The following is a 72,089-nucleotide window of genomic DNA, read 5'->3' on the forward strand; positions in this document are numbered from 1 at the left end:
GTTTTGCATCCAAAATAGCCTTAGAATCTACCACTGCATTTGTAAAATTCTACCCCTACTTTTCATACAAAGTGAGCTTATACATCCCACGACTAAAATGCTTGATGCAACAATCTCATCACCAAACTGAGATCATGAACTCTACATTTGCCATCCACAAATTTCACAACAAGGCCAAGTCTAGCAAGTGAAGATACACACAAAAGGTTCTGCTTGATCCAAAGTACATATAGACAAAAGTTTTTGCTTGATCCGAGGTACATATAATGCATCAACTAGCATTCACAGAAAATAATCACAATCTTTCCAACTCCCTTGACTGGATAAGAGGCATTGTTGACACAAGTGACACAATTCCCATGAGGGACATCCTTGAGAGAGGTAAATAAGCACAATGGGGGTAATGTGCTTTGTAGCACCACTGTCAAATTACCACACATGAGCATATAGAACATCTAACATACATGCCTCATATGCACTATACATTCAAATCCCATTTTGCATCAACATCAACATCACAGACTCCTTTCACATAAGACTCAACATGAGCTACATTTGTAGTGGAACCAATCTTTTTCTTCTTAGACTTTGTTTCCTTTAGCTTAGGACATTGCTTGATCAAGTGATCATTAGCTTTAAAATAATGGAAACACATCTTCTTTTTTCCCTTTTCACCAGAATTCCCATACAAATTGCTGCCAACAAAAGCATTAGGAACAAAAGATTTACAACCTGTAGAAAAACCAAGAGTAGTGGCTACATTGTTGTTAGCACTTTTTCTTTGAGAACCAATAAAGGCATGTTCCACTGCATGTTTTTTAGCCCTTTGATTTTTTGGAAAGTGACTCTTAAAACACCGATGTGCATAATGCATCCAACTTGACAACTTCTGGATTTCTTTGGGTCATAAGTCTCCAAGTAGTAACAAAATTCTGGTACGAATCTGGCAAAGCATCAAGAATAGTTTGCACAAGAAAAATGTCATAAATGACTTTTCCTGCATAATTAAGTTTTTACAGACACTACAAACAATGCATGAGCATGAGCATCTCTTACATCCCAACGAGCCTGCTCAGACATATGCAAAACATTTTTAACATCAGCAATACTATTAGCAAAGCAGCGTGCGGCATTCTCAACATTGCCTCTATCTAGAAAACCAAGATTTACATCAATGCCCTATACAATGTTCCAAAAGCCTTTGACACAAGGACATGTTGTGTCATGTAAGCCCACATAGGATAATTGTCCCCATCCAATCTTTCCTATAAACAACAAACATCTTGAACACATCTATGTTGTTGTCAGCTATGGTGATTGCCTGCACTTGATGTAAAAATTACTTAAAAAGAGGAGAAACAAAGTAGGAGCAACATGTGCTATATAGCACGAGCTATAGAAGAATGTAAGGGACTTGTTATGCAAAAAACAGCACTAACAAAAATTTTGCACAAAATGAAGAATTAGTCTAGAGCCCCATCTATATCACTTACATCACATCATTTGATGAATACATCAGCAAGAAAGAGAATTTTAATTTGAGGTATGAATTCATGTAAGACAATGTTCATACCATTCATCAAATGTGCAATTGAACCAGTTGGTCCTTGAGGTAAGGTGCACATCCTTACCAAACCCAAAGGTGCCATCATGGTAGCCAGGTTTGTGCTTTTCATAGCTAGTTGGAACTAATCATATCATGGGTAGAAATCTCCCATAGAATATATTGTCTTCCTACAAATGCCTATGCAACCTTATCTAAAATTGGCCCTGTACCCAACATTTATGTATACTACCTTATTGACGGGTTTCATATCATGGATTAACAAGAGAGAAGAAAAGTGTGTCGCCCTCGAAGATAACTTTTCTTTAACCCGCAAAGCCAAATCTCCTAAGCCTCATTAAAAGCCTTAAGTAATCATAAATATCTCGAATCCCTCAAGATTAAAACCATAAGCCATCCTTAACCTCTGTTAACCTTCATAAGCTAAATCTCTTAAGCTATCAAGAGCAAAATTAATCCTCATCTCTCGGATCCATAAGCCAAGCTCTCTAAATCGAGCCTAATCTCAAACCATTAACGGAGCCTAACCTAAGCCGAGATTCTAATCCATCATTAGCCATTTGAATCGGGAAGTAGAAGCCAAATCTGATGGCCATTGGAAAGAAAAACTCCTGAGCCTTACCGAGAAGAATCAGAAGGCGATACAAAGCAGGTCATTGATAATTTTCTTGTTAGCACCTGGATAAAGCCAGGTTTCATCTTGTAAGGAGCATTAATCCTCCATTAACGATTGATTAATGATGACTACTGTGGATTAACTAGAATTAAGAGTATCGTTTGTTTGGAGCTCTATATTGTTAATTGTGCCTGCTGCATCTCTTTTCCCCACACCTCTCACAGCTAGGGGCCCGGTGCCTTCCTGGATCACCTTTCGCACAATCATCCCCCGACATTCTTGGTGAACCCAATGCGAAACGAGGTGGGGTGGGAGGTTAGGACGGAGATTCGAACAGAATTGAAGCAATTTATTGAAGATTACAACCTGCATAGATTTGATAGAAATCTAGCCGCTATGAAGATGAAAAAGCATATTGATGACGTAGTGGAGATGGAGCTTGATATGCTTTTTGATGACGTAGTGGAGATGGAACTTGATACCGTACACGAATAGTATGAGATTTTTCAAGGGAATGATCCAGATGGACTCCTTGCACATCAAGCGGAGATGAAGAGCCGAGGAATTCCAGAAGATCGGATGATTTCGACCTTCGAAGAAGTTGTACCCTCAGAGTTTAAAGATAAGGTACGAGAACTGGCCGAGACATACCCCACACAGTGGAACTATTTTGTAGATGGTTTTGTTCATGAAACCTCAAAAATTATCGAGTTTACAATGAAGGAGATTAATGAACAAAGCCATATTGTTTTCTATAAAGAAGAAGGGGATCATATGCAGTTCCTTAATTATGATCAATTTTGGGACCATATTTATGCAAGAAGTCAAGCCAAAGAAAATACATCTTTGGAAGTAGTAGATTCAGCGACAAAGGACCATATTTTGAGCAACCGAGCAAAGGTACATAATAAATTTACAACTGAAACATAAATGTATGAATTTTTTTCGAAGATTTCTCGCATGGAAGCTACTTCAAATAATGGTTCTAGTGAAGAGCTAGAATGTACAACAGAATTTTTTCAAGCTACTGATCTTGGCATGGGATGCTCTCAACAAGTTTATCAAGAAGATGAGCCACTACAGGCTTCTAATAGTTCTATTGGCACTATAGCTAAACAAGGCAGCAGATTTATTGCAGATGATTTCATAAACAAATCTATTATATATACGATGGTTGATGAAGTGATCGAGATTGTGAACCTAACACAGGATGTATCTGATAATGCTAATGAACCTATGGTTGCTTCTGGAAATATGTTTGTCGATTCTATTATCACAGAAGCAGATTCCACAATTGATGGGTTTTTGGTCCAATATGAAGGAGAAGGTTATAGCAGTTTGGAAGAGCTTTGTGATGCATGTACCCCTTTAGAAGGGGTGCTTGATGAATCTTTTCAAAGTAATAATGTCTTGCTAAGTAGCATGGATGCAGAGGACGATATTGAAGATTTCCTACATCATGTTGATTGTGAACAGGATATTGACATAGATTGTACATCTATGCTTATATACAGCCTGCAAGAAGAGCCAACTCCTATAGCTTTGAAGAATGTTGAGACTTCCAAAGGTGATTTTCCCACGGATGTTATGGATGAAGATTTTCAAGACAAATCATTCATTATCAACCTCAAGAGTAAGGTAAAAATCTCTCTGATGATACAAGTCTAGAAAGCCCTAAGTTTTTTCATAATGGCTATGAAGCTAGAGGGGGTGATGATATTGACTCGTAAACATGGATGAAAAGTATTCCTCTTGTACTATATAACCCAACAGGGCTAGATTTGGGAAGCTCTATGCACTTTTCTTTGCAGTAGAAATGGAAGGCTTCTCTCTAGAGGCGTTATCCTTAAAATTCCCTTGTGAAATAAGGGTTGGCCAAGGAAGTTGAATTGTCTTCACGGATTCACAAAGACTATATCTCGATACTTGCACTCACTTTCTTGAATTGAACTTAATGCATGTCGTTCTCGTGGACGACGGCTAAATGTTTTAGTTTTATTAGTGGTTGAACACATCTTCAGTTTGTCATCATTATCATGTTTGATTTTTTCATCCACCATGGGCGCCGGGATGTGTGATGCTACATGATGCCAAAGATAGCAACAACTATAACAAAGATAGCAACTTTATTGCTGCAAAAATTTAATATTGTTTACATTCTAGAATTACAAAAGTATGGTCATCATTTTATTATAAGGAAATATATTCCAAGAAGCAGATTATCCATATTGACATTATTCTGGTGCTGTTAGAACTTACATTCTTGCCATTCATTGAGATTTCTTTCATTGCTCATTTCTCTTATAATCTTGATCTTTGAGACCTTGATCTCGGTCAACAAGAATTACTATAGATGTTATGATTTCAATGTAGTTGTAAAGATCAACTTGCACTTTAACTTAGAGCATGCATAAAATTGATGGTATGATATTATACCTATGATTGGATGTGTGTGTGTGTGTGGCAAAGAAAGAGAGAGAGAGAGAGAGAGAGAGAGAGAGAGAGAGAGACTCAATGTAGATGAGTTGGATCACCCCTTCTCTCAATTGAGGATGGCCTTTGTCTTGTGCACCAACTCTTATGTTGTATAAGCGCTTTTCCCGTTTCTCCAAATTTTGAGCAGAACAGCAAGAAAAATTGAGATGAAGTTCATGGTGTCATCAACAAGAAAACTTAATCAAGGATTAGATTGATTAGAAATAAACGCCACATAAAACACTAATCATATTCTTCTTAACACAAAAAAACCACAATTAACAAGAATCAACGCTCAAAAATAAAATTTGTAGCAATTTTGAATCTTATATGCGAATCGCATACACATACTGTTGTGTCACCATGAATTGAATCAGCGCGTGATCGTTATCCCTCTAATACCATGTTGAGATGTAGAGAGAAAGAGAGAGAGATGAGACAAGAGACACACCATATATGCTCCCAAAGACTGATTCATATTGAGGGCAAGATACAAATATATAGGTGAGACCAAGTTCAGTAGAGTGAGCTATATATAGCTCCAACATCAGCAATGTTGTACAACATTGTGATTCCCATTTACTGCTCATTCTCGATGATTGTATGTAAACCGTGGAGAAACACACCTCAATCGTGCCAGTTATCCAAGGGGATAGGCAGACTACAAAGTATATCTTGTGCTAAAGGATATGCGAAGTACGTACATTAGCACTAGCCAATGCAATTAGTAAGAATTGATTGAGCTAGTTCGTGCCTCATGATTAAGTCAAATTCTCAATCTTAAACACTGGTTATGGTGGGGTTGTTTACTGATGACAAATGATAACAAGTCAAGGACTTATATTTTGCTGATAAGTTATGTCACCCAGTTATTTTCATGGAAAGTGCAAAGAGGTATTCTTTCAGGTACATCTTAGTTGTGATAACTTGTTTAGCATACTCAGTTGATTTCTACATGGATTCTACATGCTATGTTGTATAAGCGCCGGTTACACAAGGCAGTTGCAAAGGGACAACAATCTGGAAAATCAAGATGTTACTCTTGGTTTCATTGAACCTCCTACTGCTACATGTTTTGATCATGCAAACAGTTGGATCCATGAAGGATTCCACCATGGAAAACATTAGTGTCACTTATGAAGATATCACCACTTTTGTTTTTGAGGACGAAAACGCTTCTCGAAGGGGGGAGTAATGTAATGCCAAGGGAAGATCCAAGAGAGGTCATGGACCGGGCGTGGCTAGGGGCCAGCTGCCAATGAGGACGAGATCCTAGGGGCAAGGCCTATAAAGGGAGGTTGGGTGGAGGATCAAGTACGATAGTTTCCTCAATCTCACACGTGTATTATGAAGGGATCACTCTTGGAGGAATTCAAGAGAATCACTTTTTAAAGACCACTTGATCTCTAAATTTGAAAAGGTGAAAAATACAAGAGTTGTAGCTCATGAGCTGAACTTTTGCTTCAAATGTTTTCATATTTTTTTGCGCTATGGGTAGTGAGGTATGATTTAATTGGTGGAGCCCTTCTGCCCATGCCATGCAGCCACACTCCCTCTTCCACTTATCATTTTTCTCTTTCACACAAACTTCTCCACTCATCATCCCCATCTCTCTCACCTCTCCTCTCTGCACCCTAATCACCTTCTCCTGAACCTTGAAGAATAAGAGAAACCATAGTGAACTCATGCCTCCTACACACACTTCCATTCCAAAATTGACCACCTAGTCTCATTTTTTCTCCTCCAAATTACCCATATCTATTAAAAAACCACAAAAATTTAGCTTCTTCTATTAAAGAGCAGCATCATGGTGATTGGTTACTCATCTTCAATTACCTTGGCTCCCAAGGAAGGCCAAGAATGGATTAAAAATGTGTCGTCAAAGCTAGTGGACCGTGAAAAAACGTCAAGATTGGCCCTACTCAAGACACTTGGAGCATCAACATTGTAAGAAATCCATCTTTTCCTACCTATTAAGAATTTTTCTTTCTTATTTGTATCCTACATGGATACTCCCATTGTAAATATCCAGATCCATTTGTAAATTAATAAAAATAGTCTCTACTAAAATCTACTAACACTAACCCGCTATGAAAAGTCCTATCACCTCCATTTCTCTCCTCTATCCCCACCAACTTCTTGATAATCCCAAGAAAAGAATAGAAAAAATGATAAAAATTTAACCCATCCATGGTTAGAGGAGTAACCCTAGCCTGCAAAAATATTATAAAATGAAGGTGTAGCTAGCAAAAAAGGAAAAAATCCATAAGCAAGAGCACCATGCTATAGCTTTAGAAGCCAAGCTCAATCTCTTGAGAAGGAGCTCTGAGTGAAATCTCATTGGCTTGTGCGCATGTATTTGTTGTATTAGGGGTGATTAGCAAGGGAGTTCCATGCTATTTTAAGAGAGAGTGATCATCTAATTGAGATTAGAAAGCCCATATTTCTCCTACAAGTGTAAGGCGAACATTTTACTAAATCAAGGAGGTGAAATTGGACTAAGAATGGCTACTTTGTCTCTTTCATAGCATGAAGTCATGGAAAACAATGATGTGTAAGTGTCTTGGTGTTTTATTTAAGTTCTTGATAAATTGTCTTCTGGTGTTATTATTGATTTGTCCATAAATCCCACATGCTCTAAGAGGACAACAGGGTGGAGAGGACTCCGTTGTCCTTAAGAAGATGATTGAGGTGGATTGCCTTGTGATGTGTTGTGGTGTACTTTACTCAAGATATGTTGAACAAACGCTGATCTCACTTTGATTGGTCATGACTGATTTGTAAGAAGGTATTAGTGCAAGAAGAACACTCTTCCCCCTTATCTCTCTCTTTCTTACGTGTATATCTGTGTTTGCTTCATCATTGTCAATAAATTTCAAAGAATCCTGAGCTCTCTCTCTCTCTCTCTCTCTCTCTCTCTCTACGCATCCTAGTTTGTATCCAGAACTAGGTGGTGCCCTAGATTTGTGTAGGTTAAGGTTGCAGGTTTGTGTGTGTGTGTTTGTTTTTTTTTCAACCCCAACCCAATTGAATAGCACGGGATCCTAGAAGGGTGGTTAGTGGCCACTCTTCTTTTATTGCCCGCCTCAAATTGGTTCCCCCATTGAGTAACAACTTGTGTATGTTTTTGTGTAGGATCAACCTTTAGAATAGTCAAGTAGTTTGCATGAATCACGAGAATTTGTATGATCCTTTCATTCCCATTGCAAGGCAAAAGATACACATAATTGTTAGTACTAAGTTTCAATTTCAACGTGTAATTTATAGAATTTTAGGTTCTCTTGGGTTAGCCAAAATAAACACTTCGGTAAATCCCTTTATTTTGCCTCTCATTAGGTACGATCATAGTTTGGATGTATATATCTTTGTTCTATTTTAGGAATAAGCTTATGTATAGAGTATAAATAATGGCCCATAAATTTCTCCTTTTTACTTCACACTACCTACGAGGATAAATATTGCACTCAGTAGAAAGATACATTTTCAGCAACGTATGGTGTTTATTTTTGGGACTAAAAGAAGAAGAGAAATTCTTGCATCTCCACAATCTATCATTCTATCTCTCATCAACTACAACACTTCTTTTGATGTACATGTATTCATTTTATTTTAAAGCGAAGTGTAACCCAATAAAATAGTGTGTATGTTTGGTTCTTTTTTGTCCAAGTTTGTTACAAAAAACAAAAACGATCATTTGTTCTAACGAGGAATGTGTGTGCAATGAAAGATCCATTCTTACAGATCTAGCCCTATTACTGACTGAGTTGAAAGAGCAGGTAGTAAATCATTATTAGAATACAAAAAAGGAGGAAAATGAATGCCTCTATAGCCTTGCACAAGCCACACCATTGAAAGGAAGAACTATTGCACCGTCCAAAACACCTATTGTAAACACCTGTAGAGATTTATGAGAAACCCTCCAAGTGTAGAACACACTCAAAATCAAGAGAAATAGAGGACATCATGACAAATCTTGTATTGTAAAGATGTCCATAGAGTATCCATAGGCAAAAGACAGATGAGAAGTGTCCTTTCTCTTACTAAAAAATGAGCTCTCTGAAAGTTGTGCAGGTGTTGTCGCTATTAAAATAAGGGCTCTTTTATCATTTATTTCCAAGAATTTTCTCTTTATTCTTAGACGACAAGGCTCTCCATCAAGGAATCTTTTAATTGGATCATTAGGCATTTTTTGGGCAAAAGTTGAGTTGTCGGTGACCCTTTGACCAAGGAATGGGGTGGGTGCAAGTGGCCAAGGATCAAAAAATTTTCCAGGCACCTGTCCACCTCGGTGTGAGATCCCAAAATGCACTCCCTCTTCTGCATGAGACACAAGCCCCTCCATAGCCAAGCCTTGTGAGCTCCTTTCACTTGATACACCCATAATAGCCTCCCCCTTTAGGCTACATACCCCCTATTCTCCACTTTTCCCTTCCCATGTGGGATAATCCCCCCACCACATGGAACTTCCTCCTCAAGCTTCCCAATTACCTCATGCCCAAATTTCCAGATTTTTCCCAAAGTAGGAGCACTTTTTGAGCAACTTTCTCGAAGCATAACTTGCGGCTCCCATCACCGAATTACACACCATAACATAGGCTTGAAGCCCATCATCTCGGCTACATCTAGGATTCTTAAAACACGGTTGAAAATAATTATAAAAAATTATGTTTTGGAGATTCAAACTACTCAAAACATCAGCACCCAGGCTTGCCTTTGTACATGAATTTTTACAGGACCACTTCAGGGCTATGTACACATATATACATGAGGCTAGTGGGCAATCTTTTTGGCATGACTAAGTAGAGGTTCCTATGGTGAACAACTATTGTAGCTCATTCCCAATAACCTCATCTACCTTCTCAAATGTTTCCACACTCTCTTCCTTCATTGATATCATCTCATCTGTCACAATTGTCATCAAGCGTGCCAGATATTTATTCAATGTATAACCATTAACACGATATTTATGTTTTGTACCAATCTACCAACTCATATGTGCCATTATCAAAATTCTTGACAACAGTAAAAGGACCTTTCCATCTTATTTGAAACTTATTTTGAAGGTATTGTCCAATTTACTGTTGTATTGCAACACTAGATCACCCTTTTCAATTCCTTTATCCTTCATGCATTCGTTAGTATTTTAGCTGATCCTTCTTTAACACTTCTTCATAGTAGCTCAAAGCTAAAACTTTGTCTAATTACAAACATTGTAGATCCAAAAAACTTTTCTACCAAGTATTTGTTTGCTCTTCATCTCCCAATGATAACAATTTGAGTGCAGGAATCTCCACTTCAATTGACAATAAAGCTTCCTTGCCATAAACCAAGTGGTAAGGACAAAATCATGTGCTCGTTTTGATAGTAGTTTTGTAGGTACATAATGCACAAGGCAACTTCAAATCCCAAGTCTTCCCATGTGTCTGGGTCATTTTCGTAAAGATATTCACCAAATCTCCATTAACCTTTCATTGAGACCATTGCGTTTGGATAATAAGGAGAAATGTACCTATGTTGTATAATGAGCTCCCCTCCAAATCCTAGTCCTCTATCAGAAAGTAGCTCTAGGGGCACACCAAAATTGGAGCATATATGTTCAGAAACAAATTTCCCCATTTCTTTACTGGTAATCGGTTTGATAGCTTTGGATTTTTCCCATCATGATAAATAATCTACTCTTGTCAAGATGTAAGCATTTCTTTTGCTAGTCATAGGTAAGGGTCCAATAGCATCAAGACCCCATTTTTCAAACACATCGAAATCTAGAACTCTTTGTTGCAATTTGGGTTTCAAGATTCTCTTTCCCATCTTCTAGCAAGGAAAACACAAATGGAACCAATTTCTAACATCCCGTTGAATGCTTGGCCATACATAGCCTTCTTGCAAAATTTTATGCAACATGATCTTCATGGAAAAATGGCCTCCACAAGATCCCTCGTGATTTTCTTTCAAGAGCTTGTAGATTTTGTATTTCCAAGGCACAAGAGGCAAAACCAAATCACTTTCTTTCATGTACAACACATCATCAATCATTTTGTATTTCTTGGCTTTCCTTATAAATGCATACTTTTTGAAAGATGGTAAACTTTCAGATAGGACACCTATCAACAAAAAATCCATCTCCTTTAAGCGAGCATTTCACCTTGAAGCATAAATTATTCAGTTTACAATTCTTATTCTTCCATACTCCCAATACTTACTTCACGACCAACAAGGCTTCTCCTTTGATCTGTAAGAGTCTAATTCCCAACCGTAAGCAATTGTGCTAACCACCTTTAAGAGCCATGTACTCTACTTCTTTGTCACTTTTTGCATCAAGTTTTAGCCCTTGTTTCCTTCCAAGCTTTCCTTGTGCATCATAAATGACAATGCCTTTTGAAGCAGCATCATGACTTCTTGGATAAAAACCATCAAAGTATAACAATGAAGCGTCAAAAATGGCAAGAGTCTCGGCTTTCTTCTTTTGCACCACCTCTTCTTTAACCTAAACAGGAGTGTCTTTATAAGTGAGTAAATTTGCCAGGGAAGCCCGAGTATTCTCTTCCACCAAAAAGGTGAACTGAAACTCTTGAAGTTTAATAACCCATTTCATTAGTGTTTTTGATATATTTGAATTATTGAAAAACTAGGGAAGCAATGAATACTGATTAGAAAGGTGAATGACTTTTATAGCAAGTAGTGTCTCAAACGTCTGCAAGCATAAACCATATTGGTCATCACCAATTCAATTTCTGAGAAATCTCTTTCATGAGGAGTATTTACATTGCTAGCATAATGAACAAGCTTCATATACTAAGATTCCTTCCCCTTTTGCAATAACATGTCCCCAATGGCATCATTTCCCACTGATGGGTTAACATAAAACTCCTTTTCCCAGTCAGGAACTTGCATAATGGGTAGTGTACTTAAAACCTCTTTGAATCTGTCAAAAAAATCGTCACAATCATGAAATCACTTCAAGGGGTCATTCTTTACTATTTTTGCAATGGATTTAGTAGATGTGATGTCAAAGGTATGAAAAGAGACAGATATTTAACCTTCTGTATGAAAGTGGCCAACTGTTTGGTATCTTTTGGAGATGATAGCAACAACAAAGTTTCCACTTTCTCTGGATCTGCTTTAATCCTAGAAGCCTCACCCTTGGCTATGCCAAATGACATTTTTTGTGGTTTAACCGACCCCCACATTCATCATACCTTGCAAAATTCATTTCAAGCTTTTGAACATGCTCTTTCCTTGAACTATATACACAAAAATCATCTATAAACCCTTTGACAAACTTCCCAAGGAACGGGGTAAGGACACAATCTACTTTTCTTTCAAAAGCAATGGGCACATTTGTCAACCCAAAAGGAAGGCAACAAAATCAGAAACAACCCCATGGCGTGATAAAAGTAGTCTTTTTTCGGTCTTCAAGAGCAAGGATAAGCTGAAAATATCCTAAATAACCATCAGAGACACTATATCTTTCAAAGAGAGTCACTGCATCTAAAAGTTGATCAATGAAATGCAAAGGGTAAGGATATTTCTTGGTCATTGCATTTAATGGATTATCATCAACACAAACTCTCCAACGCCCGTCTTTCTTTGGAGTGACCACTACCGGGCTCACCCATTTATCATTCTCAATTGGAACAATGAACCCTGCATCCAGAAGGTTATCCCCTTCTTCATTTAAATCATTCATTTTCTCCTAACCCATTCTTCTTAACTTTTGTCGTATAGGCTTTTCCCCTTCAACTCGTTTGATCTTCACAGGATCCCCAACAAAACCCCTTATTTCTGTTGAGCTTATATGTGAAGCTACTCAATATATCGATTTTCTATATATGACACCCAGGTCCCCTCTATATATACATCATCTCATGTGTGTATTCTACACACTTTGGGGTTCTATTTCTGTGCTCTCTTTTTCTCTCTCAGCATGGTATCAGAGCACTACGTTTTTGTTTTTTATTTCTCTGCTAATTGAAAATGATTTTGCAAAAACTACCCATAAAAAAGACTGGTATCGATGTGGTCTACAACTTTGCAGAAGGAAGTTTTTTCAAATTCTACACCGATTTTGAGTTATCGTTCGCGGACTGCGTACATACCCGAAAAGAAACTTCCGCTTTTTGTTTTTGAGTTTTCTTCTGATTGAAAATGATTTTGCAAAAACTACCCGCGAGAGGGATTGGAAGGAATTTTTTTCAAATTCTACACCGATTTTGAGTTATTGTTCGCGGACTGCATACATACGTGAAAAGTAAGTTTCGTTTTATGTTTTGATTTTTCTGCTAATTGGAACTGATTTGCAGAAACTACCCGCGTGAGGGACCGGAATCGATGTGGTCTACAACTTTGCACAAGAAACTAGCCGCTGCAGGCATCGGAATCGATGAGAAACTATATGCTTGAGCCATCGGAATTGATGTGGTCTATAACTTTGCAGAAGAAAGTTTCTCTAAATTCTGCACCGATTTTGGGTTATCATTCGCGGACTGTGAATATGTTTGAAAAGCAAAAAGTAAAATTTTGCTTTTCAAATTCTACACCGATTTTGAGTTATTGTTCACGGACTGCGTACATACCCAAAAAGCAACTTCTGCTTTCTGTTTTTGATTTCCCTGCTAATTCAAAACGATTTTGCAGAAACTACTCTTATGAGAGATCGGAATCGATGTAGTCTACAAGTTTGCGGAAGGAAGTTTTTTCAAATTCTTTACGGATTTTGAGTTATCCTTCGCGGACTGCATGTTTCGCTTTTTGTTTTTTATTTTTCTGCTAATTGAAAATGATTTTGCAAAAACTACCTACTGAACAGACTGGAATTGATGTGGTCTACAACTTTGCAGAAGGAAGTTTTTTCAAATTCTACACCGATTTTGAGTTATCGTTCGCGGACTTCGTACATACCCGAAAAGAAACTTCCGCTTTTTTTTTTTTGAGTTTTCTCCTGATTGAAAATGATTTTGCAAAAACTACCCGCGAGAGGGACCATAAGAAAATTTTTTCAAATTCTGCACCGATTTTGAGTTATCGTTCGCGGACTGCGTACATGTTTGAAAAGCATGTTTCGCTTTTTGTTTTTGATTTTTCTGCTGATTGAAAACGATTTTGCAGAAACTACCCGCGAGAGAGACCGGAATTGATGTGGTCTACAACTTTGCAGAAGAAACTAGCCGTTGCATGCATCGGAATCGATGAGAAACTATTCGCTTGAGCCATCAGAATTGATGTGGTCTATAACTTTGAAGAAGAAAGTTTCTCTAAATTCTGCACCGATTTTGGGTTATTGTTTGCGAACTGTGAATATGTTTGAATTTTACTTTTTGCTTTTGATTTTTCTTATAATTGAAAACTTCTCAATTATATTTTTTCTTCATCAATCATATATTTGTTACTGACGTAACTTTGCTACATAAGCCAGTTACATATTGTTCCGATTCAATCGAGCAGTTGATGATCATCCAAATTCTATCGAGCTACTGTTGGTACATAATCTTTTGTTATATGATATTCTCGTTCATTAATTCTCGTATGATTATTCTTTTAGAGATATAGTTTCGTCGTTTTATTGATAATTTCTCGTTGATACCATAGTGGTTTTGATGGTACCATGATGATGTTTTGTTAGTACTTTGGTCATGGTGATTTTTGTTGATACGATGATAATATTTCATTGATACCATGGTTATTCTCGGTGATGCCATGATGATGTTTCGTTGATACCATGGTTATCCTCGATGATTCCATGATGATATTTCGTTAATTCCATGGTGATTTTTGTTGATACCATGATGCTGTTTCGTTGATACCATGGTTATTCTCGGTGATACCATGATGTTGTTTTGTTGATACCATGGTTATTCTTGGTGATACCATGATGTTGTATCGTTGATACCGTGGTTATTCTCGGTGATGCCATGATGTTGTTTCGTTGATACCATGATTATTTTCGGTGATATCATGATGCTTTTTGTTGATACCATGATGATTTATTCATTTTTATTGATACAATGATGATGTTTTGTTAATACTTTGATGATATTCATTGATCACTACGTCGATAAATGTTGTTTTATGTAGTATATACACATATCATTTGCGTCACGTGATCACGCATCTTGTACTTTTACGTTCATACTCTATGTACCATATGTTTTCGTGCGTATATATGTCGTCAAAAGAGTGGCGTCGCGAACCATCTCTTATGGCATTGTGAACGTAAATTATTTCACTAACGATGCTAATAATTATCATGACTATGTTTTTTTGAGTCTATGATCTATGTAGGATTCATCAAAGAATTGATTTTATGAAGACAAACTTGGTGACAATAAAAGATTTATGACGATATGTTTGGTGATGTCATATTGATGACAACATGAAGATATGTTTGGTGATACGATAGTGATGACAAGCTACATAGCAAATTCATGGAGACACTTCTGATTACGAGCTAATCGATAGCCTTTACACCTCTTTATTGAACCTTTGTATTCATTATTGTATTTGATGGGATAGGAGTAATGTAACTCCTCATAAAAAATTCATTGTAAAAGGAGTGATGTAGATCCTCATAAAATACTCATTGTAAAAGGAGTGATGTAGCTCCTCATGAACATTTGTATATTCAATGATTATTATAATATAACGGTGGGTGTATATAGAGCTGTGGATTTTTCCCTTGATCCCCCAAGGGTTTTTTCATCCACAGTTAGGGACCCTTATTTGAGCGGGGGTGTTGAGCTTATATGTGAAGCTACTCAATATATGGCTTCTCTATATATGGCACCCAAGTCCCCTCTATATATACATCATCTCATGTGTGTATTCTACACACTTTGGGGTTCTATTTCTGTGCTCTCTTTTTCTCTCTCAACAATTTCTTCATATGAAGTGATGAAAAGATTTGAGAATTTGTCCAGCATTGCTAAGTACTCCCTTCTTTCTCCTTGTGTCAAAACAATACTCCCTTCTTTCTCCTTGCATCAAAATAATACTCAACATATTTTGAATCAACTCTTTCTTGACTGGCAATTCTTGTTTAGGCTGCATCAACTCTTCAAATTTCTCTAAATGGCTTGAACAGTTTATATTTCTTGACACTTGCTATAGTTCAACCACTTCTCCCTTCTCCTTGTCAAACAACAAGAATGACATTTAACCCTCGTCACTGGAACTGGAAGCAAAACTACTTTCTAAATCTTCATAACTATCTTCACTCGTAACCTCGGATTCATCATTCACATCCTCTAGTGCCATAGACTGCTTGGTAGTCATATCAAACACCCTCTTTTCACCTTTTTTGCCATACACATAGATTGTGCCCTTGCCCCAATCTTGCACAACTCTCAGCCAAAGTCGTCCCAAAATGAGAGGGAAAGCTCCCAGGCCAACTGCCATAGCATGAAAGTTTACGATAACCTTCACGTTAAAGACTTTAACATCCAAATGAATAATCATTCCCAAACAATTCACTTTGACATGGTTTTCTAGTCCAAAACCCAAAGCTTTTGCATGTAATGAGACCTAGTCTCTCGACACATGACTCTATGATCACACAAACTTGAGCACCTCTATCAATGTAGGCCTCTCCCATGCCCACACCTTTGTGCCAAGCATTCACCATTAGACAAATGTTGGGTAACTTTCCCAAAGCCAACACTCTGACTTGTCCAAGCTTCGGCTCTTTCTCTGGATTTACTCCCTCTTGAGTTTGGGCACCGTATTCATCAACTGTCCAAAAGTACAATCTACTTTTCTCCCAATCATGTCTTCCTTTAAACTATAGGATGTTTGACCTTCTCTCAAAAAAAATCTACCACTTCAAACCGTCTACGAGGTCTTATCTTTCTCTTGGCTTTTGCATCTTCACCCTCTTTCTCTTTCCCTTTCTTTTTGCTAGGACCATGAGTGGCACAGCCTTCCCTCTCTACGGGAAACATATCTGCAGCTTTTGTTTTTAAGACAAACAAGATAGGGTGTGTGGATCCATCTATTGTCACAAAACAATGTTAATATTCAGTGTACGTCATGTGCCTTGGAATCTACAACCAATTCCAGTGCCAAAAGCACTGTTGCCAAAGATTATAGGTTTAAAGATAAAGATTGGGATTTTGGAACCTTCATGTGCCCCCTACTCAAGCATGTAGTTCACTGTACCAAACAAAAATGGAGCTCTATGCTTCATTCATGTAGCATGTCAACAAAGTCACAATCAAGAATATGGGTATAGGGCCAATTGTAGATGAGTTTGCAGAAGCATTTGCAAGAAGGGAAATATATTCTATGCAGTATTTTTACTCAGGTTATGATCAGCTCCAACTAGTAATGGAAAGCAGGGACTTGACTACCATGAGAACACCCTTGGGTTTGGTAAGGATGTGCACCTTATCGTAGGGAGAAACCAACTCAATTGCGTAGGATGTGCACCTTTCTACAGGGAGCAACCAACGCAATTGTGTACATGATGAATGGTATGAACAAAGTCCTACGTGACTTTATACCTCAAATTAAAATTCCTTTTGTTGATGAGGTGCCAATCAAATGATGTAACTTAGTTGAAAAAGATGAGGCTCGAAATTCGAGTGGGTGCCGTAAATATGTGGCAAACCACATCAATAATTGTGAAAAAATTTTAACAAGGCTAGAAGAATTGAAACTTACATTATCTGGGCAAAACTCAGTGTTTGGGGTTGAGGAAATATTGATAGTGGAAAATCTTTGTAATCCTCATGGCCACCAATCTTGTCCAAGTAAAGTGTATGCAATACAGAGGATGAACAAATTATGTGTAAATATCACTAAGGTGAGAAGGTTGTATCTTCTATCTCATATGGATTCCACATTATGCACATTTTGCACATCCTCTTTATCAATTGCTAAGAAATAACCAAAGGTTTAAATTGAATGATGTACATGTAAAAGTTATGAGAAAGTTGAAGCAATTGTTGTTGTCTTCACCAACTTTAAGGAAGATTGACTTTGACTGTGGAAGATTGGTGATTGTGATAGTGGACACTAGTCCAACGGGATTGTATGGGCAATAGGACAAGATGATGAAGAGAAACACATGTATGTGGTTAGAATTGGGGCCAAGGTTCTAAGCTCTCGCCAAAGAGCACATCCACAGGTAAAAGAGAGTTATGGGGAGTGGTTTACAACATTAAACTATGACAAAGAGTACTTCATTGGAGAATCTGTAGTTGTGGAGATTGATCGCTTACCACTTGTAAAAATGATTGCAAGCATCTCTACTCCTGATATTGCTATGCTTAGGTGGATTGACTATATAAAGTCCTTGAACCTAGAATATAATCATATTGCAACAAAAGATAATTCATTGGGGCAGATATGATTTCAAGGGCAACGTATGAAGATGAGGATGATATGATTGATGAGGAGGAAGATGTGGGCACGAAATTCTACACAATTTATCATGGAAAGTGTGGAAATCTATGCATTGTATCTTCGCTTGAGTCCTTTTCATAGGAGTTTTATCAGGATGAATGGTTTCTCATAGGTCGCTACATCAGTACTTTACAAAAGCAAGATGATTGGGCTAAATCAAAATTCAAAAGGATTAGAAAGAAATCATATGGACTATTCTTGAGGGATGGCCACTTATGCAAACATCCTAAAAGAAGAGATGGGACTTCATTGCGAGTAGTATGTGATAAGCCTAGTCAGTGTTTGTGACTCTCATCATGGACTCTCATAGCCAGAGGTTTTGCACCTTTCGAGCTAGCTGCACACATTCCAATAGCGTTATCCTTATAATACCCTTATCAAAGAAGGGTTGGAAAAGGAAGTTGAATTTTCTTCTTGGATTCACAAAGACTATATCTCCATGCTTGCACTCACTTTCTTGAAATGAACTTAATGCATGTCATTCGGGTGGATTGTGGCCAAATTTTGTACTTTTATTAGTGATTGATCACATATTAATTTCAGTTCACATATTCATTGCGAGGGGTAACACTCAAAAATAAGTTTGGACCTCTAGAAATGGGATTTCTATTTGGGTGGTGCTACATCTTGCAACTTGCCAACAGCTATGGCCATCACACTGACTCAATGGGGATGAGTTGGATCACCCCTTCCCTTGATTAAGCATGGGCTTTTTTCTGTGCACCAACTCTTATGGCACGTGCACTGTCTCTTTTTCAGTCATAGCATGTGTGGCATAACCCGTGTGATAGACCATTTGATATCAAGTGTAGATTACTACCTTAGGATAATGATGTATAAGATGGTGATTTTTCGACCCCTTGATGTCATCCTCTATTAGTGCCTATAAGATACATTCACATGAAAAATATATTTTGTAGGACAAATTTCTCTACAATAAAAGAATATCAAGTATGAACTATTAAAAAAATTCAAATGTAGATGCAATAGATGAAGAAGAAGTCACGCTGCAAGGAAAGGTGTAGTAGAAAATTGAAGAATTGATTAAGGAACACATATTGCGTGTATATGAGATGTGAGTGATCCTTGGCATCATGATTAAGTCTTTTTTGGGATAGCTCAAAAGCTTGGTCCAAGGTGATTCATTGTTTGAGGGGAGAAACCTTATAAGGATAAGGGTAGTGTGTTCATGGTAGGAAAGCGTCAGAGGCAAGGCTGACTATTGTACTATGTTTTAGGTCCCCCTAAAGATAGGTCATGGGACCTTTAAGAGGCAATCAAGTCTATAGTGACAAGCATGGATTTTTCTCTCTTAGAATCTACTTAATTATGTCACCATTTTGCTATGAGCGAGTTTTTTTAATGTGCTTTTGGGACCAAAATTGATCGTAACTTCCAAGGTACATGAGGGACAATGAAGATCACCATAAGTGCAACAATACTAGGATCAACACATCTTATCTCGTTGGCTACAAAGAAAAATCCTTACCATGTCTTGATAAAAAGTTTTGTAAAACACCTCTTCTCTTCTTGTGTTAAAAACTCCCCACAATGAACCTTTGGTTCTTTTGGAGATTCAATTATGGAATTGTGTCCGGTTCTTTTTGAATCCCTAAGATCTGGTTGCAAAGAGGTTTCTTATAGCTTTTCTTAGAATTTGATGGTAAAGGCAAGGCCACTAGTCTTAGTTTCTTTGCTACAATTTTGTATTGGGTCTCCACCTACACTTTTAGTCCTTCATTCATGACATTGAATCATTTCTCCTTTTCAAAAGACTTAATATCATTTCATACATTTTGAGAGTGTATGCCTTCCATCAATGGTCACCTATGCCCCACAGAGATGTCTTTTAAAGTTTTTGGCAGCTCTAATCATCCAGCCATGGATAGTTTCTATTGGCCACTTTCCCTTCTTGTAAAGACTCTTAAACACATAATATTAGTTTTGGGGCCATGATCTATCAATGCAACATATAGCTCCTCAACATCACCCACCTTGACCAAAGTTTTCATTGTAGATTTCCCAATGACTTTTGTAGTAGTGAAATTTATGTGAAGCATTATCTTCATCATCATCATCCAAAAATCCAGCACACATATCTATTCTAAAAGATTGGTAGCATCCTACCACATTATCATCACATTCCATGTCTTATACATGTATTTCTTGTGCCTTCTATGGCTCTCCTTTACCTATGATTATGGAGGGATAGGCTCAACAAGAGTCTACCTCATTCTTTCATGATATCTATAATATCCTCATGGAAATCACGCTTAGCTATTGCAAGAGACTCCCCCAAAGTAGACTCATCTTTACTATTCAAAATCCTTTCCTCCAATATATGTTTCAAGTTTTTAGCAACTTTAATATTTGATTTTAACCTATAAGTAGAATCTTTCTCTTTTTTCTTCCCCCAATCTTTCATTTTTCTATAGATACCTCCTACATTGGTACCTCACGGAGGGGGAGGAACCTACAGTGAAGCCTCATGAGAAGGACCTGGATCCTTTCTTCCTCCAGCTCTTGTTGTTCTCAACTTGTTCTCTTTGAATCAGAGAGTCCTTCAACCCCATTATCATGCCTCCATTTCTCTTTCACAATTGCTTTGCTGGTATATCAATTTGTGCGATAAGCATGCACCAAAAAAGAGTCCAAGATCATCCCAACCTATTGTGAGTTTTATACAATCACCATCTTCATGTAATACTTGTTTAGTATGCCATATGTGGATCTGTGATTGAGACAAATTGGTCTCAGATAGGTTTATGCATTTTGTTTATTATGACCCACAGGTGTTGTCTTGCTTCTCTTTGTCATGGTTGGAGAGCATTTAATCACTTTTCACTTGGTGTATGGCATATGTGGATAAGGGACTAAGTCTCTGTTTTGCACATTGCTGAAACAACTTGATTGATGCATTTTTGCATTGTTTGTGCTGCCAATTGTTTATGGCTGAGATGTTTTGAGTTTCTACTGAGATTTTAGGGAAAACACTGCCGAATTTTTATGTGTATCTGTAGTTTTAATTTCTACTCAGTTTTATGCATATTTGTAGCTTTACTTTGTGATGGTTTAGTGGTCAAGTTTGACTCCCACTTTGATAGATTTTGTCAGCTTGGACATAGCTAAGTGTTCTTGTACCCACTCTCACACAAGTGAGGATTCCATACGCTTGTGGCTCTCGCTATCACAGGCTTTACAAGTAATTTTCATATTTTTGCAGGAAGTTTTCTTGTGGGATGTGTTTTGAGATTTTATGCTCACTAATTGAGTTCATGGTTATGCACTTTATGCTCGGTTGAGTTGTTTATCCTAGATTGTGTGCATACATATAGAATATTGTGGAGTTGTTTTATGCATATCTGGACATCAATTTTAATGTGTTGATCGTGTTTTTTATGATTGTGTAGTGGTGAAGTTGATCCCTCACTTGGACATTCACTTATGGTAGCAAAAATGTGTGAGTTTCAAAGTTGATGGATGATGACTTGTAAGAGACAATGGTCTCATAGTTGCTGATATATGCGAGGTTTGCATTGTGGTCACACATGTCACATTAGATGCCACTTTTTCAAATATATGAGGCAACAATAGATATCTATGTGTGGTGTAGATGAGGTTTTGACACACGTTAGATTGGTGGCTTCATATGGCAGTGATGATGATGTTACATTGTCAAGAAGTGCGCAGTGCGGCTAGGAAAGCGTCGGGTCTCTAACTGTGAGAGTTTGCAACAAAATCAAGAAACTCCTAGAAGATTTGAAGCTAAAAACACACTAAAAAAAAACTCAAAACTCTTGTGTGTGTAATGATTTAGTGTAGCCTCGCTCCCACTTGCAGAGTTACAATGTTTTTTCGCCCTGATAAAACCCTAAACAAACGCTTCAATTCCTTATCGTATCCATTTTGTGGAAAATTCAGATCTTCATTAGACAATCCCAAGCAAGTATTTGAAGTGGGGAAATCCTAATTGGTGGCCTCATAGCCTCGAATATAGGGTTCGAACAGCACTCGACTCCACTAGCAGACCCATAGGTGTAGGCTTTGTATCCCTTCTCAGAGGAGCTCAAAGTGCTGATATTGATGTTCTAAAATGTTCCTTCAGCTCTCATAGTCATGGCACCATGCATGAAGTGGCATTTTGAGCCAATTTTGGGTCATTTTTACCATGTTCTTGTCATTTTTAGCCCAAAAATGCCCTTTTTAGCCCGTAAAAAACCCAAACGAGTTGGGTGAAAATCCCTAGAATTGTGAAAAAATTCATTGGCATTACATTTCATCTTGAACCTCATTTTACCACTTGGCAAGAACTCTGGATGATCTCTTATGCCCGTGTATGAAACCTTTTATTTTTGGCAGAGATCGTCCACATTGAAATTTCTAGGCAAAACGAGCATGCCACTTAGAAACACCTGACATTATTACATTTATAAATAAAAGTAGGCATGTTTTAATGCGATAAAACATGCAGCAATACTAATTGCTAGACCTCACCTTCCTGACAAGGTATGTACACGATTGCAACGGGGTGGCATCTCTTGTTGCATTTATCACACTATGTGCATCATATAGCATTTCTTCCCACATAGCAAAATCATTGAGGCTGAGGTAGATTTTTTAGTTTTACATTATGCATGTGCCATGGCATGACTTCCACCCCTTCTAAACATGCACATCCTTTGGCATGTGCCACACATATCATTTGTAAGTTCAGTATTCATTTAAGTCAGCATACATATTGATTTCATCATCACTTCCAACGAAGTCGAGTGCTGCATCATCATCTCTTTCTTTATCTTCATCCATAACATGTTCATCAGAGCCTTGATTCTGACTTTCTAGTGAAATAAAGGGATCGTATTGCCCAGACAAGGTAAGGTCCATCTCTTCCAACCTTGACAAAATATCATCATAGTCATTGATATGATTTTCCAGATACTTGCGTCACCCCTTGAGTCCAGAGCCACATCTATATCACTTACATTTCATCCTTTGATTGGCACATCATCAAGAAAGGGCATCGTAGTGTGAAGTATGAAGTCATATAGGACTTTGTCCATACCATTCATCATATGTACAACTGAATTATTTTCTCTTTGAGCTAAGGTGGACATCCTTACTAGACCCAAAGGTGTCCTTATGGTAGTCAAGTCCTTGCTTTTTCATTACTAGTTGGAAATGATGATAACGCTGAGTACAAATCCCCCATAGAATATATCTCCCTTCTTGCAAATGCCTCAGCACACTCATCTACAATTGATCCTGTACCCAAAATTCTATTTGTAACCTTGTTGACAAGTTGTAAATACTAGAGAAACCGCAAAGACCCAATTTTCTATGAATTGTGAACAATCTGTTTCAATATGGAGCACACGAAGGCTACAAAATACCCATCTTGAACTTTTTATTAAGCAACTCAATGAGTTTTGGCAAATGACTCTTTGGAACTAGAATAGGTTGTAAGTTCCAAGGTACATGAGATATAGTGAAGATTACCGTAGTAGAAACAATGGAAGGATCAACACACCCTATCTCATGCGGTTGAAATGTAAAATCCTTTCCATGTTTGGAAAGCATGTCTTCAAAGAATATCTTTTCCGCTTATTTCAAACTATCCTTGCAACCAACCTTTAGCTCCTTCAAGGAATCCTGCATAAACTTGTGTCCAATCTTGCTTGGGTCACAAATACTAGGTTGCAAAGCATCTTGTTCCATCTTATTTGTGCAGTCTTTTGGTAGAGATAATTCCACTGGCTTCACTTTCTTTGCCACAGACATATACTCAGTATCCACTCGCACATCAATAACTTTGTACAGGTCTTGGAGCATATTTTCACAACGTCATTCCCAACACACAAATTGCAATCCTCTAAAGACTCCAAGTCTTGCATGGTATCTACAAAAACACTCATCACACACACCTGCAATGCATTCCTCGTCTTCTATCAAACCATTGGTTGTCAAACCCTTTTGTACAATATTTACATGTTGTCTTTCACCCCGCTTCAAGTCCTCACACTTTGTAAAATCAATAGCTCTTAATCTGATAATCCTATAGAGCCTATAGAAAACATCTCCTTTTCATATACATCATGGGAGAACGTTTCCCTTCTTGTACCACTGCAATACCGCTCTACACTGGTACATGGCCAGACCCCCCCAGATCCCTACTGTCCTTGAATTCTTTGTTTGTCGTTGGCAAGGGTTGCTGTCTAAGAATTTCACGGCTCTTTTCTTGGTCCACACAAATAGTAAGGAATTGGACTGCATGATTTCAATCCCTGCTCCTTATCCTAGCATAAGTTGAACCATTGTCCATTACCTTTGTTTCTATATGAGTAGCAATGATGTATGACTGCCCAAGGATAAGAGGGTACATAGAAATATCCTGAAAAAAGAAACTCTGATCATCTTTCATGTCCCCTATAGTCACCCTTACATTTGGACAAGCTCCATATAGCTCCCCTGATGAGTTGTTTGTTTCACGGACCATCCATCCACGATTTATATCAATTGGCCATTTGACTTTTTGATATAGACTCTTTGATATGAGGTTAAAAGTTTCTCGCCATGATCTATCATCGCAATGAATGTCTCTTCTAAGTCTCCCACTTTAACTAGGGTCTCAGTAGTTTCTCTTGCCCAATGAATCTTTCAGTAATAACTCAGTGGTCTCAGCTTCATCTTCATCATCCAACAAGCGAACCTTTTTAACTCCTCCCCTAGACTTGTAGCATTCAACAATAGTTTCATCACCTTGCCACCATAGACCTATATTCCCTGTGCATTTGAAGTATCTTCTTCACCCTATACATGGATAGACTCAGTAAGATATTGTTGCTTTATCTTGATGCTATCAAGTATTTCTTCATAAAACATCCTCTTTGCTTTGTCAAGGAACTCACACAAGGTAAATTCAACCTTACTCCTGGGATTCCTCTCTTCGAAAACATTTTTGAGATCAATTTCTACTTCTATATCAGATTGGAGTTTATAGGATGGACCCTTTCCTTTAGCTTTGTTGCATCCTTCTTCTTTTCTTTAGAGTCTTCTTGCATAGGCACTTTGGGGATAGGCATCTGGTGTGGGGAAGCTAATCTAGGAGGCGTTGTGTCATTTCTAACTCCACTCCTTGTGGCCCATTTTTGTTAAGTATGGAGTCTGATTTACCCCTTGTAATTTTTTGTGGTAAAAACGCACATTTGTAAGGCCCCCATTATGAGGATAAGCCATCATGCGTGAAGGAAAATCACTCGCTGGAAATAAAAATCTCTCGCTAAAAACCAAAATATTCATGGCCAAAATTCAGGGCAACTTTAGGGGTATGAAGTAAAAGATAAGGAGAAAATGGTTTGAAGATTAAAGAAGAGCTTGTATGGTTTAAAACAAGCATCAAGACAATGGTACTTGAAGCTTGATCGATGGATGTTGGATCATGGATTCACAAGATGCAACTCGGATCACTACATCTACAAGAAGAATTTGGGAGATGGAAAATTCATCATCCTAAAGCTATCTCAAGAGGATCACATCAAGAAGGTACTAGAAATGTTTGCAATGCAAAATGCAAAACCGGTTTCTACACCTTTGGATAGTCACTTTAAACTAACTAAGGATATGTGTCCAAAGACAGAAGAGGAAATAGCCTATATGTCTAAAAGTCCATATACTGCAGTGGTAGGTTCTCTAATGTATGCTATGGTATGGACAAGGCCAGATATTGCACATGTAGTGGGAGTTGTGAGTAGGTTCATGGACAACCCAGGTAAAGAACACTGGCAAGCTGTGAAGTGGATACTTAGGTATCTAAAAGGGACAACAACAAATGCTTTGTATTTTGGAGGAGGTTATATTTTTCTAGAAGGGTATGCTGATGCAGATATGGCAGGTGACAAAGATACTCAAAGGAGCACTACTGGCTATGTCTTCATGGTTGGAGGCACAACAATAAGCTGGGATTCAAAGCTGTAGAAAGTGGTCTCACTTTCTACCACGGAAGCAGAGTATGTAGCAATGATGGAGGCAAGCAAAGAAATTATGTGGCTTTACAGATTCTTAGAAGAGCTTGGATTCAAACAAGACAACTGTGTCTTGTACAGTGATAGCCAAAGCGCTATCCATCTTGCAAAGAACTCAGCCTTTCATTCAAGTTCAAAGCACATTGAGGTGAGATTTCACTTCATACGCACTCTTTTGGAAGAGGGACAACTAAAGCTAGGAAAGGTGCATACGAGTAAAAATCCTACAGACATGTTTACAAAGGTGGTCAACAAGGAGAAGTTGAGCTTTTTCTCATCTTAAATCGGCATTCAAGGATAAGAAGCCAGGATGGAAAGCAGTCACAAGTTTGGTTTGGAGATCAGTCTCCAAGTGGGAGATTGTTAAGTATGGAGGATGGTTTACCCCTTGTAATTTTTTGTGATAAAAACGCACATTTGTAAGGTCCCCATTATGAGGAGAAGCCATTGTGCGTGAAGGAAAATCACTCGCCGGAAATAAAAATCACTCGCCGAAAACCAAAATATTCACGGCCAAAATTCGGGGGCCTCGGGGGCGGAAGCTCCCGAGATTTTTTTTCCTTCACCAAAATATTCCTTTTCGCCGGAATATTATGGCCGGACGGCGCCCGAAAAGTGGTCAAAAAATAACCGGTCAGTTGTTCGGTTGGCCTGTGGCCGGTGGTCCGAAGTCAATGGCCGGTGGCCAAATTCAGAAGAGGACTTGTCTTCTCAAGGGCAGCCACACATGGGCGGATTGGAGGGTCCGAATTGGACCTATCTACACAAGGGCGGCTACACATGGCTGCCTCTAATCAGAGAGGGCAGCCCCTTTGGCCTATAAAAGGAGGCCATATCTACACACATTATATAGTGTGAAGTTGATGCAACAAGGTGAGTGTGAGGTGCTGAGAGTGAAGCAAGGCGGGAGCTCCATTAAGGGTATAATCCCTTTGTAAACTACTTCTTGTTTTGAAGTCCTAAAGCCATTGAGTGGCTGCTTTCCAGTGGACTTAGCCCACATTGGGTGAACCACGTATATCGTGTGTTTTCTCTCTCTCTCTACTCTATAATCTCTTGTGTGTGAAATATATCTCTCTCCATTAAATAATCTACTCAAATATCTATTTAGCTACATCTTATTTCCTAACAACTGGTATCAGAGCAAGGTTTGCTCGTAGCTAAGTTATCTCAAGGAAAGTATTCCTTGAATTGAGTAGGAGTTATGGCGAAGGAAGGGAAGCTCAAGATTGAGAAGTTTAACGAAAAAAACTACCAATATTGGAAGATGCAGATTGAAGACTATTTTTACCAGAAGGACCTCTATTTGCCACTGGGCGGTCTTGCAAAGAAGCCCGCAACAATGGCAGATGAAGCATGTATTGTCCTTGATCGAACGGCACTGGGAACAATTGGGTTAAGCTTGGTGTCAACGGTGGCCTTCAATGTTTTGGAGATGAAGACCACGGAGGACTTGATGAAGTCACTTGACGACTTCTACGAGAAACCATCAGCATCCAATAAGGTATTTCTTATGAAGCACTTGTTCAATCTAAAGATGGCAGAGAATGGTTCAGTTGTTGCAGAACACCTAAATGACTTTAACACAAACATAAGTCAACTTTGATCGGTGAAAATCAATTTTGATGACGAAGTGAGAGCTTCACTGGAATATTCATTTTGGTTGGAATATTATGACCGGAAGGTGGCCAAAAAGTTGTCAGAAAATAACCGGTTGGTTGGCCGGTTGGCCGGTAGCCGTTAGTCGGAAGTCAGTGGATGATGGCCAGTGGCCGAATTCAATGGCCCGTGGCCAAATTCAAAAGCAGACTTGTCTTCTCAAGGGCGTCCACACATGGGCAGATTGGAGGGTCTGATTTGGACCTATCTGCACAAGGGCGGCTACACATGGCTGCCTCTCATGAGAGAGGGCAACCCTTTTGGCCTATAGAAGGAGGCCATTTCTACACACATTATATAGTGTCAAGTTGATGCAACAAGGTGAGTGTGAGGTGGTGAGAGTGAAGCAAGGCGGGAGCTCCATTAAGGGTATAATCCCTTTGTAAACTACTTCTTGTTTTGAAGTACTAAAGCAATTGAGTGGCTGCTTTCCTGTGGACGTAACCCACATTAAGTGAACCACGTATATCATGTGTACTCTCTCTCTCTCTCTACTCTATAATCTTTTATGTGTGAAATCTATCTCTCTCCATTAAATAATCTACTCAAATATCTATTTAGCTACGTCTTATTTCCTAACAATTTTGAAGGCCCTTCGTCTCCATTCTCACACCTGTGTTTCTCTTCGAGAGTGGCCTCATTGGCTTGACATTTGGCTATGTACACATACACTGACAAAGAGTGCCTTGGAAATCCTAAGTGTGTTGACACATATCACTACCACATGTAACAAATCACCCCTAGGAGTGATGCGGTGAACGAGAGCTAGCACATAATGTATAGGGAAGTGTCGTTCCTTGAGGATGTGATCATTCTAGAAAGGGGAGGGTCGGCAAATATGCCGCGACGAACGTCAGCATAGCAAGAACTCGCCTAACAAGATTTGTCAGCTAAGGACAAAGCTCGATCCGCAAGCGCGTGGAAGCAAGCATAGGGTGTCAATCTACACTTGACCGACTCTCGGCTAACTCCTACAGAGGTCTCTATCCAATGTCGAAGATACAGCCTTCAAGAGTGCATAAGAGAAGATTTCCTACAACACTTTCAAGAGCCGAATACCCATCAAACATTCTGGAAACGCCACAAAACTTGAAGGAGACCCTACTAACACCAATAGGTCACTCTCCCTAAGGTCTATGAACCAAAATCTCAACCCTAAACACCTGGTGCAAAATCATATAGGATGTCTGGTCGAAATTTTCAGGTCATCGTTTCAAGTCGTCGTTTCGAAATCTAAAGTGCCTAATGAGGATCTCTACTCAATGAAAATGCGTGGATATGCTGAAATGCGAAAATGAATAACGTTTGCTCACCGAGTCACGAGAGGAAGCTCGTACGTCGAGCTTCTAAAACCAGACCATACGCCTGCAATGTAGGTATCGGCGCGTAGCATAAATTCAATGGAGTGTTATTTGATGATATCATCATCTACTCCAAGTCCATTTAGAAACACAAGCAACATCTCCAAGAGATTTTTCAAGATTTTAGGGAGAACAAGCTTTTTTCATCCGAAAGAAAAGCAAAATTTTCCTTCAAGAGATTCAATACTAAGGTCATATTATCTCTCAAGATGGTATTCATATGGGTCCATGAAAGTTAGAGGTAATAAAAGCATGGCCTAATCCAAGGAATTACATGAGCTAAGAAGCTTTATTAGTTTGTGTCCATACTATAGACGCTTCATAGCAAAATTCTCTCAAATGGCAGGACCATTACATGACTTAACAAAGAAGAACGTTAAGTATTCATGGATTGCTAAGGAGAAAAATGCTTTTGACAAGCTCGAAGAGAATCTTACCTCCCAACCAATCTTCATGCTTCTGGATCTCTCAAATCCATTTGAGGTCCACTGTGATGCTTGTGGTGATTGCCTTGGAGCAGTCTTGCTTCAAGAAGGGCATGCCATAGCATACGAGAGCCGAAGGCTCAATACAGATGAACGGACCTTAGGCATTTATGAGAAAGAGCTTTTAGCTGCTCTACATGCCCTAGACACATGGAAGCACTACCTGCTGGGGACTCCATTTATTTTACAAACAGACCACCAAAGTCTCAAGTACTTTATGACACAAACCAAGCTCTTTGACAAACAAATGAGGGGGGAAAATTTTATTTCACAATTTTATTTACATATTACCCACATTGATGGTTTGATGCCCTTTCACGATGACCGAAAGTTAATGCGGTGTCTATAGCTACTCACAATGATATATCTTCTATGATAGATGAGTATGCTATTGACCCAAACGTTAAAGACATAATGTCAGCCCTTGAGTTGGGGAAGAAAGAGGAACCAATCACCTTGCAAGATGGTTATCTTCTCCATGGAAATAGGATATGTATTATCCACTCCCTTTGTGAGAAAGTCATGTATGAATACCATGGTCCTCCCTATGCGGGGCATAGAGGCATTCTAAATGGATGGTCAAAGTGAGGTAGCCAATCTTAGGATACTCGATATATAAAGACATATGCTACAGAAGTAGACCAACGCAAACAATGGAAAAATCACTTACCTCTTGTAGAGTATGCTTACAGTAATATTGTCCATACTTCTAAGGGAAAATCACCTTTTGAAATCATTGAGGAAAGACCTAAAAGTCCCTTACTACTTAAAGTACATGGGAAGATTTTCACTGTCGATGAGTATAGTCGTGACCTACAAGAATCTTTTCAAAAGATTAAGGAGGCTATATCCATCTCTCATCCAAGGAAAAAAGCTGCTACTAACAAGCACAGAAGTTCCTTAACACTCAAAGAGATTTATTGGATCTTACTTAAGTTTCTCAACACTTGACTGAGGAAAACTAAAGGGAAAAAATCCTATGGGCCATCAAAATTATTATGCTAAACTAGTGAAGCGGTCCGGGGCGGGCAACAAGAAGAGCAACCTCTAGACACCCTTCAAGGCTCCCGTGCTGCTCAATGGGGCTGGGGCACAACACAACACAAACCAAAACAACAAACCCACAGCCAAATCCCAACTACACAAGGGGCACCACCTAGTTTAAGAGCGAACTAGGACGCAAAAGAGGAGAATCGTTAGAGCAACCCAAAAACAAGCAAGGAATTTACACTAACCCTAACACCAATGGAACACTCTCACACACTAAAACACGAGAGAGAGAGAGAGAGGGAGAGATTTAGTGCTCGGGCTGCTTTGAAACGTATCAGCAATGATCAAGCAAACACAATTATATATTTAAGAAAGAGAGAGAAAGGGGGAGGGGGTGCTTGTTGCATTAATACCTTCTTACAAATCTGTCATGGCAAATCAAGGTGAGATTAGTATTTGTTCAACATAGCTTGCGTAAATTTCACCACAACACATCACAAGAAAAGCCACCCCAATCACTGTCTTAAAGCCAGGGGAGTCCTCTCCACCCTGTCGCCCTCTTACAGTATGTGGGACTTATGGCTAGATTGATGACAACACCAGAGACAAGCTATCAAGAACTTAACAAAAAACACCAAGACACGTACGTATCATTGTTGTCCATTACTTCATGTTGGAAGGGAGACAAAGTATCCAAGCTTAGTCCAAATCCACCCTCCTTGATTCAGCAAATGTTGGGCTTACACTAGTAGGAGAAATGATAGATTTCCTACTCTCAATTGAATGATCACTCTCTCTCTCTTACAATGGCATAGAGTTCCCTTGCTAATCCCCTATTACAACACATGCACATGCATAAGACAATGAGCTTCCACTCAAGAGCTCCTTCTAGAGAGGTTGAGCTTGGCTTCTCAAGCTATAGCATAGTGCTCTTGCTTATGGCTCCCCCTTTTTGTGCTAGCTACACCCTCCTTTTATAGCAATTTTGAAGGCTAGGGTTACTCCTCTAACCATGGTTGGGTTAGATTTTCAGCAATTTATCTAATTTCTTTTGCTTTGAATTATCAAGAAGTTGGTGGGGAAAGAGAGAGGAGAGAAATGGAGGTGATAGGACTTTTCATAGTGGGTTAGTGTTAGTAGAGTTAGTATTAATTTACAAATGGAATTGGATATTTACAATGGGAGTATCCATGTAGGATACAAATAAGGAAGAAAAACTCTTAAGAGGTAAGAAAAGGTGGATTTCTTACAAGGTTGATGCTCCAAGTGTCTTGAGTAGGGCCAATTTTGACGCTTGTTGACGGTCCACTAGCTTTGACGGTACATTTTTTCTCCACTCTTGACCTTCCTTGAGAGACAAGGTAATTGAAGTTGAGTAATCAACCACCATGATGCTGTCTTTTAAGAGAAGAGGCTGAATTTTGTGGTTTTTTTATAGATATGGGTAATTTGGAAGAGGAAAAATGAGACTAGGTGGTCAATTTTGGAATGGACTTGTGTGTGGGAGGTATGAGTTCACCATGATTTCTCTTATTCTTCAAGGTTGAGGAGAAGGTGAGTAGGGTGCAGAGAGGAGTGGTGAGAGAGGTGGGGATGCTGAGTGGAGAAGTGTGTGTGAAAGAGGAAAATGATAAAGTGGAAGAGAGAGTGTGGCTGCATAGCATGGGAAAACTAGGGTCCACTAATAAAATCATAGCTCACAGTTCGTAGCTGAAAAAAATATGAAAAAATTTGAGGCAAAAGTTCAGCTCACGAGCTACAACTTTTGTTTGTATAACCTTTTCTAATTCGGAGAGCAAGTGAACTTTAAAAATTCAGCAAAACCGACCATTTTTTTCCACTGCACAAGGTCCTTGTGGGGTCCTTCTTTGGATAATTCTTTTGAATACCTCCAAGAGTGAGCCCTCCGTAGTGCATGTATGCATGCCACCTACCCTTGACCTTATTTGGTAGGTCTATAATTGAAGATATTGTTGAAATCATGATATAAGTGAATAGTACAACTAAGAAAATCAAATATTGAGGGGTCTAAAAAATATGTACATGTCAAATATAAATAATATAAGTGGAAAAAATATAAAGGGGTCAAAATAAATCTCTCTCATTATGAGGCTACCATAAAAGATAAATATTTTTGGTGTTCTAATTTTTTAGAAAAAAAAAAAAAACAAAATAGATGTAGGAAGGGAAAAATCACAATAGTGAAAAAAATATACACATGAATAAAACTAGTTTTTTTGGATTTTTGTTGGGGTGGAGTTACACCAAATATAAGAGAAGCTTACATGAAAATATTTCTATATGGAATAAAGAGTATGAAAAATGGTAAGAAAAATTGTGGTAATGGTGAGGCAATGTACAGAGCATAAATAACACACACCTAGGTAGAAATATTTAAATAAATATCAAAATAATTATGAAAAAATCTTTTATTTAGGCCCTATATACAAAGAAATATTTACATACGCATGGGTCATAATATACTTATTTTTTATTTATTTATTATTTATTATTTTTTTTGGCTCAACTAGCCCAATGACTAGCTAATTGAGGATTTTTTAAAGAAGATATGGGAAAAGTCCCGTGACTCACGCACGCCTATGTACAGTGAAATGGTAGGGATAGCCACAGTGTTTGGGTGATTTTGGTAGGGCGAGTTAACTCACTGTGGCAATTACAAAGAGCTGAAAAACGGCTATCATTAGCCCTCCCCCTGGATGATGGTATATTTATGTACCATTATAGAGCATCGTTTCCAAAGAGAGTGCTTCAGAGTCCTTGACAAGATCTTTATTGTTTGGCCCCTCAGAATTTTGGCTGGAGTTACACTCATGCTTCATGTAACAATACTTACACGAGACAGCGGCCTTTGGACAGATCTTTGGTAGATCCTTTGGTAGAAGGCGACTCAAATAGGGCTTCAAGCGATACCCGTTTACTTTCCTGGAGTGCTCTTTACCATTCAAGTGCATAAGATGATAGTAACTTGAATTGAAAGCCTTCTTGACTATGTATGGCCCTTGCCATCTTTTTTCAAACTTGGCATCAAAACGATTGTCAAGTCGATTGTCATACCTTAGCACAAGCTCTCCTTCCTTGATGCCTTTGTCCTTCAGTTTCTTGTCGTGCGTTTCTTTCACTTGTGTGGCTTTCCTCTTGTAGCACTCATATGCTGCTTCTCTTTTCCACTCAAGCTCCACTAACGTAAGAAGTCGATCCATCCATACCTCTTGATCATCTTGTGCTCCTTTGCCATGAAGTCGCATTGTTGGAATGTTGAGCTCGATAGGCTGCAAAGCCTCTTGACCATAGACCAAGTGAAATGGTGTGAACTCCGTGGCTTTCCTATATGTGGTTCGATATGCCCACAAGGCACCATTGAAGAAGTCATCCCATAATTTTGTCTTGTTTTGCACCATCTTTCTAATGATTCCTGCAATGACACCATTAGCCTTCTCCACCAAACCATTTGACTGTGGGTAGTATGGTGTGCTATGAGGATGTAGAATGTGAAGCTCTTCACAAACTTCTGTGAGCAATCCTTTTCTAAACCCTGGACCATTATCAGAAACAATCTCCAAAGGTGTGCCAAATCTACAACAAATGTGAGTGTAGACGAATTTGCTCACTGTCTTCTCATTTACCTTTGCCACACTTTGTGCTTCCACCCACCTAGTCATATAGTCTACAGCCACTAGAATGTAGAGTTTACCATTTTTTGTCCTAGGCAGAGGACCCATAGCATCAATGCCCCACTTTTCAAAGGGTCCATTTGCAAGCACTATTTGCCTCGGGCCATGCACCAACCTTCTATTTCCATTTATCTGACAAGTGTGACAGCTTTTACACCAATGTTGAACATCCACATGCAAACTTGGCCAAACATACCCCGAAAGCAAAATCTTCTTCACAGTTAATTCTTGGGCAAAATGACCACCACATGCCTCTTCATGCAAACCTTTTAGAATGGCTGGAATTTCCTTGATAGTTGGTACTCGTCTGCACACTTGATCCTTCCCTCTTTGATAGAGGGAGCCTTCTAGGAAGAGATATACGCTTGCCTTCTTCATGAGTCTCCTCTTCTGAGCTTTTGTGAAGTCTGGTGGAAACTCACCCTCCAAAATGTAGCCAATGATGGGAGCCAATGACTCCAATCCCTGGTACCTCGGTTGCTTCACAGCAGCCGCCACCATGATGACCTGCACTTCTTTCTTTACACATGCAACGGCTTGTTGTGCAAGTAAATCAGCATCTTCATTCTGTTTCCTAGGAATATGATATAGCTGCACTTCTTCAAATTGATTAAACAATCTACGAATGGCATGAACTTTTGTCCGTAAGATCTCATTCTTGCATGCCCAAATGCCTAAAATCTGTTTAACAATGAGAAGTGCATCTCCCTTTACCATGAGGCGTTGTATCCCTTGGCCAATGCACATCTTCAAACCATGAAGTAGTGTGTCGTATTCTCCTTCATTGTTGCTAGTTGAACCTGGTAGATTGACCTTCTCTTTCATGACCACCTCTCCACTTGGGTTGAGCAACACTAGCCCTCCCCCTGCTTTCCCTGTGGCTCGTCGAAAAGCTCCATCAAAGAACAAGGTAAAAGCATTGGGAATACTTTTTGGTGGTGGTAATGGTAGGGTCTTTTCTTCAGGCACCTTAATCTCTTTTTCATGCACCCTATAAGTGAGAATCCTTGCCAATTGTGCACGCACACTATCTTCTACCTTGAAAGAGTATTGAAACTCTTGCAACTCCATAATCCACTTTGAGATCCTAGTACTAAGATTCATTTGAGATGACACCCAAGGGAACAAATTCTCTGCAGTGAGAATTACAAAAGGTTTTGGTAGCAGGTAGGATCTAAACTTTCTCACCGCAAACATGAGAGAAAGCATCATGAGTTCTGCTTCTGTGTAGTCTCTCTCCAAAGCATTCATGACCCTACTAGCAAAGTAGATGGGTCGCATCCTTGTACTGTGGGGATCTTGTTGTAGCAACACAGCACCAATTGTTTCCCTTCCAACACTAGAGCTAACAAAGAATGTGTACTCCCAACAAGGAGGCATGAGTGTTGGTAGCTCTGACAAAATGACTTTAATGTTACAAAAATACTCTTCAAGCTCATCAGACCATGCAAATTCTACTTGTTGTGTCAACTTTTGCAAAGGATGAAGCAACTCCGAAGCTAAGTGAATAAAGCGTGACATATACTTCACTTTTTGAATGAATGATATGACCTCTTTGAGATTCTTGGGTGAGATGAGCTCAATAAGAGCCTTTGCCTTTGAAGGATCCACCTCAATGCCTTTATAGGAAACCTTGTGACCAAGCAAGATCACTTCATCCTCAGCTATGTGACACTTGTCGGGGTTGAGTTGACCTCCCATGTCATAGAGCTTCTTTAAACCTTCTTCTACCCTTTGTATATGCAATGATTTTGAGCTATAAATGCAAAAATCATAAATAAAAACCCTAATGGACTTTCCAAAGAATGCTTGAAACACCATGTTCATGAAGCGCTGGAAAGCTGCAGGAGCATTTGTCAGGCCAAATGGCATGACTTTAAAAGCATAACAACCCCAAGGAGTGATAAAGGTTGTTTTCAATTGATCCTCCAATGCGATACCTATTTGAAAGTAACCCGAGTAGCCATCACACACAGTGTACTTCTCATGACCAGCTACTTCATTTAGTATCTCATCCTGAAATGGGAGGGGAAAGTGATCTCTTTTTGTTGCCTCATTAAGTGGACGATAATCCACACACACCCTCCACTTGCCATTTTTCTTAGGAGTGACAATAACAGGAGAGACCCACTCTGAATTCTCCACTGGATAAATGAAACCTACTGCTAGAAGCTTTCTTACCTCCTTGAGTAGAGCCTGCTCCTTAATGACTCCTAGCCTTCGTAGCTTTTGAGCCTTAGGTGTGGCCTCTGGCTTCAACTCAATCTTGTGTTGAACAACATCTACTCCACGCACATCGGTGTAGTCTTTAGCAAAAAGCCTCAGAAATTTCTTTAGCACACATTTGAACTCCTCTCTTTCATCCTTTGTAAGTGTTGTAGACAACATACCTTCTAACATTCCTTCATCTTCCACCTTTTGGTTCTCTTGGGAACCTACCTCTTCCAAACCTCGACAAGAGGTCTCTTGGTTCCTTGGCTTAAACCTTACCCCCATGACTTCGATGGAAGACTCCTCTTCAGTAATGCTGCCGCTACTTCCTTCTTCTGAAGTGCTATCGGTCCAACCTTCTTCCGTCTCACTTTGAGATGATTCTTCATGGAGCTCCTCTTGGCGTTGCTCCTTCACGTCAAAGACAACCTTCTTATGATTGTCATTCCTGCAAATTAATTTCCCACTCTCCCAATCCTGCAAAGCTCTCATTTTCATTAGCCATGGTCTTCCTAGGATAAATGGATAACCACTTCCCTTGGTCGACATAACATAAAAATCCACCGCTTTCTTAATGCCAAAGGCCTCTACAAAGACATTTCTACAAATGCCTACACACCTAGCCTTGCTATTGTTTGCCATCTTGACTTTGATTTCAAGTGTCTCCTGGATGTGCATGCCTAGTCTTTGCATGAGTCCCTCTGTCATGATGCAAATTTGTGCACCCCCATCCACTAAACCTTTCCTAACCAATCTTCCTTTGATGTAACAGTCTAGCACCGGTGTAATGTCCTCATTCATTTCAGCTTGTGCAATTTTTACAACAGGAAAACTCTCTTTTACCTTTCTCCTAGTGCTAACTGCCTTTGTTAAATCCCTCCTAACTTGTGGGCATAATGCAAGAAACTGAGGCCATGAGATATCAGGACCCTTACCTCGCATGTCTTCCAACAGGTTGTATGGAGCCATACCATGTCCAAGAGGGAAGTCTTGGAGATTGATATGACGTCGAGTCCTCTTAGCTACCTTGGTCTCCTTTGCCTTCTTGCCTTGTCCATGGTCACTCTGTGATGGGACACCCTCTTTCTCTTTACCTTTTCCTCGGCCACGCTTAATGCCATTTGCTTCCATGTCAACCTCATTTGAGTTTGTCACCTCTACCACATGCACATTTGGATATGGCAAAGGTGGAACTCCTTCTACCCCTTGTGGAGGTGGTCTTGGTCCATTTGGCCTTTGTAGAAGCCTTGGTTGTTGACCAGCTCCTACTCCTGCATTCATCACTGGGTAATTCAAGTTAGGTCTCCCTGGCTCTCCAACAAGGCCAAGGACAATTATACATCCCATGTCCAGACTCTCCGCAATTCCAACATTGCAAGACTCTCCTAGTTCGTGGCTCTCTCTCTTCTGACTTCTTTGCTTGTCCCTTTGGACCTACAGCTTGTGCAAGGTGAATTGACAGGCTGCTTAAAGATTCATTTAACTTCTCAATCACTTCAGCCGTTACATCAGGAAGCTCCCTAGATGTTGATGCTTGTGACTTACCTTTGGGTCTAAGAACTTCTATTGGAACCTCTCCCCTTAAGCACTTGAGTTTCCTATACTTCTCAGCAGCCCTTGTTTCCGCTGCATCAAAAGTAGCAGGTGCACCCGCCTCAACTTTTACCTTAAGGTCAGGAAAGAGTCCGGCTATGAACCTCTCCTTCTTTAAAAATTCTGCACCATCACCAGGGTTAGCAACATTTCGTATCCATAGAGCCCAAAGACGTAGAAACTCTTGCTTGTACAAGTAGTAGTCATCTAAGTCTTTTTGCTTATGAGAAACAATGTCTTGCCAAAGTTTTTGAGTGTTTTGGGGATCAAAGAAGTATCTCTTAAAATGATTCAAAACTTCTGTGTAATTCCCCTTAACTTCCTCAGGCAAAGAGTCAAACCAAGTACTAGCATCTTTCCTAAGGACCACCTCAAACATTTCTACACGTTCTTGATCGGTTACTATCCTCTTGATACGGCAAGACATCTTGAAATTTGCTAAAAATAATTCTGCATCCTCTCCAGGCTCTCCAAAGAAAAGAGGATATCCAGACATTTGGCGTTGGCTCTCCATTATTATGAAAGATTACAACACGAGTTACAATAAGGGATACAATAGAGATTTAGAACCACTCGCCTGCAAATGAAGAAGTAAGAAAATACCACTCTAGGTTTTCTTCTTTAGCTATCCAAGCTTCAATAAGGTCTCGATTTGTTTGATCAAAACAAAAAGGTAGACTATTGATGAGCTCTAAGAAGGGTTGAAATTCTTCAAAGCTAAGGCGATAAACAGAAATCTCTAGAACTTCATTTTCTGGATCCAAAAGAGCAACCACGTCCCAAGTGATAAATTGCACTTGCTCTACAATTCCCAACGCACAAGCGGTTTGTATAAAAACTAGATCTTCATGCTCGTCGAAGGCCGTGAGAAAGTAGCAATTGACTAGGAGCTCCTTTCCTTCGAGTTCCACATAGTCGGAGTGAGGCAACCTTCTCACAATTTCATAAAGAACATCCTCATCAAGTCAAATCAAGTTTGCAAGATTTAAAGACTCCACTTGTGCTACAAAATTCCTGGACAAAAACTCCTTAGGATTATGGTTAAATCATTCAAAAGCATAAAGAGATTTACAATGTCTCTATGAACAAAGTGTCATAGAAGGTAGAGAAGGATGAGAATTTATACAAATTTGCAATCTTCTCTATGCTCTCTTTATTAAGACAAGCTCTGAATAGCTCCCTGTCTCCTTTGTTGAAAGCGAAAGGAAGACTATTAATAAGACGCAAATGAGGGAAAAATTCACCAAATGTGAGTCTATGAAGCATGAACTCTGGCCGCAAGTTTCCTGAAGAGTCTTCCTCAATGGTGAAATGCACTCGCCAAACGCCAAATTTCACTCTATTTACCAATCTTAGGGCACACACTAGTTGGATGAATGCGCGGTCTTCCTTAGTGCCCAACAACAAGAGGAAAATGGAATCCACGCGTAGGACCTTCCGTCTTAACTTCACCACCCTCTTGTTGTGAGGGAGACGCCTTACTACTTGCTCCTGCAACTCAATTGGTAATAGAGCTAGATCTCTAAGGATTGAACTTTCACTGCACACACATTCCCAGTTAGAACAAATGATCGTTTTTTTTGTTTCTTGTAACAACAAAGAAAAAACAAACACACACTATTTTGCCGGGCCGCACTTCATTTTAAAATAAAATGAACACATGTACATCAAAAGAAGTGTGGTAGTTGATGAGAGGTAGAATGACAGGGTTTGGTGATTCAAGAATTTCTCCTGCTCTTTGGGCACCAAATATGAACACCATTCGTTGTTGAAAATGGATCTTTCTACTAATTGCAACGTTTATTCTAATGTGTGGAGTAAAATGAAAGGGAAGAACCTCTATTCCTGGGCCATTATCCATGGCCTATGCATGTCCTAATGCTTAAAATAACACAAAAATATAGACGTCCAAGCTAATATCGTATCTAATGAGAGGCAAAATAAAAGGATTTACCGAAGTGTTCATCTCGGCTAACCTAAGAGGACCTAAAATTCTACGAATTACTCGCTGAAATTGCAACTTAGTACTAACAATTATGTGTACCTTTTGCCTTGCAATGGGAATGAAGGGATCATACAAATTCTCGTGATTCATGCAAGCTACTTGATTACGCTAAAGGTTGAGCCTTCACAAAACATACACAAGCATGTCCTCCGTGGGGGCACCAATTTGAGGCGGTCCGGGTGGGCAACAAGAAGAGCAACCTCTAGACACCCTTCAAGGCTCCCGTGCTGCTCAATGGGGCTGGGGCACAACACAACACAAACCAAAACAACAAACCCACAGCCAAATCCCAACTACACAAGGGGCACCACCTAGTTTAAGAGCGAACTAGGACACAAAAGAGGAGAATCGTTAGAGCAACCCAAAAACAAGCAAGGAATTTACACTAACCCTAACACCAATGGAACACTCTCACACACTAAAACACGAGAGAGAGAGAGAGAGAGGGAGAGAGATAGTGCTCGGGCTGCTTTGAAACGTATCAGCAATGATCAAGCAAACACAATTATATATTTAAGAAAGAGAGAGAAAGGGGGAGGGGGTGCTTGTTGCATTAATACCTTCTTACAAATCTGTCATGACAAATCAAAGTGAGATTAGTATTTGTTCAACATAGCTTGCGTAAATTTCACCACAACACATCACAAGAAAAGCCACCCCAATCACTGTCTTAAGGCCAGGGGAGTCCTCTCCACCCTGTCGCCCTCTTACAGTATGTGGGACTTATGGCTAGATTGATGACAACACCAGAGACAAGCTATCAAGAACTTAACAAAAAACACCAAGACACTTACGCATCATTGTTGTCCATTACTTCATGTTGGAAGGGAGACAAAGTATCCAAGCTTAGTCCAAATCCACCCTCCTTGATTCAGCAAATGTTGGGCTTACACTAGTAGGAGAAATGATAGATTTCCTACTCTCAATTGAATGATCACTCTCTCTCTCTTACAATGGCATAGAGTTCCCTTGCTAATCCCCTATTACAACTCATGCACATGCATAAGACAATGAGGTTCCACTCAAGCGCTCCTTCTAGAGAGGTTGAGCTTGGCTTCTCAAGCTATAGAATAGTGCTCTTGCTTATGGCTCCCCCTTTTTGTGCTAGCTACACCCTCCTTTTATAGCAATTTTGAAGGCTAGGGTTACTCCTCTAACCATGGTTGGGTTAGATTTTCAGCAATTTATCTAATTTCTTTTGCTTGGAATTATCAAGAAGTTGGTGGGGAAAGAGAGAGGAGAGAAATGGAGGTGATAGGACTTTTCATAGTGGGTTAGTGTTAGTAGAGTTAGTATTAATTTACAAATGGAATTGGATATTTACAATGGGAGTATCCATGTAGGATACAAATAAGGAAGAAAAAATCTTAAGAGGTAAGAAAAGGTGGATTTCTTACAAGGTTGATGCTCCAAGTGTCTTGAGTAGGGCCAATTTTGACGCTTGTTGACGGTCCACTAGCTTTGACGGTACATTTTTTCTCCACTCTTGACCTTCCTTGAGAGACAAGGTAATTGAAGTTGAGTAATCAACCACCATGATGCTGTCTTTTAAGAGAAGAGGCTGAATTTTGTGGTTTTTTTATAGATATGGGTAATTTGGAAGAGGGAAAATGAGACTAGGTGGTCAATTTTGGAATGGAATTGTGTGTGGGAGGTATGAGTTCACCATGGTTTCTCTTATTCTTCAAGGTTGAGGAGAAGGTGAGTAGGGTGCAGAGAGGAGTGGTGAGAGAGGTGGGGATGATGCGTGGAGAAGTGTGTGTGAAAGAGGAAAATGATAAAGTGGAAGAGAGAGTGTGGCTGCATAGCATGGGAAAACTGGGGTCCACTAATAAAATCATAGCTCACAGCTCGTAGCTGAAAAAAATATGAAAAAATTTGAGGCAAAATTTCAGCTCACGACCTACAACGTTTGTTTGTATCACCTTTTCAAATTCGGAGAGCAAGTGAACTTTAAAAATTCAGCAAAACCGACCATTTTTTTCCACTGCACAAGGTCCTTGTGGGGTCCTTCTTTGGATAATTCTTTTGAATACCTCCAAGAGTGAGCCCTCCATAGTGCATGTATGCATGCCACCTACCCTTGACCTTATTTGGTAGGTCTATAATTGAAGATATTGTTGAAATCATGATATAAGTGAATAGTACAACTAAGAAAATCAAATATTGAGGGGTCTAAAAAATATGTACATGTCAAATATAAATAATATAAGTGGAAAAAATATAAAGGGGTCAAAATAAATCTCTCTCATTATGAGGCTACCATAAAAGATAAATATTTTTGGTGTTCTAATTTTTTAGAAAAAAAAAAAAAAAATAGATGTAGGAAGGGAAAAATCACAATAGTGAAAAAAATATACACATAAATAAAACTAGTTTTTTTGGATTTTTGTTGGGGTGGAGTTACACCAAATATAAGAGAAGCTTACATGAAAATATTTCTATATGGAATAAAGAGTATGAAAAATGGTAAGAAAAATTGTGGTAATGGTGAGGCAATGTACAGAGCATAAATAACACACACCTAGGTAGAAATATTTAAATAAATAGCAAAATAATTATGAAATAATCTTTTATTTAGGCCCTATATAGAAAGAAATATTTACATATGCATGGGCCATAATATACTTATTTTTTATTTATTTAGTATTATTATTATTTTTTGGCTCAACTAGCCCAATGACTAGCTAATTGAGGATTTTTTAAAGAAGATATGGGAAAAGTCCCGTGACTCACGCACGCCTATGTACAGTGAAATGGTAGGGATAGCCACAGTGTTTGGGTGATTTTGGTAGGGTGAGTTAACTCACTGTGGCAATTACAAAGAGCCGAAAAACGGCTATCACTAGCAAAAAGATATTATGGTCCTTTTCAAATCTTGAAGCCAATTAATGAGATGGCCTATTAACTCAAGTTGCCCAACCATTGACTCATACACAATGCTTTTCATGTGAGCCTCCTGAATCCTGTAAAGGAGAGACACCAAGTGAACCAATTATTGAATACCCTCCCAACATCGACAACCAATAAGAGGTGCTAGAACCTGAAGCTATCCTTAGGTATGAAGACAAGGTACTACAACATGGTAAGATTCTCTGACGGTATCTTATTAAGCTAAAAAATTATCCTTTTAAAGATGCGATGCATGCAAGGAATACAGCTTAAGGATAGTATGAACCTTGTCAATGCTTACAATGCTACATTAGAGTAAGAAAATGTACAAATTTCTTCTAAATTACCAATCTTTTTGTCTTATAAGACTATTTCTCTTTTTATTGTGCACAAATTTAAGTAGTATGCATACTTAGAATCATGTTTTTGATGACAACGCCTCTCAAACACCAAGTAAAACTTGTCACTCTACTTATGAAATGGACTAAAGAGCAGACATGCTTGTGGCAGCAATGTTTCTCGAGCACCAACTGGACTAGTCACCCATCTTGGAATGATGCCATAGGGTAAAAAGGGATCCTCTACCCACTAAGGAAGATTGACTAATGACTATGGCTTTATCTCTTCTACCTCATAGTCGAGAACGCCTATTATTTCAAGAGAGAGGTAATGTCCTAAAATCTGGTATCTAACCAACCCAAATGATTTTCTCATATTAAACTGATCATTTATTATGGGAAAATAAATTGGAACAAGGGTTATAATATAGAAATGTGCTTACAAATATATACGATCATAGGGTCAATGGTAAAGGGGCCCAAATGAGAGATGGTCTATCAAAGAGCAAGGCTAGCCAAGGGACCTTAAAGACTTTAGGGTTAGCTTCATTGAAGGCGTCCAAAGGTTAGTGTTAAAAGTCCTTTGACCTTAGGTAATCTAGGGCCTAGCTTGAGGTGGGAGCACTACCCAAGCTTGAGGTGCTTGTCGTGCTTGATGGTTAAGGTGCTTGTCATGCTTGCTAACTAAGATGCTTGAGGTACTTGTCGTGCTTGCCGACTAGTGAGCTTGAAGGTACTTGTCGTACTTGCCGACTAGTGAGCTTGAAGTGCTTGTGGGAACATTAACCAAGCTTGAGGTGCTTTGTAGTTCTTGTGTCTCATAAGTCAAAGGCATCCCTACAAAGGAGGGGACGAGCCTCAAAGCTAGGGGGATGAGAGAGAAAACACACACACACACACAAGGCAAGCCAAGCCTCAAACGACACCAAGGACATATGTCAAGCCCCTACCCATGCTACCCTCATGAAGTGCTGAAAGCCTATTGTTTATCCTCTCAAGGGGTCCAATGATAATTAAATTGATTTAATTGATTGTTTTTGCATTTATCAAGTCTCTCTCAAAGGGGAAAGGGGGACACTTATCCCAAGACTACCCTTGTTTCTTGATATGCATTCTACATCTGATTGGCCAGGCTTGTTTGGGTCCAATGAGCTTCCAAGTTGAGCTAGAAGAGGGGGTCAACCAAAGCAAGAAGGGGGGTTGCTTGGGGTATACTCTCCCTCACACACTCACACACACTCTCATTGTGTGAAGTTTGCAAAGTGCAAGAGCTCCATCTCCTTCTCCAAGCTAGTAGAGAAGTTGAGAGCCTACACCAACACTCTTGGCTATGGAATGCAAATCCAACCAAGAGCCATGATTCAATGCTTAAGCTTGCCATCTTCTCCATCTCCATTACTATGATAATATGTATGCTAGCAAGAAGAGTGATGATAAGTGAGGAACTATTTTTTTTGCTTGTATGATTTTTTCTTCTTGCTCTTCCGTACCCTCATTCCCCACTAGCTCTCTCCACCTTCGAAGGTGTTTGAGGCCTTAGGACTTAGGCTTGGGATAGTTAATGCTTTTTACAGATTCTATGTTATGCTTGTGATGCATGACGCTTTCCATATTCATTGCATAACCTAGGGCACGATGAACACAAAGATTGTATTCTACCCAGTCTCTCTTGATGTGAGAATCTATTACACAAATTTTGGGTGGAGGGGGGACCGGATCCACGTAAATCCGGTCCTCAATTGTTGTCAATTTCTGTAACTCTCTCTCTTGCAAAAGTATTGTTCATGCCGAGTCAATTAAGTACTATGATTATGTTGTTACCATCAATTAAGTCACCCTCTATTCTCTCAAAGTAGTCTCACAAAAATTATCTCTTTAATTCTCCTAATTCCTCTATTCTCAATGTTCATACGCCATTTCCATTACATAGAATATATCTTCTTTCTACAATTACCTAGCAAAACTTATCTAAAATTGTCCCTATACCCAAAAATTTCGATTGCTACCTTATAGAGGGGTTGCACATCATGGGTAAAGTGTAAAGAAACATTTTTCTTTGAATCTATCAACCAACTATTTGAATATGTACCCTAAGTACAAATCTCCCATAGAATATATATCTCCCTTTCTGCAAATGCCTAGGCAAACTCATCTACAATTGGCCTTGTATCCAGATTCCTCATTTCTACCTTATTGATGGGTTGCATGTCATGGATAAAACGTAAAGAACCATTTATCATTGGAACTGTGAAGAACCACCTATTTGAATAGAGAGCACAGGAAGGGTCCATAACACCCTTCTTGATCTTTTTATTAAGAAACTCAAAGAGTTTTAAAAAATGATCCTTTGAATCTGGAATAGGTAGCAAGTTCCAAGGTACATGAGAGATGGTAAAGACTCAAGAGTGAAGATTACTATAGAAACAACAATGGAAGAATCTGTACACCCTATTTGATGTGTCTCAAATGCAAAAAAGTTTCAATGTTTGGCATGAATTTCTTAAAGATGTATTATTTTAGCTTTTGTCAAACTCTCATCACAAAAAACCCTTAGCTCATTCAAAGAATCATATGTAAACTTATGCCCACTCTTACTCCTGTCTCAAAGACTAGGCTACAAAGCAGCTTCCCCCATCCTATACTTGTAGTTTTGTGCTACAAATATTGCCATTAGTTTCACTTTCTTTACCACAAAATTATACTTGGTTTCCACTCGTACATCAAAACCTTGAGCATTTTTTAAATCTTCAATTACTTTGTACATGTCTATGGAGCATATATTCACAACCTAATTCCTAACACACAAATCACAATCCACTAAAGACTTCAAGTCTTCCATAGTATCCATAAATGAAAACTCATCAAACACACCTATAATCTTGATGGTGTTACTATATGTAAGATCTATATATCGTGTGCATTCAAGGATAGTTCATAAAACCCCTTAGCTATGAGTTTTTCACCAAAAAAGAAACCCTTTTTCTAGTCAATCTATAAATTTCTTTTCAAGACCAATTTTTCAACACTCTTCTATACGTGAAAATTTTAGAAACTATAGGAAACAATATTCTCTACTATTGAACCCATGTGATAGAAATTTTGCTATTGTAGTGAACCCCTCCCCCAAAAACCTATTTCCTACATGAACTATCCATTCATGATTTATATCTATTGGTCATTTTCTTTTTTGGTAAGAAATATTTGATATGGGGTTAGCCTATGATCCATAGTCTATTAATGCAATGCATGGATCTTCTAAGTCTCCGACTTTCACTAGAGTCTCGGTAGCTGCTCTTGTCTAATGACTCTTAGAGTAATAACCCAAGAAATGACCTTGGTTTACTCCTCTCCTAAACTTGTAACATCCAATAACATTTTCATTGCATTTAAATTTCTTCTTCATCCTGGACACAAATAGACTAAGGAAGAGATTCTTGCTTTCTCTTAATAATGTCAATTATTTCTCTATGGAACTCTTGATTTTCTATGCCAAGAACCGCACCCAAAGGAAATGCAACCTTATTATTGAAAATCCTCTCTTCTAATTTTTTTCGAGATATGTTATTGCCTCTATATTGGAGGTAGTAAGCTGATACATCTTGTCCAAATTAACTTCAACTCTTTTTTGGTTAATAGGCTCCACCTTCAACCCATAGGCGGTTGCCTCAACCATTGATATGACATGTGTAGTAGCCATGTACTCAAATAGCTTATTCCTTACTTCTTTGAAAAATTACTTCCCAAAGTCTTACCTACTCCAAACAAAAATATTTATCAAAACTTTGCAGAATAAGTCCTATTACAAATGAAGCCACATTTTGGGGGGAGAGAGAGAGAGAGAGAGAGAGAGAGAGAGAGAGAGAGAGAGAGAGAGAGAGAGAGAGAGAGAGAGAGAGAGAGAGGACCCTAAAGGTGATGTGGTTATGTTTGTGTGCATCCAAGGTGATGCATGTCACCTCAGAAATGGTCTCATACTTCGATTGAGAAAAAGGTGTATAACTTTATGCTAATGTGTATTAAAAAATTTAGGATATTGACTCGTAAACATGGATGAAAAGTATTCCTCTTGTCCTATATAACCCAACATGGCTAGATTCGGGAAGCTCTATGCACTTTTCTTTGCAGTAGAAATGGAAGGCTTCTCTCTAGAGGCATTATCCTTAAAATTCCCTTGTGAAATGAGGGTTGGCCAAGGAAGTTGAATTGTCTTCACGGATTCACAAAGACTATATCTCCATACTTGCACTCACTTTCTTGAAATGAACTTAATGCATGTCGTTCTGGTGGACGACGGCTAAATGTTTTTGTTTTATTAGTATTTGAACACATCTTCAATTTGTCATCGTTACCATGTTTGATTTTTTCATCCACCATGGGTGCCGGGATGTGTGATGCTACATGATGCCAAAGATAGCAACAACTATAACAAAGATAGCAAGACTTTATTGCTGCAAAATTTTAATATTGTTTACATTCTAAAAATACAAAAGTATGGTCATCATTTTATTATCAAGAAATATATTCCAAGAAGCAGATTATCCATATTGACATTATTCTGGTGTTGTTAGAACTTACATTCTTGCCATTCATTCAGATTTCTTTCGCTGCTCATTTGTCTTATAATCTTGATCTTCGAGACCTTGATCTCGGTCAACAAGAATTACTATAGATGTTATGATTTCAATGTAGTTGTAAAGATCAACTTGGACTTTAACTTAGAGCATGCATAAATTTGATGGTATGATATTATAACTATAATTGGATGTGTGTGTGTGTGCAGAGAGAGAGAGAGAGAGAGAGAGAGAGAGAGAGAGAGAGAGAGAGAGAGAGAGAGAGAGAGAGAGACTCAATGTAGATGAGTCGGATCACCCCTTCCCTCAATTGAGGATGCCCTTTGTCTTGTGCACCAACTCTTATGGCATGTGCACCATCTCTTTTCCATTCATAGCATATGTGTCATAACCCATGTGCTAGGCCATTTGATATCAAGTGTAGATTCGCACCTTAGGATGATGATGTATATGGTGATGTTCTACCCCTTGATGTTAAAATAGAGAGTCCTTCAATCCCATTCTCATGCCTCCATTTCTCTTTCACAATTGCTTTGTTGGTATATCATTTTGTGAGATAATCATGCACCAAAAAAGAGTCCAAGATCATCCCAACCTATTGTGAGTTTTATGCAATCACCGTCTTTATGTAACACTTGTTTAGTATGACATATGTGAATCTGTGATTGAGACAGATTGGTCTCAAATAGGTTTATGCATTTTTTAAATTATGAATCGCAGGTTTTGTCCTGCTTCTCTCCGTAGTGGTTGCAGAGCATTTAGTCATTTTTGACTTGATGTATGACATCTATGGATGAGAGATTAACTCTGTGTTTGGCTTATTTCTGAAACATCTTCATTGATGCATTTTACTCACATTGTTTTTGTTGTCCAACAAGGTATGTACACAAATGCAACAATTACATTTGTTTTCACACATATCACACTATGTACATCATAGAATTTGGTCCCAAGTAATGAAAGGATTGAGAGTGAGGTAGATATTATAGCTACATTATGCATGTGCCATGGCATGATATACACCCCCTCTAAACCTGCACATCTTCCGACATGTGCCACACATACCATATGCAGGTTCATTCTTCATTTAACTCAACATACCAATTGATTTCATCATCACTTCCAACAAAATCCAGTGCATCCTCATGTCTTTCTTCATCTTCATGTATAACATGCTCATCAGATTCTTCATTTTGACTTTCTTGTGAAACAAAGTGATCTGTATCTCCTCTTCTTTTGAATAGTTTGGTTCTTTTCCTTGCAACGGAAATCTTCATTTCTGTCCCATTCAACTCATACAAGGTATAAGTTGCATTAACATGTCCATGTTTAACCACATAAGGACCAAGCCATGTCTTTGAAATCTTTCTTATTGTTGAGCGTTGGTTATCAATACTATTTTCATACACCAACAACCAATCACATTCCTCAATAGCTCTAGGTCTGAGCATGTGCCTTTTATCAAATCCATCCTTATTTATCAACCTTACATCTCCCAATTGTGCTATTGCAATCTCAATATCTTGTGTTCTTCTTTCTAATTGTTGTATGCACAAAGAAAGAAGGTCTTCCCTACTCATTCCATTGTCCCAAAGTAATACATTTCATGTAGGAATTACATCCTCAATTGGCATTATAGTTTTTTACCATACATCAACTCAAAAGGCATATAACCAGTAATTGATCTATGACTTGTACGATTAGCCCATAAAACATGAGTCAATGACCCAGGCCCCTCTCCCAATTTTCCTTTGCAAGCCTTAGCCAAAGCTTGAATGATAGGAGGATGCCCATGTTCCGATTTACCATTCCCTTCAAGATTGTATTTAGTAGTGAGAGCGAGCTTAATGCCCAACCTAGAGAGAAACTCTCTAGCTTTGTCGGCATCCAACTCACCCCTGTCAGTTGTTAGTTTCCCAAAACAACTATAATGGCTAATAACATTGTCTAAGAGGCATTTACATATCCCTTTTTTGCTTTTTGTTCTTAAAGCACGAGCTTCAATCCGGTTAGTTAAATCTTCTTATGCAAGCACTCATTTTCCATAAACCCAATGGCATTGTAACCAGACCTACTACCCACTTATAGTGCATATCCAGTTGGTATGTAGGGTGCAACCATCATGATGACGTACATTTGAATACATTTGAGAGTTTTCACAAGACTCCACAAAATGAGATACATCTTTATACATACCTTTTCACCAATACCTGTCTTTGATTTTAGTAAAGGTGGCCCACACACATTTGTGTCCAGCATAAAGACTCTCATGAAACTTTTTTATAAGATCCCTTTTAGAACCCTCAAGAAATTTTCCACTCAAGATTTTGTATGGAAATCAAGCAAAGAGTTTCTATCTAAATGCTTCACTTATTACTGATAGGAATTTAAGCTAATATAGTTAACTAAATCAAAGGGTGCTATTCTTCTTACGCAATTAAGTTTGAGGATTACACACCGTCAAAGACAATAATCAAGTCCATGATAGATGACATCATTGTATAAGATGTGCTTGTGGATCATATCAAATAACAATACACATTGATTTCATCTTTGGGTTCTTGAAGAGCCTAGTAAGATGACAAAAAGATTTATGTCTTTGAGTCACCTCAATGCTAACATTTTTCTTGCGTACCTTTTTTAATGTACCTCAATTAATTATGTGTCTAATAAAAAGGTACACTTAGAATCTATTATGATACAATAACATACCTTCACAAACATCCTTTGTGGAAGCTCGTGTATTCCTTTCAACTGTTTGATGCTACGACTATGTAATTGGGGACGAGGCTACATGACACCATGAAAGAGGTTTGGGTTTTGATTGATATTTATGGTTGTATGAGCATTGAGGTTTCATGGCTGAAACTTTAGTGTTTTTAAATGGTCTTTTCAAGTGAAAGTGAATGTCAATTGCTAATCCTCTCATTCATAATCTCAACTACAAAAACAAGAAAAATCCAAGCACGATAGGAAAGAGGGTTTGAAAATTTGCTGTCAAGAACACTATTAGATTTTTAGTCACCCTTAGAAAGAGGGTTGGTGATTTTACATAAATAATTTTTCTTAAAGTGTTTGCGACTCTCATCATGAGCTCTCACACATTAGGAAATTTTGGAGGTCATTTGGAGGGCCATATGAAGAGAGAGAAAAATAGAGCGCGTCCAATGAGCATGAAGGCTACGTTACGTAGAAAAGTACCTGGAAAGACTCAAAAAATAGGAAAATAGCATAAAACTTTCACGAAACTAGGATTGTAGCATAGTAATTTCGTTACTTTTACCGAGCTTTTAGGTGCTTGCGTGTGGTCCCACTTCTGATATTCTCTCATGGTCATTAACGTACTGGAGGGTGACCATTAAGCCCGCACAAGATATTGGAATTTTAAAACACTTTCCCTCCATTAGAATGCTTTCAAAGTGAATCTCCCTCCACTAAAGCTTTTCTCTGAGAGTTATGGCATCCACGTCTTCTCGCCCAAGAGCCTCAAGGTGTTTACTGTCTCTCACACCAACAAACAACAACGGCACTTTGCCTAGAAGGCCAAGTAGTAGCATATCCTCAATTACAATACCAGCTTCAATAAGTGCAGACAACCAATGGGTTGGACAAAGGATAAACAAAGGTTCATGGGTCCTCATGCAACCAAGAAGACCCAAGAGGTTTAGTGGTATCAACGTTTACCGCTCAGCATGGAAGGCCAGGGTGTTGGATTTCAAAGTTGAGATCGGCAAAAGATCTGTAAAGGAAGTTCTTGTTCAGCATGTGTTTACCCATCCAGAGGTGATAGCAAACGGTGGAAATGTATCAAATATACATCAACCACGTTGCAATTGTAAGTACTCTTGACATGTGAACTTACTGATACTCTCATTATAACTTTTCTTATATATTTTGCAATGTTTCTCCCGCTTGTTATGAGTAATGTATCTACTCTTCACAACTCAATTACATTAGATTTTTCATTTGTACTTATTGATACTCTTAGTTTAACTCTTCTTATATATATTGCAGATGTTTATCCCTCTTCTTATGAGCAATGGGAGCCTGTGGAGTGCATAATAGGCCTCTTCCATGTTGTACATGCCCATATTGGTTCTCTACAGTATTCAGAGAGGAGCAGCAAAAGATTGGCTGATGAGGGAATCTTTTTTTATGACCACTTTTACCAACTCAGCTCAGGCAATAAGAATGGCATGTTGGTGAAACTGCCTCTACCGACCGATTGGAACACTGTGGACTGGCCAGTTCCCGAGGAAACAATGGTGGAGGCAATGCGAAGTAAGCTCTACAAGGATATACAAAGGTCTCTACGTAGCTCTATTCCTACCAAACTGGTTCGAATTGCAAACTTTTGTCCTGTTGCACTCTTCATAGAGCTGTTTCATAGCTACAACATCAGAGTTACAAAAACTATGTTCATGTGCAAGTCATTTCAGCAGTCATCCTGTGACAAACTTCTTGACAAAGGATGGTATGCAAAGGAAGAGATTGGTTTACGGTGCGAGGTCGCGCTTGATACTCTAGTTGTCAAGTACATGATTGCAAGCCAATCACTATTACTCTCATTTTGGTATATGCGATCACAAATGCTAAACGGTAAGTACATTCCTATGGACCAAGTTTCTGCAGGTTTGGAAGATAATCCTACTGTGGATGTGGAAGTGATTGATAAAGAGAATGGCCTACTATTGGTGGTTACAATAAGGGAGCTATGCAGTCTTCAGCATTTGCGAAATGACATCATTGAAGAGTCAATGGACAAGGAACTATCAGATTTTTCCTTTTTCTTAGCTGGCCGTAAGGTGATGTGGCGAAGAGAAAAAGATATTTTGTGCAAAGAGTTGGATGGTCGGGTTGAAGTAGTGTCAATGTAACAGATATTCTTGTAAACCCAAGTGTATACAAATGACTTTCAAGACATGAAGTTTATTGATCTCATTTTTCAATTGTGCCCTGTGAAAAAGTGTGCTTGAAATACATTTCTTTACCACGTCAAATCTCTCTCTCTCTCTCTCTCTGTCTATATATATATATATATATATATATATATATATATATATATATATATATATATATATATATATATATATATATATATATATGTTAGACAAGACAAAGACAGATAGAAGAATCATCTTAATTCATTAGAAAGTACAAACTCGTCCGTGAACAATGGACTGAGATACAATTTTTGTAAGTATGGAATCAGAATGTCTTCAAGGTAAAAATCGAAGGAATGCCCCTCGAAAGAAGGTGGTGAGATAGTTGTTCCCGGCGGATTTAGTTCTCCCTTTTCGGGAGTATCATCAATTAGTAGTGTATTAGTTGCATCAAAGGGTACACCGATTTGGCTAAACGGTTTGTACAAAAGAGGTAATCCTGGTTTTTTAGGGTGGTAGTGGCCCTCAACAGTAACGCATTTTCTTTGATCATACAAAAAGGCAAAATATGACGTGTGAGCTTGGCATACACTGCAAACTATTGCAACTAGTGGCGATAAGTTTTGCCTTTGCATTGAAGACCATATGCCAACTCTGAAGCGCGGAAGAAGAAACTCAATAAACTCCTTGGTTCCTGGACGAACCACGACTCGACAAGTTCCCATCCGAAACGTTTGCAAATCCTCAAAGGGTCCTCTGTCACCGAGAGGCACCCGCATCAGCAGCAATCCATTGACGTCCAAGATAATCAACCTCTGTAAAAGTTGACAAGTACATATAAGTAGTTAGAAGCTGAACATATTTTGCCATACTTGAATAGACATTACCGGAACAACCGTATCTACAGGTAGCAAGGGTCCATACTGGGTCTCTGTAGTGTTCATGTTGTTGTTGCTCTCCTCCGCTTTATCTTCATAGTCATCATTCAAATCTTCATCAGGGGTCTCCCCCATGGCCCTTTCTGCCTGATTCAAGGTTGATCGGCTTGCCTCATACATCCTTCCCTGATCCATATCATTTTGCTCATCCCTAGGCCTGCTTTCCTCATCCATATCCTTTTGCTATCTATAGGCCTGCTTTCCTCATCTTCGGTTTCAGCCATAGGCTCTTTTGGCTGTTCCACAGGCTGACTTGGCTCTTTCATTGTCTCCTCCGGTTGAACCTTAGCAGCTTCCATATGCTCATTTGTCCTTTCCTCATCCTCGACTCTTTGATCTTCTACTGATATGACACCCTCGGCCCGATGCGATTCCACTGTATCGGATGTAGGGGTTTGTCGTGGTGGCACGTCATGTTTTGTAAGATCAATAGTGCGCTCATCCAAGCCGCTATCTTCAAGCTCTCTAGGGCTAGACATAGTAAGCAGGTGTTGTATTAAACTTACCCGGTATCTTTGCAAATAATCATATGTGTAGTTTTTTAAAGCACTCTGCAAAATTGAAAGACCACATGATGAGAATTCTTTTATAGACTAAACCAAAACTAACTGAATGCATTGCAAAATGGGTACCTTAGTCATGAAAGGTTTTAATGCAAAGTAGCTTTGCAGGACATATTCTGCATGGAGAAGACATCTCCAGCCGCAAGAATTTCCATCGGTTTGATTTGGGACAGGTACTTCTTTGATTGTGGCCTTGTATAGTTCATACCTTCCACATAGCTTGCCATAGGCAAGCAACAACCTCTTTATACAACTGCACAAGGCAATGTCAAGATGTTAGCATGAGGCTTCAAATTTACATGGATATCTATAATAAACACTTTCTGACACAAAACACTTACAGCCTAATTTCAGGGTGGGTTCCTTTTATTGAATTGAACACCCACACTGCTGGTTGGTCAACATCAAGGCATATGAGACTCCAGTGATGGTTGTTCTCATATGGGAAGATGATCACAGTAACTTCCAGCATAGCACAGTGGCGAAACCAGCTCTCAAAGGTCCCAGATGGACTATTCTTTTGTCTAATAATTACAGACATTTGTGGATCAAGGAGAAATACCTCTGTGTGAGTGTGCAATGGGAGTTGACTTTTGATCAGGCTGCAGAGACTCTACCTGAGTTAGCAAACCTATTATCTGAGTTTTCAAAGCTAGCAAGATAGTAACACTTACTTAAGACAAGCATAGATAATTGTGTCTGAAATCTGAGCATCTGGATTCTGCAATAAATCAATGTCCACCTTTTCCAGAGCTAGGTTTCTGGTTCCATCTACAAATGGTATCTCTGCAAGCAAACCATTCTTCATTGAAAGTAGAGTTTCTTGATTCATTGCCTCTATAGACAGGGTCACATTGCACTCTGTTTGTTTCTGGGACTCCACTGCTACTTTTGCTTTCTCCTGAAGCTCTGCTTCCCTCATTTCCTCTGTTTGGCGAGCAATAGTCTCTGCCTTTGCCCTTGTATTCACATCATGTGTGACATCTACAACTGTGAGCTGAGGCACTAGCTCCGGGGGGTATAACAAAATTTCTCTCATTTTCTTATCCTTGCAGACATTGGGGACCAGCAGTTTGTCATACCTCCACCTTATTCTTTTCAATGTCTCACTATCTTTGTCCATTATAGTAACCCTGTGGGCATGGGCTGCAACAATGGTCATGTCACTGAAGTACTCCAGTAGGAAGTCCTCAGCTGCTTCCTGTAGAGCCATTAATGCCACCACCTTCCACCTTTTGGTGCCCCAGGTAGCTTCATCACATATGGACCTCACCATCCTCTGGAAGGGCAGCTTTGGTATGCATAAATCTACACATTTCTGTGCCTTTCTGATTTCTCTGAAAAGTCCCATGCAGGTTTGGAGCTTCTTCATCCTTGGCCCTTTCAGAATTTTATTTGGTTTTCCAAGTCTTTTCTTTGGGGTTGTTGATCTACCACTTGCTTTCGATGCTAATCCTGGACCCTTGCCTGCCTTCCTTGCAGTGGCTTTTGTTCTAGCCATCTTACTGTACACCAAAAGAAGAGTCTCAATCCCCTTCTCTCTTTCTATGAATCTCTCTCTCTCTCTCTCTCTCTCTCTCTCTCTCTCTCTCTCTCCTCTCTCTCTCTCTCTCTCTCTCTCTCTCTCTCTCTCTCTCTCTCTCTCTCTCTCTCTCTCTCTCTCTCTCTCTCTCTCTCTCTCTCTCTCTCTCTGACTCTCTCTCTCTCTCTCTCTACAGCTTAGCATATATAACTAGAGAGAGAGAGAGAGAGAGAGAGAATCCACATTACTAAAGGCGCGCACAGACCACTTTTTAACCTCAACAAGCACGTCCGCGCGCCGTTAGTATAGGTTAAAATAACACACCGATACTCTCTCTCTCTCTCTCTCTCTCTCTCTCTCTCTCTCTCTCTCTCTCTCTCTCTCTCTCTCTCTCTCTCTCTGCTCAATGGACAGTACTAACGGCGCGCATAGACACATGCACTACGGGTATGACTCTCTACGCGCGCCATTGGTATAGAGAGAGAGGGAGAGAGAGAGAGAGAGAGAGAGAGAGAGAGAGAGAGAGAGAGAGAGAGAGAGAGAGAGAGAGATGTGTGTGTGTGTGTGTGTATTTTTAAGATGTGTGTCTGTGTGTAAGTGTGTGTGTTTGTGAGTGTGTGTGTGTGTGTGTGTGTGTGTGTGTGTGTGTGTGTGTGTTGTGAGTGTCTGTGTGTGTGTGTGTGTGTGTGTGTGTGTGTGTGTGTGGGTGTGTATGTGTGTGTGTGTGTGTTTGTGTGTGGGTGACAGAAACAGAGATAGAGAGATTTAGGCAAAGCCAGAGGGAGAAGCAGACCTTCGTTATCTCGCTGCGTGGCGTTGCTATCGGAGACGCAGGCTATGCTCTTGCACACTCTCTCTCTCACTCTCTCACTCACTCACTCTCTTTCACGAGGTGTATTTTTTCTCTCTCTTGACCGCTTTATATGGCGTACAAAAAGTATACGGAAATAATAATGACCACACGTGCGACCGCATGCAAATATATTTTAATTTATTGTGACACGTGGGGCGCCGCCGTGTGTATCCGTTATAAGTGTGATTTTGAGAGAGAGAAAGAGAGAGAACAATAGAGAGAGAGAGAGAGAGAGAGAGTCTCAGAGAGAGAGAAAGCGTGATCAGCTTGTCACAGAGATAGGGAGAGGGAGAGACACAGATTGAGAGAGATAGAGAAAGAGGGAGTCCTTACTCTCAGAGAGAGAGGGAGAGAGAGAGAGAGAGAGAGAGGGAGGGAGAAAGACAGACTCCGCTTGACACAGAGAAAAGCAATGGAGGAGACACCTCCCTTTGAGTTCCTGCAAACCCCACCAAAAAAAGGTGATCTCTCACTCTTTCTCTCTGTATTTCTGGCAGTTGGTACAAATTGTGTGTGTGTGTGTGTGTGTGTGTGTGTTGTTCAACACACACACACCTCAATACCCATAGTTCCATAGACAGAGACACAGACACATCCTCTCTCTCTCTCTCTCTTTGCATTTGTCTATTGGACTAAAGGCGCGCGAGGAAGGGAAAGTTCCTTTTGCAACTCTCTCCGCGCGCCGTTAGTATTGTTATTGCTCTCGCAGTTGTACTTAAGGCGCGCGGAGAGGTTTGCAAAAGGCACATTTCGTTCCTCGCGCACCTTTAGTCCTATAGACAAATGCAAAGAGAGAGAGAGAGAGAGAGAGAGAGAGAGAGAGAGAGAGAGAGAGAGAGAGAGAGATAGAGAGAGAGAGACTAGGTGTGTTTTTGTTTCTGTTTTGGTGAGAGACAGATATATTTATTTATTTATATTTATAGATATATTTATATCTATAAGGGGAGAGAGAGAGATCATGATGGTTTGGTTTTGGTAGAATTGTCATGTTTGCTCATGGTTTTGACTTGTTATGTTTCTTGATGATTAGGATTAAGGTCCAGTAGGCAGAAGAGGCTGAAACCAGATCCAGGGCTTGTGCCAGGATTTCAAACCTTGCAGGCTCAGTTGCTTAATGTATCTGCCAAAAGAACTGTTGACTTTTGTGAGGACATATCTGAGGAAAAGTTTCTTGGTGAATATCAATCAGAGAGGTCACCAGGGCAAGAAGATCCCTCACCCGACAAGGGTGTGGTGCCCTGTAAGGTACATCTCAAGAAAGATACCAGAAAGAGAAATATAGACTTCTCAGATGATGCAGATGTGCTAGAAAGTACAAAATGTAAAGAAAAGGAGGATGTGTCTTCTCTGGAAGACCCAGCTGCAACTGATGAGAGGCTGTTTGATTTTGCAGCATCTTGTGGTGCTGGGGACAAGTATGATCTAATTCATTCTATGTTTAATCCAAAGTTTGACATTGAAGACCTGTTAGCTCAGCACAGTAATTTCTTGCAGTCCTACAGAGATAAGTTTGAGGTGATGGTGCAGGTAGGAAGGGTTGTTCTGCCTACTATGACTCTTGTGCATTTAAATGACTGTGGTGGAAAGGGACAGGGAGTGAAGAAGTATAGGGAATTACCACCCTCTTGCCGACATTCAGTCTGCCCTTTGCACCAAAAAGAATGCAAACTCATTCAAGAAGCCTTTGGCTTTATGATTTACCTCAACAGCCTGTTTGGATTCCTCATGCAGAATCCTGATGAGGTGTTAGAGGAGCAGGATGTAGCACCAGAAGAGGAATGCGCGGAGACAACTCATATGCAAGAAGTCAAGGAGGTTGAAGACACAGTCGACCTTGAGGTTGAGGCAATTGAAGTACAAAGAAGTAAGATGCTCTCTGTGAAAACCACAGAAATCAAACTTCCATTGGATGTCAGTAACTTCACTGAGAAGCATGCTCAGATGATGTTGCCAGCTGTGCCTGACTTCAGGATTGGAGAGAGGACCTATATCTTCTTACATGATGTGCAAAGTGTGTTTTATTTAAGGGAGGATTTCTCCCTAGCTATTATTTCCAGAGTCCAAGAGGAGAGGAGTGGATTTGTTTTAGAGGATAGTAGTGATGATGAGGCAATGGAAACATCCAGCAATCCAATGGAATGCCTTCGAAGATGCTTTGAGAAAGCTGAAAAATACAAGGAGACACTACCTGATGAAGCCACCTTCCAAGCAATAAGACAAATCCTAAGACCATCGAAAAGTAACAAAGAAGTGGAGGATTGGTTTAACCATTCAGGTCAGGGGTCAACTACATCTGTAGACCTGTGGCAAGAAAACCTCTTTCTGCAGGATGAGAGCTTCATGGTAACTCTCTCTCTCTCTCTCTCTCTCTCTCTCTCTCTCTCTCTCTCTCTCTCTCTCTCTCTCTCTCTCTCTCTCTCTCTCTCTCTCTGTTTGTGTCATTTCTGACATTGTATGTGCAGTCTTGGATTGCTGACAAGGATGACTTCCTTCGGCGCCGGACAAGAGAGTATCGAGGAAGGGATGCGGCCCTAGCACAGTACCTTTCAAAGCTCTGTGAGTCGCCGATAGTAGTTTTTCACAATTCCATGTCACAAGAGGGTTCAATAGCAACTTACACATTCAAGACACTATCACGCTTCTTGGGTGGACCGGTGCTGCCCAAAAGTGCAGATAAAGTCATTCTTGTTGACAAAGTGTTTACTAGAGATTGTTTTGGTTACTGCCCAGGCTATACACGTGGTCGGGCAGCGTATTACTACACCTACACAGCAATGGCACTAGCTCTTGGTAGACAAAACCCAGATGAACTTTTAGAGTATGGCAAACATCTCATGATTCGTTACAAGGGTGACGTGCCAAAAAACAAAATTGAACCTGCAAAATCTTGATACACTTCAAGTACCAATTGTATAAGATCATGTATTACATAAATTTTGTACAATGTCATCCACTCAGAGTATCTTTCTCCACTTGTGATTCACATACACCATTGTCTCTCTCCACCTTCGTTGACTTTCACGAGCTCCGGAGTTGTTGTATGCCATTGATCTTTTAGCTTTTTCTTGTTGTAAATGTCTGATGGCTTGTGCTGTTGCTGAATTTGCCAAGACTTCTTTTGCCTGCATTCGATGAATGATTCTACGATAGAACCATTCAAATAGTTCTCTCAAACTGTTAGCCTTGATTCGAGAGCCACCATGTCGTGTGTGCCTGAAATAAGCATTTCTCGCCATGTAATGAGACTTTTCCATCCCTTGGGTATTCCATATTGCCGGGTTCCCATACTTCTGTATAAAATATGGCAAATGATTGAAGATGATGTGCTGGATATGAAAACAGATTAGTTAGAATGTTTTACACTCACATATTTGCACATAAGAGAGAAAGAAATACATGATAATACCATGTAGTGAGTAATCTGGGTGTCTGTCCATGCTGTCTTGAATGATTTTTTCAGAAGGTTGAGATTTTCCTTGAACTTGTTCATATCACCTTGTGACCAGTCATCTTTGTCGCACATCAAAAATAGGATGTCTATTGATCGCCAAACCTCAGCCTTCGCGTTACGAGTAGTTGGTTCGTGGTCTTTGACTGCAATATGTAGCTTTTTCCAGCTCTGATACTCTACCTTGCTAACATAAGATGTGTTATATATTTTTCCATGTTTTGTTAGCTTTGGATCTCTTGTACCTTGGGGCTTAGATAAAAACCTCCGTGCCTTCACCCCACCGATGGATGGTTTGCATGGGACATCCTTCTCAGCAGTTGATCTCTTTTCATCCCGCTGGATTTTCACATTGCCACCATGAAGCCCCATATCCGACAGTACCATTTCTAAGCACTGCAAGGCTACTTGTCGTTCTGCAGAGTTCTTAATCTTCCAAGCAAACCCGATGTATAAGTAGACCAATTTCTCTACAATTCTACAAAGGGCATGCATTGTACAAATGTGGACATTCACAAGTGGTATTTTCAAAACTGGTCGAAAAGCAGGATCCTCAATGTGACGTGTTGGAGCTTTTCTCCACCACTTTGGGTCCATGACCTTTGCAGGCTCCATGCAGAACAAACACGGTGACTTTGCCATTGCACCCATTCCACAATTGTACATGCACTTTAATGTTTTAAGGTCACCTGCAAGATGCCACTGAACTTGAAAGTCTCCCCTTCCATCTAGACGTAGTACCTCTCCCTAGTTAGTCTGTCGATCAATCAGCTCCGGAATATTAGTTCGATGGAACACCCAATATAGAATCTCATGATCTTCTTTCTTTACCTGCAACACAAAATAAATGAGACTTAAGTAGATCTGAACATTTGAGCTTACTTGAGAATATCGCTTACCTCAAACGCACCAAGCCACCATATGTTAGATTCTGATTGAACACTAAAATATAAAGGATCATCACTGGGACACTTTGAGAGGGCTCTATTCATTAAAGTAATAGTAACACGCTCTAGCTTTTTCTCTTTAACAAGCTCACACTCATCCAGTTTTAACACAAAATGTAATAGTCCACGTGACTCTTCAAATGTGATGTTGTAAAACTCCACCATTCTCTTCTGTAGTATCCGCAGGTCCATAAAAATATTGTTGAACTCATCATATGCCATGTTGGCTCCATGGCCACTGTAAGTTGCTTTAATATGAAAGGGCTGTCCAAGATAGTCTCCCTGTGCCTCGTTAAGCTGAAGCCTCTCTTTCCAAACACTTGAGGCTGATGGTAGAAGTTTGGATTTTATACCCTTCCTAACAAAGATGGATGAGACAGACTTTTGGATAGCCGAATATCCTCTTTTGCTTACACCAAGTGAATTAAGTGTGCCTTGTATCTCTTTTGCAGGCACTGAGTTCTCTGAAATAAAGCGGTCCACTACATTTCTTTGTAGAACCTTAAACTTCTTGTCATGTACTATATCTGCTGCCAGGCTTCTACTTATAAGTGGCTGCAATCTCTTTCCTATATTGGCTTTGGGGTCCATGTTTTCCTTGTCAGGATAGATTGAGTCTCTACATGAAGACAATGCATAAGTAAATAACAGAAAATTTGCTTCACTAACACTATTTAGGCACATGAAAACAATGCATAACAAGAAAAAACAAAGAGATTACTTAGCTAAGACAATGTAGCCAACCAAGAAGCATCACCTTAATGCTCGGATTCTTTTCTTGAGACCTCCTGATGCAACCTGCAATGTTTCAAGATTGCGCAATTTCTTCTTTCGGATACGACCACCCAAGATGGTGTCCTTCATTTGACAACTTTGCACCTTTCCTTTCAGTTCTTGTACCTCTGTTTTATGTTGCAAAATGGTAACCTGATCTGTAGAATGTAAATGTGAAAGGCGAACAATCTCACATTGTTGAGCTTGGAGAATGCTCTTGTAAGTTCCAGCTTCTCTTGTAAGTGATTTACAATAACCCAGAAGGCCGTTTTCTCCATCACCAGCAAAGGTCAATAAGCTTGTAGGATTGACAAACGGTGGAGACGCATTAGTTATTGGATTCTTAGGGTAGAGAGAGCCTCTCGTCCAGATATCTATGTGTTTAGCTCCTTGAGCTCTGAGCGTTTCTATGGAGGTGGGAGGTATATGTGTGTTTGTTTTACTGCGCTTAATCAATGGTTGGTACTCATTGTCCAAATCAATGTGAAGGTGATATTTGGCTCGTTTGTGGGTAACATTTGTGCCATTTGAGGAGTGCGCCATTAGCCAAATGTGCAGGTTTAATGGAAAGTGAATAGCGGCTGCGGATTCGTCCCTCCATGTTAGCCTCATTCCCTCCGTATTGACGTTGTTCATTCAATACAACTAAAAAGAGGATTATCCCTCAATCACTACGAACGAATGTTCAGAGGGGTAAGGAATCTACTTAAAGTACACTTTTTGAAGTTTTACTATGAAAGACCCAGCTCTTTTATTTGTCATTTTTTCTAGAGAGAGAGTGCAAAAAATACATTTTCTTAGAAGGCCCTCCAAATGACCTCCGAAATTTCCTAATGGTTAGAGGTCCTACACCTTTCAAGCTAGACCGCACACATTCCGACTTTTCTGGTGAACCCGATGCAAAATTGGTGGGTGGGAGTTTATGAATTGATCTAGACACTTTTCAAGCCATGGATGAAAATCCAGAGACACATGGGATGCAGTTGGGTCTGCAACCATGCAAAGGTTTCAAGAATTTGTCATGTATATACAGAAACAACAAGCAATGGAAAGAATCTAGATTTCAACCACCAAAGCATTGCAGTCCATTGTGAAGAGAACTAACCAATTTGATGCCAAGTACATCACAAAGTATCTACCAGATTATATAAAGGAAGTGGAGTTCAACCAAGTGTGTGAGGAAGAATGGTTCAAATTTTTGAGCTAATTTGTGTCCTAGGGATCAGAGACTATATTAGGGAAATTCAAAATGCTCATGGAAAAAACTGGGAGGAGTTCAAGGTTGCTCTAAAAGAAGACTACTTTATGGAGGACTCTGAGAGGGTGACCAAAAGAAATTTCCTGGGTTGCAAAGCCTAAAACAGGGATCTTTGCTACATAGCTTCTCATAAGTTTGAGAGACACTATTCTCAACTATCACAAACTGAACAATCTTCCTCGGATAGCGAGAAGGTATAACTTTTCCTACAAGCAGCGAGAAAAGAAATTGAAGAAATGTTAGAGCTTCTCTTGGAAGACAAAGATACAGAGCAAGGTTTGAAGACAAGGTGGAATGATGTACAAGATGTACTCTCCCTGTTGGAAGAAATACAATGCAAAAGAGATAAGATGGTGGTGAATAATGGTGCCCTAGTTTCTCCTATTACTGAGAAGCGGCCACAACCTACTACTATAGCTTCTAAGGATGATGGATCTATGCTTGAAGAACTTGTGAAGGGCATATGAAAAATGAAAAGCTAGCAAGGCTTAAAGAAAAGGGTCAAACGTTTGGACAATCATCAAGTCAAAGACCTCAAAACAGAGAGGGGTTTGTAAATAGATGCATATGGTGTGATAACCCATACCATACAAGAAGGGAGTGTGAAAGCTTCAAAGATTCCTTGGGTAGAGATCTTGTCTTCTTCAAAGAAGTAAAGATACATCTTAGTGAAACAGGAAAGCCCTTGGCATCCAGCTTTGGCAAAGGAGGAATGAGAAAGCTAGTTAAGGACATGGTAGCCAGTCATGCTATCTCGATGGTTAAAGAAATAACATTACGCTTAAAGGCTAGTCAAGTCATGCTCAAAGGGTCCAAATCTATTGAAAACATGAGTGATTATGGTGAAGATGTTTGGCCATATGCAATGGAGTTAGCTATGAAGAGAAACTGGGATAAATAAGTCTTACATGAAACAAGAGATTGTACACATCTTTAAACTGGGGGGAATGAACTTGTAGATTCCTTGTGAGTGCATGCCTACATCACAAAGTATCGAGGCAACAAGGAACTTGCTGAAGGAAAACGTAGGAGAGAAAATGGGGATGAAGGTCCCTCAAAGATGGCTACTAGAGGTGGAGGAAGAAAGGATCTAGGTCCCTCTCAAGAGCCCATGGCAAGGGAATATCCATCACAAGAAGTACCAATGAGAGATGCTGCACCAAAGGAAAAGCAAGATAATGAAAAGAGAAAAAGAAAAATCCCATCATACAAGCTACAATCAGACATTGAAGCTGCCACAGATGTAAAGTTAGTTTACATTGGGAGAAGTACTTGGCATTGCAGAGAGAGAGTTCCACGAGGAAATAATTGATATCATAAGAAGAAATCAACAAGCTTTAATGGATTCTATCCAATCAAAGTTTGAAGAGAGTGCTTCAAAGACACATGTGATACAACTACAACAAAGAGATGAAGATGCGAATGTTGTAAGCTGCGACCAGTCTTCGCGCCGCATAACTAGGCATGTTAAATTTGAAGATGAAGGTGAATATGAACCACTCATAAGAGACACTATTCTAGAAACCATTGGGAAAGGGATACAATAGAAACCTTGGTTAAGGTGGGAGATCTTGAGGAGTCCTACATGGCCTTGATGGACCAAGGTTCAAAGATTAAACTCATGTCCAAGAGTCTCTATATGAAGGGAAAGTGGCCAATTGATACTGACCATGGGTGGATGATTAGGGCTGCAAACAACTCATCCGAGGATCTCTATGGTGCTTGTCCAAATGTTAATGTATCCATAGGGGATGTGAAAGGTGAGCAAAATTTATTTGTTCAAGAGATGTCAAGATTTCCTCTAATCCTTGGACAACCATACATCACCGCAGGGTAAATGGAGACAAAAGAATTGGATGATGGATCTGCCTATGCCACGGCCAAAAGAAAAAAATGAAAAACGAATTGTTCAATTCTTGACAATTTGCATTGACCATGAGAGAAGTCATGACAACCTAAGGGACCATTCTTTACCAAAACCAAGCAAGGAGTTTCGAGATCAAAGGGAGATGAGCGGTTTTCGTCGAGTACCATTGTAAAGTGGGAGCGAGTGAAGAAAAAGGTTCTCACGTGATCCAAAGGGAGATGAAGCTTTTTCTACAAGTGCCCTAGTAGAAAAGGATGGATCAGTATCTTTTACAATGCTCGGAGATTTAAAGAAAGGAAAAAAACAATATGTAAATTTTGTACAAAGAAAATACAAAAACCATGATTTTCTAGAGGGAGACGAGTACATTTCAGGTGTTTTTTAAGAGGTTTCTTTTGTAGATACTATGGGTGATTTCAATGCTATAGCAGTTTCTAGTTTTCAACAAGGAAATGACATGGTAAAAGTAGCTTTGATAGACATGTATAGAATCATTGAGTCTTTCAAAGATGAGGAGTACTTCAATGTGCAAAAAGATCTAGAAGTGCAAGTGGAGACAAAGTACAAGACTACATCAAAGAAGGTGAAAGCAATGGCATTGCCTTTGCCTACAGATTGCAAGGAAAAGATGGATCAGGATTCTCTCCAACCTAGTCTCTAAGATCCTAAAGAATTGGACACAAGTTTACAAAAGTCATTGAAGATATTAAAAGTTGAAAGCAATGAATCCTTGACAGAGATTGAAATAAAATTCTTTGAAGAGACACTCTCCAAACACGGAAAAGCTTTTTTCTTGAGTCACATGAGATAGGGTGTGTGGATCCATCTAGAGTCGAACCAATGGTAATATTCATTGTACCCATGTGCCTTGGAATCTATGACCAATTCTAGTGCCAAAAGAACTCTTGCCAAAGCTTATAGATTTAGTCATTGAAAAGATAAAGATGGTGGATTTTGGAGCCTTCATGTTCCCCCCTACTCAAGCATGTGGTTCACTGTACCAAAGAAAAATGGAGCTCTATCCTTCATTCAGGACAACAAAGTCACAATGAGGAATATGGTTACAGGACCAATTGTAGACGAGTTTTCAAACGCATTTTCAGGAAGGGAAATATATTCGATGAAGGATTTTTACTCAAGGTATGATCAAAATAGGAACCTAACAACCATGAGAACACCTTGGGTTTGGTAACGATGTGCACCTTATCGCCACATGGAACAACCAACTATGTTGTCCACATGATCAATGGTATGAACAAAGTCCTACATGACTTCATACCTCAAATTACAATGCCTTTTCTTGATGACGTTCCAATCAAAGGATGCGACTTAGCTAAAAAATATAAGACTCTAGATTTGAGGGGGTGCCGTAAATATGTGGCCAACCACATCAATGATTGTGACAAATTTTTAACAAGGCTAGAAGAAGTGAACCTTATATTATCTGGGCAAAAATCAATGTTTGTATTGAATAAATATTGATATTGGGACATATTTTTAATCCTCATCGCTGCCGACCTTGTCCAACTAAAGTGGATGCAATATAGAGGATGAAGGAATTATCCATAAATATCATGGAGGTGAGAAGGTTTCTAGGCGCATGTGTCTTCTACCTTATATGGATTCCACATTATGCACATGGGGAAAATCCTCTTTATCAATTGCGAAGGAATAACTAAAGGTTTAAATGGAATGATGTACATGTAAAAGCTATGAGAAAGTTAAAGCAATTGCTGCTGTCTTCGCCAACTTTGAGGAAGATTGACTATTTGTGTGGAAGATTGGTGATTGTGATAGTGGACACTAGTCCAACGGGGATTGTATTGGAAATAGGACAAGATGATGAAGAGAAACACAGGTATGTGGTGAGGTTTGGGGCCAAGGTTCTAAGCTCTCACCAAAGAGTATATCCACAGGTAATAAGGGAGTTATGGGGGATTGTAATAATAATCAATATCTAATTCTCCTAAATGATTTTCTCATATTAAACTGATCATTTAATGTGGGGAAGTGCCAAGGGAGAAAAGCCTAGAATATTGGTTAAGCTAGCAGACCGGCCACAGTAGGGATCCAAAGGAGGGAAAATAGGGATCCAAAGGGGGGGCCATCTGCAAAAGAGCCATGTGAAACAATGGGCCAAAAAGACCCTAAGGTTCAGCCCATTAAGACTTCCAAAATGCTAAGGTTCCAAAATTCAAAGGTTGAGTCCAAAGGTCAACCCTAGGGAAAATTGGATGCTTTGTGTGTGCCCTAAAAGTCTTTGCACATCCCTACATGGGAGGGGACGAGCCCCAAAGCTAGGGGATGAGAGAGAAATCCACACACCCACACACAGGCTCCCTTTACACAAAGGGAATGAGGGACACATGTCAGCTTCCTAGGCCAGATGCCCACAAGGTGTGCCCAGTTCCTATTGGAAGACCCTTGAAGTGGACCAATGAGAATTAAGCTAGAGTAAATGTAGTTTAATTAAGTTAAAAACATTTAATAAAAGAAACCAATGAGAAATAAGTCTCCTAGAAGACTATTGGGCAGTCTCCCAAAGGGTCCAATGAGCATTCAGAAGCCACATGGCTTGCCTGATTCCTATTGGCCAGGAGACAAAGGGGTCCAATGAGAGTTTTGTTTAATTATTTAATTATCTAAAGCTCTCACAAAAGGGGAAAGGGGGACACATGTCTGAAGGCTATCACTTATGCTGTTTAATTCCTATTGGCTTGACCTGGGGAGGTCCAATGAGGCAAAATCCAGACCTAATTAGCAGCTAGGGCTCGCCCAAGAGAGAGAGAGGGCTGATTTTTGCTGGGCATTGACACACACACACTCACACTTGACCATGTGTGAAGGAAGAATACTCTATCTCCTCCCAAGCTTTAATGGAGAGCTCATCACCTACTCCAAGCTTGTGAGATAGAAGCCTACATCAACACTCTCTTGGCATGTGGATGCAAATCCAACCAAGAGCCAAGCTTCAATGCATGCTCATCTCCTCTACCAAGCTAATTACTAAGCTAAGCTATGATAATATGAGTGATTATGTGAGGAGATGTACATCTTTCTCGTAAGATACTCCTTTTTCCTCTCAATCTACTCTCATACCCTACTAGCTCTCACCATCTTCGAAGGTGTGTGAGGTCTTGTGTCTGAGAACGGGGATAATTCAAGTTGTGTTTGATTAAATGTTTTGCTTGGTGTATGAAGCTTCCATCTTCATTGCACTAGCTAGTCTTGAAGGAACACAAAAAATTGTATTGTACAATGTCTCTCTTGATGGGAGAAACCATAATACAAAGCCTTTTGGAGGGGGGACCGGCTCCATGCAAATCCGGTCCTCAACTGTTGTCAATAGCTTAATTTCTCTCTCTTTTGAAAGTATTGTCGATGCTATCTAACTAGGTGTTATGCTTTTTGTTGCTCTCTCTTAACCCAAGCACTCTTGTAATTCTCATTAGGAATCTATTCTAATGAAATGCCCACTATGTTCATGCTAATTTCCGCTACACATAAGATTTTAGGCCATTAAATGTTACATTGGTATCAGAGCTCAAGGTTTCTCTTTTCTTGCTCAAGAAGGGAGGTCCTCAAGCTAGCTACAAATGGTTGGTATTATTAATTGCCTGTGAGTAAGTAGAATAGGGATTTTTCAGCCTTGCAGTGCGCCTGCCTTTGTGCAGTTAACGGGGCATCACCGTCGAGAGCTATGGTCTTAATACTGGAGTCCTACGGGGCTTGCCTACGGCTTAACCACTATTGAGCTATTAGAAGCTTGACAGGAGCCGGTGCTGTTTTGGTGTCGAAAGACCCTCTCTTCTATTCCTTGCAATTAATGGTATTCGAGCCGCGGGTACAGTAGCTTGAGTGATTTTTCTAAAGGGGTAAAGAGGAGTAGCAACTAGGGCTTGAAGTGCCAAAGTACACTTAAAAAGTTTACACCTAAAAGTTGTTAGAATGGCTGACAATAGTAAAGAGAGTGAAATTAATGTTGATAACTTTGATTTTGCTCATGAGCAAGCTACTAATGATGCTTCAATGCTTGTTAACTATCTTGTTTCTAGGCTTCAACAAGCCATGGGCAATCCATCTCTCCAAAGTGAAGTGCAACGGCAGCTCCGTGCTCACGGGATTCTCCAAGCTCATCACCATGATGAGAGAACACCTAGGAAGCCTCCTTGTGAGACTACCAAAAGAGGTCTCTCTCCGATTCGGGAAGAAGAAGAGAATCCATATGAAGGGCTCAAGAACTTACTTCTTGATGATGCATCTCCTTCCCAAAGGAGAACTCAAGAGCCTCCACTGAAGGAACGAGAAAGAAGCGAGTCTCCCGCCACCTCGGCGGAGATGGCTCCGCGAAGACGGCGGGCTAAACGCTCTCCATCACCACCAAAGCGGAGAAGACCATCACACTCTTCTCCACGCCATAATTCAAAGAGGGATGATAAAAAGCAAGAGAAGAAAAAGGCGAGAAAGAGGACACCCTCTTCTCCATCTTCTTCATCCTCTTCCTCTTATGAAAGCTATGGTGAAGACGACAAAGATCAAGACAAGAAAAAGGCGAGAAAGAGGTCACCCTCTTCTCCACCTTCTTCAAATTCTTCATCTTCTGAAGAAAGTGATGGTGCAACTTTTGAACCATCAAAAAGAAGAGGCCATAGGAAATCCTATGCCGCATGGAAGAGGTCGTCCAAGCTGAAGAAATTCAAAGAGGGAGGGAAGAGCATCTCTTTCCTTACCTATGATGGCACCTTCGGTGCTACAGACAAAGTTTTGGCCTTTATCCAGCAATTCGATGCGACGTTTGGAGATGAGGGCTTCACGGAGTCCTCTAAGCTACGCCATGTAGCTATGCACTTTCAAAAGTCCGCCAGACAATGGTGGTCTAGCCTACGAGCCAACGGTGAAGCTCCACGAACATGGAAGGCTTTAAGAGCTTCCATTATGAAGCAGTTTTTGGCCACCGATGCCAAAGACAAAGTACTCACCGAATGGGGAAGCTTAAAGCTCTCTCCCAATGAATCTATCCACAAATATGTAGACAAGTTTTGGGACCTACAACTCAAAACCACTGTCTTCAAAAAGTTGGATTTTGGAGAGCAAAAGCAACAATTTTGTGCGGGCTTAACCGAAGAAATGGCGGAGTATGTCAACTCCCAAAGGCCACGTACCATATCGGCGGTAATACACCATACTATGGTGGCCTCGCGAATCAATTTCCAAACGGGGGGTAAAAGAAATAATAAGCCCCCGGAAAACAAGGGTTCCAATGAGCCTAAGGGGAAGGACAATGTCCAAAAGTCTCCTAAGGGCACTTCCAACAAAGCTAAAGAGAAGGGAGTTTACAAAGGAAAGAATAAACTCTCTCCTGAAGAGCTTGAGCGTTATCGTAAAGATAACCGGTGTTTCAAGTGCGGCGAACAAGGGCATGCGTACCTCGCTTGTCCCCAAAAGAACAACCGCCAAGATCCTCCTAGAGCTTCTTTGGTTGAAATCCAAGAGGAGGAGATTCACCAAACTCACCACAAAGGATCTCCTCTATGCCATGCTTGGGGAAAGGTAAGAGAACATGATGCTTTTATTCTCTTTGACCCTGGTTCTACTCACAATTTCATATCTATGGAGTTAGCCACCAAGCTAGGCATACAATCCTACGAGATGGGAGATATCCTACCCGCAGACAGTGCCTTCAAGGGGCAAGAAGCTTCAGTCACTCCCTTAATCGGGAAATTGAGGCTTCATGTCCAAGGCTATGTGGACAAAGAGGACTTCTTTATCTCTCCTCTCAAGCATGAGGATGTAATCCTAGGGGCACCATGGTTTGACCGCCTGGCTGCCGATGTTAAATTTCCTGAAAGGAGAATCTCCTTTAAGTTCAGGGAAAAGGACATGTATATAGATGCTAAGGAGATGGGTAAAACCATCCCCATTGTACATACACCAGCTTTCAACAAGTCAATAAAGAGCTCTATTTCCGTGTACATGATTTTTGTTAAAGATTCTCAAAATGAACCTAATGCTTTAGCAAAAGAAAATAAAAGCAACCAAAAGGAATTAGAGTTATCCAATTTTCTCAAGGGGTTTCAAGATGTTTTTATTGACGACATCCCTTGTGAGCTACCTCCTAAACAAGGTAATGACGACCATGCAATTGAACTTCTTCCAGGAAGTTCACCGCCTAACAAACCTCCTTATAGAGTTTCTCAAGCTCAACAAGAGGAGATTATGCGGCAAGTGCATGAGTTAGTTGAGAAGGGCATGGTTAGGCCTAGCTCATATCCATTTTGCTCACCTGTGCTATTAGTGCAAAAGAAAGACGGCACATATCGTATGTGTGTCCACTATAGAGCACTCAATAGGATCACTATCAAGAATAGGTTTCCCGTTCCAAGGGTAGAAGACCTATTTGATAAGCTACAAGGATTGACCTACTTCAGTAGGATTGACCTAAAAAGTGGCTATCATCAAATAAGGATAGTAGATCAAGACATTGTAAAGACCGCATTTCGTACTACATTTGGTCTTTACGAATACATTGTCATGCCTTTTGGCTTGACTAATGCACCAGCCACATTCAACCGCTTGATGGAGAAGCTGTTCAGGCCTCATCGAACCTTCACTGGAGTGTTCTTTGATGATATTATCATCTACTCTAATTCATTGGAGGAACACAAGCAACACCTCCAGGTAATATTTCAAGTTTTAAGAGAGAATAAACTTTATGTTAATCGAAAGAAAAGTGAATTTTTCTTGCAAGAGATTCAATATTTAGGTCACATTATCTCTCAAGATGGAATCCAAATGGATCCATCCAAGTTAGAGGTAATAAAAGGATGGCCTAAACCAAGGAATCTTCATGAACTAAGAAGCTTTATAGGTATGTGTGCATACTATAGACGCTTCATAGAAAAGTTCTCACGAATTGCGGGACCATTACATGACCTAACAAAGAAAAATGTTAGGTATACGTGGTCTGCTAAGGAGAACAATGCTTTCGAAAAGCTTATCTCTCAACCTGTGCTTACACTACCGGATCTCTCAAAACCATTTGAGGTCCAATGTGATGCTTGTGGTGATTGCCTTGGGGCTGTTCTGCTCCAAGAAGGGCACGCCATAGGCTATGAGAGTCGAAGGCTCGACCCTGTTGAGCAAGCTCTAGGCATATACGAAAAAGAAC

Source organism: Adiantum capillus-veneris, chromosome 12 (assembly GCF_014529385.1).
Source record: "Adiantum capillus-veneris isolate H3 chromosome 12, ASM1452938v2, whole genome shotgun sequence".
Classification (NCBI taxonomy): Eukaryota; Viridiplantae; Streptophyta; class Polypodiopsida; order Polypodiales; family Pteridaceae; genus Adiantum; species Adiantum capillus-veneris.